Source organism: Peromyscus maniculatus, chromosome 2, assembly GCF_049852395.1.
Source record: "Peromyscus maniculatus bairdii isolate BWxNUB_F1_BW_parent chromosome 2, HU_Pman_BW_mat_3.1, whole genome shotgun sequence".
In the NCBI taxonomy this organism is placed as follows: Eukaryota; Metazoa; Chordata; class Mammalia; order Rodentia; family Cricetidae; genus Peromyscus; species Peromyscus maniculatus.
This window is the reverse complement of record NC_134853.1, coordinates 101,747,650-101,819,738: the sequence shown is the minus strand read 5'-3', so window position 1 is coordinate 101,819,738 and position 72,089 is coordinate 101,747,650. Positions and strand designations below refer to the sequence as shown.

The 72,089-nt window shown below is 40.1% G+C and overlaps 1 protein-coding gene and 1 pseudogene across 1 annotated transcript; both read right to left on the bottom strand.

Moving 5' to 3' along the window:
- Positions 1-15,971: 15,971 nt before the first annotated feature.
- Positions 15,972-17,286, bottom strand: LOC102906123 (SWI/SNF-related matrix-associated actin-dependent regulator of chromatin subfamily E member 1 pseudogene; annotated as a pseudogene).
- A 10,851-nt stretch (positions 17,287-28,137) lies between these two features.
- Positions 28,138-47,508, bottom strand: Tyrp1 (tyrosinase related protein 1). Its single transcript, XM_006986436.3, has 7 exons — positions 47,039-47,508; positions 43,707-44,029; positions 40,964-41,168; positions 36,273-36,440; positions 34,446-34,625; positions 29,815-29,961; positions 28,138-28,964 (listed from the first exon to the last, which is right to left on the bottom strand). Exons 1-7 carry the CDS (start codon positions 47,421-47,423, stop codon positions 28,759-28,761), a joined length of 1,614 nt encoding a protein of 537 aa, XP_006986498.1. The 5' UTR covers positions 47,424-47,508; the 3' UTR covers positions 28,138-28,758.
- Positions 47,509-72,089: the final 24,581 nt, after the last annotated feature.

Here is a 72,089-nt window from a genome sequence, read left to right as displayed (position 1 = left end):
AGCACCAAACAGGCAGACGGTGCAGCCACAAAGGAGGCTTCTGGAAGGAATGCTGCCAAACCCAGGCGCTCCCATCACGATTTGCATAAGTGCAAGAGCAGCGCCTCCTGCGACGTGGTTCTGCACCCCAGACGCTGGGAAGCAGCTGAAGCAGCAGATGACCGTTCACAGTGCCAGAGCGCGTGAAGCAGCGAACATCCCCACATTACTCACTAAGTAATGAGGAGGGGACTTAGAAACGTTCTGCGTTTCAGACGGGCCTGCCAGTTAGCCCCTGGGCTCCGCTTTGTGCGCTCCGCACACAGCAGAGACTCTCGGGAGGTAATGCAAATGAATCAACAGACAGCGTGAGGTCCCAGCAGCAGCAGGCAAGGTACCGCCTATGCAACAGGGCGTGATGACAGATAATTAGCTGTGACATGCCCTCGATGGCGCTGGGATGAGAGCATTCAGTTGGAAACCAGCGTGTTACAAGCTATCGTAAAGCGAGAGATCAAACTTTGGAGCATAAACTCTTTATTTTGCCAGGCTTTTTTTTTTTTTTTAATTAAATAGATGGTTGTTGGAAAAAAGTACTCGAACCAAGGTTGAAATTTTATTATTTTACATTCCCATACACCTTCACTTCGGATACATTAAACATACATTCTCTCTTTGAGTGTTTAAAAAATTACTGTTTTGTAAAAATGGCCCTTATTTTACACATAAGAAATGGTGACTTAGAGAAATCATGAACTTGCTCAGCAACACTAAGGTAGTAATAGAGGACAGTCAGGCTAGCAGGCCAGGCTGTTAACTTCAGTACTCAGGAGGCAAAGGCCAGCGGAACTTGAGTTCCAGGCTGACCTCATCTATTTGGCCTGGTCTACTTAGCGACAGAGTAGTAGGACAGTTAGGACTAAGAAGTTGACATTTCTACGTCATTTTATTTTTTCTTCTTCACAGCTATTTATTTAAAAATACTCAAAGGTCATTACTAAGACAACTGGGAAAATTTGTGAACTACGTATTAGAAAGGAGTATTTGATCTCTATCAGATTTCCTTCCCATTTCATTGTGTTTTTTAAGAGAATTCTGCAGAAACATTCACAGAGGAGACTCAACTGACACAGAAATAAAGGGCCTGAGTATCATCTGTTTACTTTAGCCTTGCTCAGGAAACACACACACACACACACACACACACACACACACACACACACACAAAGAAATAGTGAAAGCACTTGTGAAAATTTCAGTATCTGTTAAATCTAACCGTAACAATCTGAGGGCTCATTTTGTATTCTTGCAAACAACTCCAGAAATTGGAATTTTCTAAAGAAAGATAAACATGGATTATAGGCCAGGTTGTTTTTTTGTTTTTTTGAAAGCTTTAGATATTTACATACCGAAATAGCCATTCTTTCAATGTCTGTATTCTTAGCAGTGGCCAAGCAGGGCTGATTCCCAGGGCTGCCTGGCCCTTCACCTTCATCACAAACCGTCAGTGTCTTTGGTCTGGAGGAATCATCTATTGTCTGTGGCAGCACTTGGATGCTGTGTCCCGCACCTTTCAGTATGTGTCCTGAAGAGCTTGGTGACCATGATGAAGGAGCGGAATTGTACGAGAAACAAGGACACATGTTGGTCGTTATTGTTTAGCTGGGAATTTCAGCAGTACAGGGAGATTATTAATTACAAATGTCTCTCCCCGTCAACCTAGAAGCTGCTTCTTCTGTTTTCAATACCACATGAGCATTTTTTTTTAAAAGCCAGAAACGGAGCAGCAGCTGTGAGCACTGTTCATTTCAGTCAGAGTCGCTTGCTGCTCATAATCAAAATTGTGAAATGCGCTCAGAGGGGCCATCTTGTGGGAGATTTCTATTCAATTTTCAGCAGGTTTATTGACAAAATCTGGCCAAATATGAAGGTTAGAAAGACACAACAGTGTGGTTGTACATTTGATGGCATGTCATAAGCTTCTGTTTTGAAATCTAAATAACAAAAGAAGGCCAGAGTGTATCTCCAAACATAATTTATTTAATTGAAAAGGCTGTTCTGAATTTCTGTCTGAAGTCCATGGTGAATTCTATTCAGTGTCCCTTCCTCTCTTTTCCTCATATTACAAGCCTAGCTTGTGTGTGTGTGTGTGTGTGTGTGTGTGTGTGTGTGTGTATACAATATAGGGAAAATTAAGAATAAACTTCTGCATTGTTATACATTTTGAAATACATCATATTTTATTTCCACTTCCAGAATACCCCTTTCATTAAAAATTTTCTCTAAGTCAAAGCTTATGGGGCCCTGTGCGTTGCCTGCCTATGTTCCCATCCAAATCACACTGCCAGGAACAAGCATTTTCAGTTTGAGAGGTTGAGTCTCTGATGTGCCTCTTTTTTCTAAACAGTATGTTTAGACTTAGGGTTCTCTTTTCTTTTCTTCTTTGAAATACAGTCTCATGATGTAGATCTGTCTGGCCTGGAACTCACAGGGATATGCCTATCTCTGCCTCCCAAGTGCTGGTATTAAATCTGAGCACCACCAGGTGCAGTTAGATTTGTTATGGTGATATTTTATTTGTACTGAAATGTGATTTTAATTTTATGTTAATAAATAAAGTTGCCCTGGGGTCAGAGCTATTAGAGCCATAGCAAGAGCGTGGTGGTTAGAAGAGCTAGGTAGATTTCTGTGTGTTCAGGGATACAGCCAGTATTGGAGACATATGCCTTTAAGACCTGGAGGGCGGTACTTACAGGCAGTGATAAGGCAGTCATGTGGTTGGGTTTACAACCAATGAGAAGGCAGAACAGAAAGACTATTTAAACACAGACAAACAGGAAGAAGCTCTCTCTCGGGGAAGCTAGGAGCACTGCAGGAGGTAAGATTTTATCTCTGAGCTCTGACCTCTCGGCTTTCTCTTTTACATTGGCTCTGTGTTTCTTATTTTAATAAGACGATTGGTTACATCTACAATTTGTTTTTCTTATCTTTTTATACATACTCAGGAAGATGAGAGCACAGATATTTCATGGCTCCACCCACCAGTATCTTTCATTGGATTTTGCTTCTGTTTTCCTGGTAGCTCTACTGTTGAGGGAGAATTGTCTGGACTGCCACTCCATGGTGCCAATAAAGCCACCATGAATCAAGGACTCAGTCAGCGATTGGCTGACTGAGATTAGCCATGGAGATGCTGGAGGACTGAGGAAGATGGATAGAGAGGGACAGGAAATGAGAAGGAGGGGCTGAGGGGATTTAAAGGGCTTTTGTCTCAGAGAACATGGAGAGTAGGCTCCGTTGATGACCTGTCCACTGTTCCTTGGATTTATCAGGTTTTTAATCTTGATTTTTCACTCTTTAATTTTTAATTAATGCTAGTACAATTTAGGTAAACACTATACACTACCGTTCTTATTTCTAAATCGTTGTATTATTTATGCTGTCATGAAGCTCTTGTTTTCAGCTTTCTACACAGTTCTGACAGTGAAATTTCCTTCCTGACACAGTAACTGTTTTCTGAGAATTGATAACTGTCTCACCTTTTATGAACTTACCTGAATTCCACTAGCGTTTTCGGACTTAATATATAGTCTTAAAAAAAAAATGACTTTCTTGTCCCTCTATGCCTTTTGTGTGATGTATGTGTTTTATTTTTAATGTGTGTTTTAAATTTAGTGTTGTTCTGTCATTTCCAAGTATTTGAAGTTTTGTTTTGAGTGACGTTGCTTCGATTTGAGTTTTCCTTCTCTGCAGAAGTTAGCCATAGCATTTCATAAAACCATTTGGGCTGGAAAACAGGTTCTGTAAATTAGCAATGAGTTGAAGATATGAGAAAAACAACTTATCAATTTAAAATGGGTTTTATTTTATAGAAAATTCTAGATGATTTCTTTGTCTCTTTCCTTGAAATAAAAGTAAACATGATTAGATCTGCTTTTTTAAAATTAATTTTTGAGACAGCGTTTCTCTGTATAGCCCTGGCTGTCCTGGAGCTCTCTCTGTAGACCAGGCTGGCTTCAAACTCATAGAGATCTGTCTGCCTCTGCCTCTTGAGTGCTGGGAATAAAAGCATGTGCCACCACTACCCAGTTATATTTATATTTACATGAGCTATTTGGAAATAAAAATATTACAATTTTGTAGTACTTCATTCAGGCCTTAGGAATTGTTGAAATATTGTTCTTGATTATACAGACTATTTTTCAGAAATATTAACATTTTTGTTTTAAAACATTATGCTTTGTGTGGTAGCTGTTAGTAAACTCTGTACTATCTTTTTCCCATTCCTAAAACAAGGCACATAATTTATATTGTATTAACTTTGGCTTCATTAGTCTTATTAAATAATTACTATTTATATAAGCAGTTACCCATATTCATGTATTACTATTTAGATAAACAGTTACCCATACCTTAGTCATGTAAGATATTCCACCAGGAATGTAGAGGAACATGCAAAGACTTAGCTCTGTTTTCCAAAAGTAGTATACAATAAAATGAAAATAATTGCATAATTAAAACTTGCTTTATTAAATTGGAATAATTGTTCTTAGGAAACATTTAGTGTAGTCTTTTAAATATATGGTTGTGTGTCTCCATCTTTAATTTAAATTATTTTTCTTTAAGAGTTATTTATTTGATGGGTAATAGTGTTTTACCTACATATATGTGTGTATCTTGTGGTGGTATTGTGTTCACCAAAATATTGTGTGCCTTAATAAACTTACCTGGGGTCAGAGAACAGACAAGCCACTAGTTAGTCAGTGATAGCACACGCCTTTAATCCTAGCATTCCAGAGATAGAAATCCCTCTGGATCTCTGTGAGTTCAAGGCCACATTGGAAATAGCCAAGCATGGTGACACACGCCTTTAATCCCAGAAAGCCAGCCTTTAATCCCAGGGAGTGGTGGTAGAAAAAAGAAAGATATATAAGGCGTGAGGACCAGAAACTAGAGGCATTTTGGCTGGTTAGGCATTTGGCTGGTTAAGCTTTCAGGCTATGGAGCAACACAGTTCAGCTGAGATACATTCTGGATGAGGACTCAGAGGCTTCCAGTCTGAGGAAACAGGACCAGCTGAGGAACTGGTGAGGTGAGGTAGCTGTGGCTTGTCCTGTCTCTCTGATCTACCAGCATGGACCCCAATAACTCGCCTCAGGTTTTATTTTATTAATAAGACTCTCTAAGATTCATGCAACAGGACCAGCTGAGGAATGGGCAAGGTGAGATAGCTGTGGCTTTGTTCTGTCTCTCTGATCTACCAGCATGGACCCCAATAACTGGCCTCGGGTTTGATTTTATTAATAAGAACTTTTAAGATTCATGCTACATCTGGCGCCCAACGTTCGTGTTACGAATTCATGAAAAAGCTGTTTGACTGTGGCCTTGTGAGCCCCAGCTCAGGCCCAAGTTACACTCAGCCGGTGGAGGTGGCACATGCTGGTAGGATTTGCTGAAGGAGACAGAGGCAGGAGGATCCTGAGTTTGAGCCGGCCTAGGAGGCTTGGGAGAAGCTTTGGCCTGGACTAAACCACAAACAGTGGTGGGACCATGGAAGCAGTGGCTACTGCTCCACGTTGCCAGCTCCTTCTCATCGTGTTGGTGACTGCGGTGATGCTGCTACCTGGGACGAAGGGTTTACTGCTGCTGGTTCAGAGAAGAATTGCCAGGACCATCGTGTTACAGGAAAGCATCGGCAAAGGTCAGTTTGGAAAAGTTTGGCAAGACAAATGGTGGGGAGAAATTGTTGTGAAGATTTTCTGTTCTAGGGAAGAATGTTCATGGTTCCGAGCGACAGACATTTATCAGACTGTGATTGCTCCAAACCAGAGAGGAGGCAAAAAAAAAAAAAAAAAAAAAAAGTCTGCAGGAAACCATGACCATGCCTAACAGTGACTTTGAAATCTTCAAAAAGATGACAGGATCCTACAACGATGATTCCACATGGACTATGATAAAGCCATTAAGCGGATTAACACCATGGAAAAATCGACTTTGGACTACAAACTGGTCAGAACAATTTCGAGAGGACTAGTTGAGATGATCCAGCCTGACAGACTACTTGAACAAGGACTTCAAACAAGCCCTGAACTTTCCTATTATGCAGAGACTGGACAAATGATACAGGACTTGATTAACCCAAAAATTTTCTTTCCAAGATTCCCTAAAGATGTCTTCACCCCTAGAAAGCAAAAAGAAAAAGAGAATATAGATATGAGATAGATCATCGAATCTACTCTGAGAAAAAAGATAAAGAAATAATAGGATAAATAGGTAGATCATTGAATCTACACTGAAGAAAAAGGGGAAGATATAAAAATGACAAAAGGTAGACTACTGAATGTATTATGAAAAGGAAAAAGAGAATATAGATATAATAAGATAAGAAGGGATATTATGGAATCTACTTTTAAAAAGGAACTACTTGTTTTAAATAAGTAATCAAAATTTTTTGGTCTGAGTTTATCAGATGTTACTGGACTGGACATTGTTAATATATATAATGGAGTTTTTATCTGAATCTGTCAAATGTTAATGGACTAGATATCATTAATGTAATTTTTGGCTGTATATATTGTATATACTTATTGGATAGTTTTTCTTGTATTAGTTATAAGTCTTTTTAATTTTAGACAAAAAGAGAGGAGATGTGGTGGTATTGTGTTCACCAAAATATTGTGTGCCTTAATAAACTTACCTGGGGTCAGAGAACAGACAAGCCACTAGTTAGTCAGTGATAGCACACGCCTTTAATCCTAGCATTCCAGAGATAGAAATCCCTCTGGATCTCTGTGAGTTCAAGGCCACATTGGAAATAGCCAAGCATGGTGACACACGCCTTTAATCCCAGAAAGCCAGCCTTTAATCCCAGGGAGTGGTGGTAGAAAAAAGAAAGATATATAAGGCGTGAGGACCAGAAACTAGAGGCATTTGGCTGGTTAAGCATGTGGCTGGTTAAGCATTCAAGCTCTGAAGCAGCAGTTCAGCTGAGATTCATTGGGATGAGAACACAGAAGCTTCCAGTCTGAGGAAACAGGACCAGCTGAGGAATGGGCAAGGTGAGATAGCTGTGGCTTTGTTCTGTCTCTCTGATCTACCAGCATGGACCCCAATAACTGGCCTCGGGTTTGATTTTATTAATAAGAACTTTTAAGATTCATGCTACAGTATCTCAAATTTGTTCCTGTCCCAAGAAAATCAGAGAAGGATGTCATATCTCTTAGAACTGGAATTATACATGATTTTAAGTACCAAATGGGTGCTGGGAATTGAATTTTGTCCCCTGGAAGGACAACTGGTGCTTTTAAGCACTGAACCATCTCTCTAGCCCATCTAGCTTAAATTTTAAACACTATTCATTTTTATTTTATTTATGTGTATATGTGTGTTTCTTTGTATACATGTGAGCAAGTACAGTGGGGGTTATAAGGGATGTGGGATCCCTACAGATAGAATTACAGGCAGTTATAAGCTGTCTGCCATGCATGCAAGGAACTGAACTCTCATCCTTTGTAAGAGCAACGAACACTCTAAACCATTGAGTCATTTCTCCAACTTTAGTTTTTGAGGCATATTACAGGAAATCTCTCTAGTAAGTAATCGTTTAAGGGTTAATTTTATACGCTCAATTAACAAAGTCCCTTTCTGTAGGACCATATCAACCCGACCTTCCCTCTTTTTAGTCACTGTTGTAAGATTTACATATCTTTCAGTTCACACTTCTGATGATCTGGATAGCCATTCTTCATGCTGATAAAAAATTAACCATTCAGTACACTTTAAATTGGTGCAACAAGATTAAGTAGCCTATTTATGTTTCTTGAGCTCATGGGAGAACTACCCTTCCTTGTATGCCGAGTGCCTTTACATCTTGGTCTCATGGTCTCTACAAAATCCTGTATGCCCTCTCTAGTAGGAATGAGATTTAAAAAAAAAAAATGTTAGAGTTCCTAGGATGCTTGGGTACTTGAAGAGCTGCTTCAGTTGCTCTTGGAGACCTGGACTCTAGCTTTCCTTGTTGTGTTTGTTATATATAGCAGCCATGTGGCATTTGTACAAGAGTTAGTGTTGCCTCATCTGTACTACAAAGGAGCTTGATAAGATGCTGCTGGTTCTTTCCTTCAGTATGAGAAAGATTCAACAGAGGTACCTAGAGAATGCACTATGTTGAAAAATACATTAATTTGATTTAAATGCATATAATTTCTGATTTAATGACATATTCATATCACATCTACTATATACAGCTATATGTTAAGATAAAAGAAATCAAATAAACATGAGAGAAGTGTTGTTTCTTTCCTCCCTCCCTTCCCCCCATCCACCTTGTAGGGAAAAGGGGCCTGATCCAACATCCAGAACAGCTTCAAGGCAACTGACTCAGAGAATACAGTGTCACAGACTACTCCACTCAGGACTTGACCGTAATTCTTAATTTTCTCAGGATCCCCATAACATTTCCAGCACCCTCAACCAGCAGGAAGTAGTATGAGAAGCTACATCCAAATTCTCAAAATATTGTTTATGAATGTTTTATTTTAAGCAGGTTGATTATAAATACAATCTGTTTCTAAAAGAACAAAGGGGGATATGACATAGAAATGTATAGTATAGACATGATAGGATAAAAGGGTAGATTATTGAATCTACATTTAAAGAGCAACAACTTGCATAAAATGTTTTGCATTGCCATAGATTTTACTTTATTACAAATTTAATTTTGTTATACTGTATACTGTATATTTCTAATCTTGTTTAAGGTGTTATGTTTGTACAGCTCATTTGAAATTGTAATGTATGATTAAGAAATACAGATTAATAATGGTAGTCAAACTTATAGTCATGTTAGTTAAGTTTTCTAGGTCTACATAGATATAGTTCAATTAGACAGGTAATCTTCAAATATTTCAAAGACCTACAGAATATGACATTTAAAATGTTTTAAGAACTTTGACTTTCTGGACATTGAGACATGTCTGCTCCTGGCAGCACCAATCTACTTCCAAGAAGATAATGGGCATTGAAGAAACTCATTATGGAGTTTGCTTTCTTTATGGCAAAAGTTAGCCGCTGGGTAAAAAAGTGTCCTTGTGTCAAGTGCTTGACAGTATGTTGTATAAAATGGACATGCAGTACTCATAGCAAGGTGACCACTGAACTTTGCAAGACGAGATGGTTCTTCAGGTTCCTGCTTTGCAGAGGAGACTGCCAAATATTCTACAGGACACAAGGAGAAGCGACTAAAAAACTCTAGTTCCATTGGCTGAAGATGGAAAGCCCAATGTTACAGAGGAACTTTGGATGACTGTCTAGGCAGCCAGCTGTCTATGCCATTTCCAGAATTTTGGAAGTTGCTTATAATGCATTTCCTCTTTACTTAGGTAATATTATATCCTTCTGGGATCTTTGATGTAGTTGAAGACTAAATAGTTATAGTTATAATTTCCCTTAATTATAATAAAAGATAAATTAGATATGAAACTTTAGACTCACAAATATAGGATAGATTATAGAATATTTTCTCCAACTTTACCAAATACAAATAGACTAGATATTATAACTGTAATTCTTTTTTTTTTTATTCGTTTTTTAAGACAGGGTTTCTCCGTGTAGCTTTTGGAGCCTGTCCTGGAACACACTTTGTAGACCAGGCTGGCCTTGAACTCACAGAGATTCATCTTCCTTTGCCTCCTGAGTGCTGGGATTAAAGGCATGTGCCACCACTACCTGTAACTGTAATTCTTGCTTGATAACTGTTCTATTAAATGTAATTTTACTATGCTAAAGTTAAAACCTTCCTTTTTTATTAGATGGAAAGGTGGAAGTGCTGTGGGATGTCTTTCTGTGTGCTGTGAATATGTGTTGCTCTGATTGGTTGATAAATAAAGCTGTATTAGCCTATGGCAAGGCAGCTTAGAGGCAGGCAGGAAATACAATCAGATGGGAAGAAGAAAGGAGAAGGAAAGAAATGTGAGCCAATCACCCAAGGTGTGACATGTAATGGGAAGCAAGTAAAGCCATGGAACATGTGGCGATACACAGATGAATAGTTATGGGTTAATTTAAGATATAAGAGCTAGCTAGCAAGAGGCCTGCCATAGACTATACAGTTTGTAAATAATATAAGCCTCTGTGTGTTTACTTGGCAGGACACAGAAAAACTTCTGGCTACAGGGGCCAGCTAAAGAAGCCCAACTTGACCCTGGAGCCCAGAACCAGTGAAAGAAACACAGCCTAAATCTGCGACCCCAGCCAGTGAAATAAACACTTTATCCCTGAACTCAGAACCAAAGAAACATGCCCTGACTCTGAAACCAGTGCCAAAGAAACACACTTTGTCCCTAGAATCAGAGCCAGTGAAAGAAATGTGCCCTGCCTTAGGATTAGAGCCAAAAATCTAAAAAAGGCCAGTGAAAGAAACACAGTTTGTCTCTGAAATCAGGGCTATCTCCCCCTGACCAATGAAACTAACCAATCCCCAAGCAGGAAAAACTAGCTAATCCCTGAACAGAAAATCTTCTCCCTGGAGAAACTCTGCCCCTAAGAACCCTGCCTGCTCAATGTTAACTCTTCTTTCCCACCCTGGTAGAGGCAGCCACTCCCCTAGACTCCTCCTTTCCAAAAACATCTTTCTCAAAAGAGTCCTGGGTGTGAAGATCTTCATTCACCCTATAGAGAAGAACCTTGCTGAGATGTCTCCTAGGGGGCTGAGCAAGGCAGAGCAGAAAAAGTAACAACTTGTCGCTAGAGCCAGAGGAGATTGCTACATTTCTGCCTGGTTTCCCCTTTAGCAGAGTGAAGCAAAAGAAGCAATATCTTGGGCCAGAGAAGAAGCAGAGCTCTGCTGGGAAGCCCCCTTAAGTGGGGGGCTGAGCAAAGCTCAGCTGTAGCAGCTCTCCAGGAGAGGAGCAGGATTGCTATATCCTGCATGGAGACCATCCCCCACCACAACCCAACTCCAGGCACAGTCTGACTCCTTAGCTGGAGAATTCGCTCCAGCTCCTGCCAAGTCCCACCAGTCCAGGAGCCCACTTATAAAATAAACACACAGATGCTCATATTATTTAAACTGTTTGGCCTAATGGCTCAGGCTTCTATCTATCTAGTTCTTACATCTTAAATTAATCCATTTATAAATCTATAACTTGCCACGTGGCTTACCAGCATCTTCAGATGCTGCTTGTCATGGTGGCTCGTGGCTTACCAGCATCTTCAGATGCTGCTTGTCATGGTGGCGGCTGGCAGTGTCTCCTTCCTCCTTCCTGTTCTCTCAATTCTCCTCTCTGTTAGTCCTGCCTATACATCCTGCCTGGCCACTGGCCAATCAGTGTTTTATTTATTGACCAATCAGAGCAACAGATTTGACATACAGACCATCCCACAGCATGACTCTTCAAACAGGAATACATTTCCCTCCAGAGCTGAGCTGTCCCATTGCAGCTCCAGGCACCAGAGCTGTCCTAGCAGCTCAAGGTGTAGCCTGACTTCCAGAGCTGTCATGATACTTTCCCCCACAGAGTTGTTAACACTTGCTTACATCCTTCCCTCTCCTGTCTTCCCTCCCTCCCTCCCTCCCTCCCTCCCTCCCTCCCTCCCTCCTTCTCTGTATCTCTTTCTTTGAGACAGGTTCTATGTAGTCTTGTCTGTCCTGGAACTTGCTATATAGATAAGGCTGGCCTTAACTCATAGAGATCTGTTTGCCCCTCCAAGTGCTGAGATTAAAGATATGCATTACTACTCCAGGCAGAAATGGGGTTTCTGGTGTTATAACTTAATGGTTCTGAAAATGTGGTCTTAAAAATGCTGTAGGAACAAATGGCATCATAACCTCTGCAGGAAAATGGGTTGAATCAGAGATCATCATGTTTAGCAATAGCCAGACTCAGAGCCATAAGGGTCATGTTTTCTTTCTTCCATGGCATTTTGAGACAGGGGTTCCCTGTAGCTTTGGAACCTGTCCTGGAACTCACTCTATGAACCAGGCTGGCATCAAACTCACAGAGATCTGCAGTGCTGGGATTAAAGGCATGTGCCACTACTACCCGGCCATGTCTTTTATCATATGTCAAATCTTGATTTATTTTATTCACTTCACTGTATGTGTATGTGTGAATGTGTGTGTGTGTGTTTGTAAGAGTGTGTGTTTGTGTGTGTGTGTGTGTGTGTGTGTGTGTGTGTGTGTGTGTGTGTAGATAGATAGATAGATAGATAGATAGATAGATAGATAGATAGATAGGAGGTTGGTTTTAACTATTAGCCTGACACAGTGCACAATCACCTGGAAAATGGGTGTCTCTAATAAGACACGGTCTAGATCAGATTGGCTTGTGGCCATGTTCATGAAGGATTACATTGATTGTCTTAACTAATATTGTAAGACCCAGCCTTAAAGTGGGTAATACCATTCCCAGATTTTGGGCCCTGGATGATGTAAGAGCAGACAAACCTAGCTGAGCACTAAGCATAATGTTTCTATGTCTCTTTCTGCTCTTGACTTCCTTCAGGTTCTTGCCTTGACTAACTCACAATTATTGACTGTAACCTGGGGCTGTGATCTTGTGAGCTAAAAAAGTGTTTTTTCCCCCATAAATTGCTCTTTGTCAGAGTTTTTTATCATAGAGATCAAACTAGGGCACTGTGCGTGTATGATACATGTATGTCTGCATGTATGATGTGAGTGTGTTTGTGTGTGAGTATGGGTGTGAACATGCCATAGTGCATGTTTAGAGGTCACAGAATATCCTCAGATGTCAGTCTTTACCTTCCACCTTATTTGAGACAGGGTCTCTCTGCTGTTCAAACTACATTTGACAGGCTAACTACCAGTGAGCTTTTGAGAATTTTCCTGTCTCTCTGAAGATTACAGATGAGTGTTTGGTTCTATGGACTTGAATTCAGATTCTTATGCTTGTGAGTCAGATACTTTATAAATATAAATATATATTTAAGGGGGCTGGAGAGATGGCTCAGTGGTTAAGAGCACTGGCTGCTCTTCCAAAGAACCTGAGTTTGGTTCTTAGCAACCACATGGTGACTCACAACTAACTCTCCGTAATGAGATCTGGTGCCCACTTCTGACCTGTAGGCATACATGCAGACAGAGCACTGTGTTTATAACAAATAAATAAACCTTAAAATATATCTATACAAATCTATCTATCTATCTATCTATCTATCTATCTATCTATCTATCTATCTATCTATCTATTAAGGATTATATGTGGGTATACACTATGAAAGCAGAAGAGTGACTATTTGCAGAGAGAAAAGGGACCAGTGGGAGCCTGAGGTGAGCAGAGAGGAAGGGATGTTGAGAATATGAACAAAGTGTAATGATACATGCATAGAAAGTATGAAAATTAAACTCATTATTTTGTGTGCTAACTAAATTAATTACTTATAAACATTTAAATAAACATTGACTTGAGTGTGAGGGATTATAAGAATATATGGGTGCCTCAGTCCTTGATAAAGAGCAGAAGTATCCATGATCTGGAAATTAAAAGAAATAAATTTTAATGAAAAATTATTTGGCCCCAAATTGGATAACCTATAATAAGTGGTTGTTTAATGAATTTTATTTAAATAAGTGCCTGCAATTAAAAAAAGAACAATTGATAAAACATATACTTTATCAAAACTAAATCAAGAAAAATATAGAAAGCCTAAACATACTAACAACAATGAGTCAGTAATGAAAACATCCCATAAAAAAATCTGGATCAAGATAACTTAACAGATAAATTCTGTCAAACGTCTGAAGAATCAAAACCAATATTTATCCGTAAGTTAAAAGAAATAGAATTCAGAAAAATTTCAGACTCATTTTGTAAAATAAGGCCAGCATTACCCTGATAATGAAGTGAAAGAAAGAGAAAAAAATCATAGGTTCATGTTTCTGATGAAAGTACATGCAAAATCCTGGTTGACCTCATACACAAGTCAATCAGTGCAATAAACACATTAATAATGAAGGCTACAAAATAAACACATTAATAATGAAGGCTAAAACCCACATAATCAGGGGCTGGAGAGATGGCTCAGTGGTTTAGAGTACTTACTGCTCTTGCAAAGGATTTGGGTTCAATTCCCAACACCCAACATGGTGGCTCACAACTGTGTATAATTCCAGTTCCAGAGGATCTGATACCTTCTTCTGAGTCTTCTCACTTCTGAGAGCTCTGACTTGCATGCGGTGCACAAACACACACTCAAACACATACACACAAAATAAATATGTTTTAAAACTTACATGACCAGAGAGAAGTTGACCTCCCTGTAAGAGTGATGCTACTCTTGTGCAGGTGTGCATATCTTGCTCAGAAGGCATTGTAGTTCATGGAAACCTTTTTCCCCTAGTGGCCTGCTCAGCACTTGCTGACACCGTCATCCAGTAGGGAGGAAGTTTCCAGTTCAGTTCCAGCTTGCTTCTCTCTATTTAACAATTAAGATGTGTTCAGCAATAGGATCTTTTCAACTAACACGCACGCACGCACGCACGCACGCACGCACGCACGCACGCACGCACACACAGTTTGTTTATTTTTTGAAATCAGGTTTCTCTGTGTAACTCTGACTGTCTTGGTACTTGTTCTGCAGACCAGCCTGGCCTCGAACTCAGAGATCTGCTTGGCTCTGCTTCCGAAGTGTTGGGATTAAAGGCCTGTGCCATTCCACCTAACTTTTAGCTTATATTTTTTAGTTGCCATACAGGGTAGTACATTTTCTTTTGGAATTTTCATGCATTCTTAATTTTGGATAACCATTACTCTACCTTCTTTCACATTCCCCATTTCCATCCATGCTTCCACTGCCCATGCCCCTGTAATTCCTCCTCTCTGTTTTCACATCATTGTGCTCTGCTATTCCTGCTTCCTTAAGGCATCCTCCACTCAAAAAGCCCTTGTTTAGTTTCCTTGCCATTACAGTTACTCCAGTTTAAACATCTTAAAATTTGAAGTCAGGATTCACATATGAGACAGAATATGTGGTACTTAGTCTTCTGAGGTTTGGTTACCTTATTCTGCATAATTTTCTTCTTGTTTCATTCAATTACCTGCCAAATCCACAAGAAGGAATTCATATTTGTCGCTGCAAGCTTACTTTATTGTTTAGCTAATTGTTGCATAGCCAAACTGCCTTCTAAATATTTATGTTTATACTCAAAGACAAATGCTATTCCCAGTCCTGATCAGAGAAGCCCCTTTCCAGGGATTGGCAGTGAACACAGAGGCATACATATGTTCAAGGTTTGATAAGATTAAGTAACAGTTGACTACTGAGCCCTAAACAGGACATTTATACCACTACACCCTGAAGACTCTCACTCACTGTGGAAGAGGGGGCAGAAAGAATGTAAGAACTAGAAGGTAGGGGGAAGGGCTGTGAAATGGCTTCTAGCCATGATAGTGACAATGCAGTCTAAAGTGAAGAGTTTGGGATTAATTTTACTGGCAGAGGAATTAGCAAAATAGTCTAGTATATACTCTGTTGTGTGGTTATTAGTGGTAACTCTTATGCAAATTTATAATGAAGAAGAGCAAGCTAAGCAGGATAAATTACAAAATATAAAAATTAAGCGGGAAATGAGCACCAAGAAGTAGAATAGAGCTACATCCTGTGTTCAAGGAGATAAACAGATTAATTAATGAAATAAAGGGAGTGGTAAGCTCATGGCAAGATCCCACCCAGCTAAGTTTCCAACTTGTGAAAAGGAATTAAAGAAAAGCTAGATGCATGCCTTTAATCCCAGCACTCAAGAAGCAGAGGCTGACAGATCCGTGAGTTTGAGGCCAGCCTGGTCTACAGAGCAAATTCCAGAGCAGTAAAGCTTAGGCAGTGAAGGTAACCATCAAAAACAGAAAGCTGGTGAAGATGTACTTGAACAGGGGGGTCATGTTCCAGCCCCAGTTGCTGGGATCCACAGAAATATGAACTAGGAATTCAGTTTCTTTTCTTTTTTTTTTTATTTAAAAAAGTTTGCAGACACACAGACAAGGCAACACTCATTCCTTCTTCTTGTCTTCTGGCTTGGGGTCTGTGGGCGGCTCCTCCACTGTCGTACTGTTGCTCTCTGAGCCAGTGTTACTGTCACTGGTCCCTTCCACCTCCAGGCTGTCCACCCCCTCCTGCCCACTCTCCTTGTCCTCAGGAGTGGACGTGCCTTCCTCCCCATTCTGCTGGCTCTGGTCGTCTCTTCCAGGCATGTCTCCTCTGTTTCTATGGGGTTGTTCTCCTCGTCCTTCTCCTCGGCTTGGTTTGCCACTTGCTCTTCCTCAGGGGCGATGCCGCCCTGACTGTGCTCGGCTTGCTCCACTGCCTTCTTCTCCCTCTCCTCCGGCCTTTTGCGGGCCTGTTCCTCTGCCTGTGCAATTTCAGTGGCAATTTTCTCCATGTCGACTTCCACCTTCAGACCGCATAACCTTTTCAGTTCATTGTTAAAGGAATCTGTGCTTTCCAGGAACTTCCTCTTCTCCTGGTGTCGTTCCTCTATCTGAAGAAGTTCTGCTTCTAGTTTTCGCTGATGAACCATTAAAGACTGGACCTGTTGCTTGAAGACCTGCATTCTAGCTGTTGTGACAACCTACCGCACATCAGGTACAGGCACCATGCTCTCACTGAGGACCTCACTGATGAGGCGGTGGTTTCTCTGGAAACGGTTTCTCTGAAAAGCCATCATCATAATCATCTGGGTCCTCAGCAGGCTGAATGCTCATGTAAGGCTCTCCTTTCTCCATGCGAGACTGTCTCTGTCGACTCTCTTCCTCTAATGAAGCTTCTGCACGGCTTTTTGCATTAATATATGCAAGGTATGCAGGGGAATTATGATGGGCCTTCATAGATTCATTGTACTCTATCTTTTCTGCTTCGTATTTATTTAAATATTCTTGTTTCTCTTCATCAGTGAGATCTCGCCACATGCCATCAATAATCTTGCCAATCTCCCACAACTTTAGGTCAGGGTTGGAAGCCTTTACTTGGTCCCAGACCTTTCTGCCGTACCTCATGTAGGGCATCAGCGGCTTATCTGGTGGCTTTGGAGGCTTTGGAATCGTAATACCAGAAGATGCCGTGACCCGGCTGTTGGTGCCCGGGTTCCCTCCCAGCCTGTAGTTGTTGTAGGCGAGATGACTGTATGGATTGTATCCCACAAACCTTGGTGTGCTGGGCATTTGTGTTGCAGGAGCTGGGGTGGGAGGTGGGGCATAAGATGGTCTTTTTGACATTTTGGAAGATTAAGTTTTCAGTTCCTTAAGAATGAATCTGAGACACTGCAGGCCGAAAAGGCACCCCCAGCTCCAGCTTCTCTTCCCTCAGGAATTCAGTTTCTATGGCAAAAGCTAATACCTAGAAGAAGCCAAGGATCTTCCAGAGGATAAAGCCCAGGCTCAAGAAGTCTTGGTGATATTGGCTCTTGAATATTAAGCCATTTTCCTGCAATGAATTTCTTGTGTGCTATTGTAGCTTTTCCATTCCTAGAACAGTGTATTTGGTCATCCATTGGGCACAATTTCCCATATACAAGTAAAGTATTTGGATAGAGCTCCCAACTGTGCTAAAGCAGCAATATAGCCAAACCTCTAGTTTCAGGCCTTTCTGTAATTATTGTCATTAGCAACATCTAGCCAGGACCTTCTCTGGATGAAAGTATCTTACCTGAGATTCTTCTCAGACTTTCTAAGAACAGACTTAAACATCCAGACTATCTGTTTGAGAAGGCCTGGAAGATGTACTAATTAATCTCAACCTTCTTTCTTCCAAATGCTATCTCTGCTCTGTGCCATTTGTAGCTAGAGTTTTCTCTCCAGTACCCGCCACGCCTGGCAGTCCGACAGCCCACTTATAAAATAATCACTCAGACATTTATATTATTTAAACTGTTTGGCCTAATGGCTCAGGCTTCTTGTTATCTAGTTCTTCTATCTTAAATTAACCCATTTCTATTAATCTATACTTTGCCACGTGGCTCGTGGCTTATGGGTACTTTACATCTTTCTTGTCATGGCGGTGGCTGGCAGTGTCTCTCTGCCTCAGCCTTCCACTTCCCAGAATTCTCCTCTCTCCTTGTCCTGCCTATACTTCCTGCCTGGCTGCTGGCCAATCAGTGTTTTATTTATACAGAGTGATATCCATAGCACTGCTCTAGATCAATTAACTCAGAACTAAAGGGTTTTTACTTACCAGGTACATCTAGCTGTGACACAACTTGCTTACCCACTGAGTGCACTCCCCTGCCCTACCAGAAAGTGGCAGCAGCCGAGAGAGGGGCTAAAGGAAAATAAGGCAGTTTTATTTTCACTCATCACTAACACCTTACCTAAACACTTCTAAGAATATAGTTTGAGCACATAAAATCCCCTTTGCTTAGATATTAACCACATTTGTCCCTCAGTTGATTCTGTTCCCCATTAGTCACTTCCCTTTTGAGTTGTAAATGATAGCTGATAATTATTGCACTTTGTGGGGACATTATCGTCCCTCCCTTTGACCCAGAAGGAATCCAAGCCTGGTGACCTTGCCATTAGCCAGAACATTGCTATTGCATGGGTATATAACTATAAACCTCAGAGACTTGAGGAGGACTAGATTGAGAACTAGAAGAATGAGATCAAAGATGGGGAAGAACTAGAGGAGGAAGAACCAGATGGAGGAGAACTAGATGGGAAAGAATAAGATGGGAAGAACTAAAGAGGTGGGAAAGAACTAGATGGGGAAGAATGACAGAGAGAACTTAGAAGAATAAAGAGAGGAACTAAGGATGAAGAGGAACTAAGATGGGCAAGAACTAGATGGATGAGAACCAAGATGGAGTGGAACTAGATGAAGGAATTAAGACAGCACTTACAGGGAACCACAGAAAAATGTAGAGAGAATCAGGCAAGAAAGGAGCTAGGCATGAGAGCAGAAAAGAAGCTGGGTAGACTGAGAACTGATTCGGAAGAATAAAGTGAATGGACTAAAGAGTTTCATGCATGTAGATTCATTTGCTGTCATCTAAGATTAGATGATCAGCTGGTTGTAGATTCTTCCATGGACCCTGGGAAAAAGGCTATCGAGGGGCTGGCCAACTTTTTCTACCCTTAACTCCAGAACCACATGGCCGAAGTTACCCAGTAAGCAGCACAACTTGGCAACTTTGGCCATGTGGTTCTGGAGTTAAGGATAGAAAAAGGGGCTATGGAATTTGCCTCCATGACTAAAGAAAGCTGCTGAGGCACCCACGAAGCACACACATGCATGCAGGTACATTAACTGGTGCATACACACACAGTTAAAACTGAAGTACCAGTTTAAAAAGTCACAATTACAAAATCAACATATAAAGTCAATGACTTTCCATCCACTATAAATCAATGACTCAAAATTGAAATTAATAAAATAATTCTGGGCTGGGGAGATGGTTCTGGGGGTAAAGTGCTTGCCCCACAAGCCCGATGACCTGAGTTCAGGCCCCGGAACCCTCATAGTGGAAGGAGAAAACTGGCTCATGCAGGTTGTCCTCTGAGCTCCACTTATGTCCTGTGGCATGTGCATACCCAGCCTTATTTTAAAAAAGCAAATTTTAAGAAAGGGAAATACGCCTTTAATCCCAGCACTCGGGAGGCAGAGCCAGGCGGATCTCTGTGAGTTCGAGGCCAGCCTGGGCTACCAAGTGAGTTCCAGGAAAGGCGCAAAGCTACACAGAGAAACCCTGTCTCGAAAAACCTAAAAAAAAAAAAAAAAAAAAAGGGAAATACTTGTGTAGCCAAAACAAACAAAAAACAAAAACCCCAACAACAACAACAACCAAACAACAAGCAACAAAAACAAAAACAATGAAACAACTAAATGCATGGAAAGACTTATTACTGACTAGCGCTTACACTTAAATTAACCCATAATTCTTATCTATGTTTAGCCAAGTAGCTTGGTACCTTTTCTCAGTATAGCATTCTTATCTTGCTTCCTCTGTGTCTGGCTGACACGACTGACTCCACCCTTCTCCTTCCCAGCATCCTCAGTTTGGCCTTCCCGCCTAACTTCCTGACCAGCTACAGGCCTGTCAGCTTTTTATTAATCAATGAGAGTCATACATGTTCACAGTGTAGAAAAGGATTGTTCCACAGCAAAGAAAAGCATAGAGGTTTCTAGGCCTGGTGGACCCCAGGGAATAAACACAACTCTGGTGCCAGGCATTCAGGCACCATTATGGTTCTTGGAAGCAGGGTCCTGCCCAGCACCATGAAGGACTGAGAGAGACAATGAGACCGACATGCGGGGCCGGGCACATGGACACTATTATGGTGAAACATGTGTGGTGTGGTATGGGAGAGAGAGAGTGAGAGACAGAGTGGTTCATGTCCTGTGGACAGAGGCATATCTGAAGAGGTGAAAGCAGTGAGAGCGGGCTGATGTGGGTGGCTTCATTGCTACCCAGGGCCATGGTGATGTCAGGACCCTGATGCCAGGGACCATGTCCCTGGCCCTGATGTAGCCAGGTTCTGTGTTGATGTCCATGGCTCCTGGTACCACGGAAGGCCAAGAGGATAGGGGCTGTACAGAGTTGGCCCAGCCCCTCACTTGGCTACAGCAGTAGGGAGACCTGGTTCTTCTCCTCACTGATTAAGTACTCAGGAGAGTGGGTCCTCCACCTCACCTGGGTAGCACTATAGAGCTGACCCTGTTCGCAGGGGCAAGGGTGAGCCGGCCCTGAGGGCGTGAGAATGGAAGAGCAGGTCACATCTGCCATGCGGTTAGGGTAAGATGCTTCCTATCACCCCTCACCACCTGCAGCAGCTTACCAGCTTCAGCACTCAGAAGAACGGGCCCTGTGCCTCTCCTGGGCACCACAGTAGAGTTGACCCTGTAAACAGGGGCACGGGTGAGCTAGCCCTGATAGTATGAGAGGGGCATAGCTGGTATCACCTCCCTCGTCTGTGGTGTGCTGGTGGGATCTAGGGAAAAATGCCCTCCCCCCACCCCTACCACCTCCAGCTGGAGAGAGAGCTGACCCTCCCCTTTACCAGCTTCAACACTCAGGAAAGCAGCGGGGCACCTGGTCTGGGCAGCACAGCAGAGCTGACCATATTTACGGGGGGTGGGGGGTGGGGGGTGAGTCGGCCTGAGAACATGAGCGTGGGAGGTGTGGCCCCACCCTCATCTGCCATTTTGCAGCATGGGCTGGGGAGAGATCTGCCCCCCCACCTATGCCTGAGGCGGGTGGCAGAGCAGGTCCAGAGGTCATAAGAGGGAGAGAACTGCCCTTGGCCCTCCTCACTAGCTGCAGCACTCAGGAGATCAGGCCTTGCACCTCACCCAAGCAGCACAGTGGAGCCAATCTTGTTGGCCGAGGTGTGGGTGAGCCAGTCCTGGAGGAGTGCGCATGAGAGAGCTGTTCCCACTACTTTTCTGTCATTCAGAGACGTGGGCAGGGGAGAGTTGCCGCCCCCCTCACTCCTCACCCTTGCTGCCTGGGACAGATGAGGCAGCTGACCCTCCCCCTTACCAGCTGCAGCATTCAGGAAAGCAGGTCCTGCTCCTCTCCCGGGCAGCACAGTAGAGCTGACCCTGTTGGTGGAGGTAAGGGTCAACTGGCCTTGAGGGTTTGAGAGTGAGATAGATGGCCACACCCCCTGACTGCCATATGGTGGTCAGGGCAAGGGAAAGATGGCCTCCCTCCTTGTCCCTACCACCTGTGGTGGGAGAGGGAGCCGACCCTTCCCTTTATCAGTTGCAGCACTCAGGAAGGAGGGTCCTGTACCTGGCCTGGGCAGCACAGCAGAGCTGACCTTACTTGACAGGGATATGGCTGAACCACCCGAGACCATGAGCACGGGAGATCTGGCCCCCGGGGATCTGCCCTATGGTGGTGTGGGCAGGAGAGAGATGCTACCCCACTGCCCTCGGCCCACCCTTTGCCACCTGTGGCAGGTGGGAGAGACGCCCCTGAGGCCGTAAGAGCGGGAGAGTTGTTCCTGCCCCTCACCAGCTGCAGCACTCAGGAGAGTGGCCACTGCACCTCACCAGGGCAATAGTAGAGATGGCCCTGATGGCCCAGGAGTGGGAGAGCTGACGCTGAAGGCATGAAAGCAGGAGAACTGGCCCCGCCCCCCACTCATTGCTGAGAAGGGTGAACTCGCCAGGGCAGTGCTCGAGAGTTCACTCACCCTGGTGGTGAGGACGAGGGAGAGCTGACCAACCCTACAACCACCCAGGCCCAGAACCAGGGTTATTAGTTGGCTCACCCCAACACCCACCCCATCTATCATTTACTAGAGCATGTGAAGGGGCTGGTTCTGCAGACCTAAAGCTGCAGGATCTCCAGGACCCAGGGCAACAACAGGATCTCCAAGAGGAGTCCCAGTGAGGGCCCAGCAACAGTAGCATAGCAGAAACCAGAGGTCTGGAACCAGATCGGTGACTCTTTGCTGTGAACACCTGCAAGTAATATAAACAAAAGGGTTTACTCTGACTCACTGTGTCACACTACAGCTTCCATGACAAGATTGGTTTTTCTTTTCTTAAATTTTATTTATTTATTTATCTTTGTGGGGGAGGAGGATGAAAGGGCAGAGGTCGGAACCGAAGGGATGGGGAAATGAATGGGATCGAGATGCATGATGTGAAAGATACAAAGATTAAATAAAAAGAAAGTTGAAAATAAAAGAATGGCAGAGAACTCAATAGTAAAACTCTCACTAACCCACTTAAAATGGTCATGGGATCTGAACGTACATTTCTGTAACATATGAAAAGCCAATAGTTTATGAAACTGTTCAGTATCACTAACGTCAGAGGAAGGCTCAAGAGACATCAGCTCACATCTGTTAAGCTGCTCCTTGAGACGAAAGATAACGTGTTGGTGAGCGTGCAGATACAAGAGGTACCTGACTACCCAGTCATCTGGGTATGGAGCCAGAATTTGAAATGAGGAGCTCCAAGAGCTGTTTGAATGCGTGTGCTTGTTGTAGCATTATTCATAAAAAGCAGAGGCAAGGAAAGAATACAAATGCCCAATAACAGACGATTAGATAAAAATGTGTATGCTTACAATGAAATATTATTTAGCCTTTAAAAGGAAGGAAGCCTTGCCCTTTGTTATGTGGATGAATTTGAAACACCCCACCACCTACTGAGGTAATTTAGATTCAGAAAGAAGAGTACTGATTTCACTTATGCGTGGACTTGAAAAGAGCTCAGACTCCTAAGGACTAGGAATTGAATCCTAGGAATTGAGATCCCAAGGGGACATGGGGAGCAGAAAACACGGAAGTGTTAAAGTTCGCATTTATTTTGCAAGATGAATAAATCATAGAGATTGAACACAGAGTATAGTGCCTGAGGGTAGTGACTGCACTTCAGACTTAAAAAAAAAAATCTGCTAAGGCGGAAAAGCTAAATGAACAGGGAGAAAGGGAATGCTCGGCTGCTGTGCAGGTTGGGGTGGTTCTCTCATCAGTAGAGTAGTCTCCAAATTCAAGTTAGATATGGGCAGAGCTTTGTGAGTCAGTCATCTCCAATGAAACAGCTTTTAAAATTTCATTCCCACCAGGAGGATCACCTTGTATGTGTTTCTTTTTGCCTAGATCACTACTTTGGAACATTTCCAGAGGCTTCTGTGTCCTGTAGAGTTGACTCTTCACACGGTCTTGTCTAACCACCTCTACAGAACACAGCCCTTTGTCGGGGCTTTAAGCAGAAGCAAGTGTTGGTTTTCTCCATACTGCCGTAATTGTAGCTGTTTGCTTGCATTTGTTACAGTAGTACATTTGCATGCCACACTTCCAAATTTTGTTTTCCTTAAAACCCTAAGTATTTAAATTCTGATTTTATCCAGGATAATAACAAACCTCTCAAACAACCAAACAAACACCTCAGTTGATTTTATTCCTTTGACATGTGATACATTTCTAATGCAATGTAATTAGATTTTGGGAATGATACACATTTTTGAATAAAAAGAAACATTTAGACATGGGATATATATGAGGTTAAAGATAAAGGACCTATTTGTGGTGATATTGTGTCCCCCAATATATTGTGCACCCTAATAAACCTATCTGGGCTCAGAGAACAGAGCAGCCACTAGATAGACGTAGAGGCCAGAAAATAGTGGCACACACACCTTTAATCCTATCACTTGGGAGGCAGAGATTCTTTAGGATCTCTGTGAGTTCAAGGCAACATTGGAAACAGCCAGGCATGGTGACACACACGTTTAATCTGAGGAAGTGATGGCAGGAAACATAAAAGTATATAAGGTGTGAGGACCAGGAATTAGAGGCTTTTAAGCTTTGAGGCTTTTAGCAGCAGTTCAGCTGAGATCCATTCCAGTGAGGACTCAGAAGCTTTCAGGATGAGGATTTGTGGAAACAGGATAGGATGAGGAGTTGTTGAGGTGAGTTTGGCTGTGGCTTGTTCTACTTCTCTGACCTTTCAGAATTCACCCCAATATCTGGCTCCCGAGTGTTTTCTATTAATAAGACTTTTTAAAATTCATATTACACTTGTCTTCCAGCTCCAGTATTATAAATAAAAGAGCACAATGACCCACGAAGAGCCATATAGACATAATAAAGAGAACTTGCACCTTTGCAGACCAGCTTAGCCTGGACTCTTTAATATTCCAGACTCCTTACTTTGTGTGTGTATGTGTGTGTGTGTGGGGGGGATCTGTAAGTCTATGAAGTTGTAAACTACATGAGGCCAGGCATACTACAAATCTTATTTATCCTTATAGCCTTACACTAAGGTTTCTCAGCATGATCACTATCTGCCCTTTGCTTGTGTCCTGCAAATCACAGGAGGTTAGTGACATCCCTACACCTCTGCCTGCTAGATTGCAATCACACTTGGAATAGCCAAAAGTGTCTCTAAACCTTGCCAAAAGTCAGTTGGGGCAAAATTGCGCCCTAGTAAACAGTCATTACCTTAAATGCTGGGTTTAGTGCTTAAAATACAGTAGTTAATAGTAAATGACCATATTAGCAAAATTATTAATTAATTAGATGTGAGAATTAAATAAGATGGGAGAATTCAAAGAGGTCTCCAAGATTCTCTCTTTGGATAGTAATTATATCTTTTATAATAATGAAGTAGTGTGTTGTAGGATATTTGATCACACTGTGTGAAGATGTGTCTGTCTTTCTTCACCTACCTAAGGCACCTTCCGATTGGTTTAATAAAGAGCTGAATGGTCAATAGCTAGGCAGGAAAAGATAGGCAGGACTTCTTATGGGGAGAGAAAGGAACTTGGGGGAAGAATCTGAGAGGGGGATTTGCCAGCCAGACACTGAGGAAGTAGGACAACGGTACTGAGGAGAGGTAACGTGCCACATGGCAGGACATAGATTAATATAAATGGGCTGATTTAAATTTTAAGAGCTAGTTGGGAAAAAGCCTAAGCTAAAGTCAAACTTTCATATTTAATAGTAAGTCTTCTGTCAGTATTCAGGAGCTGGCAGTTCAAAAAAGACCCCTTGGAGTAGTGCATTATAATTTTCAACCATTTCCTTAAAATGTGGACTTAAAGTTGAATTAATACTTTAGATGGAACTTATGCACAACAGATTTCTGTTTCTATGTGCTGAGTCCCAAAAACTAGCATATCCCTGCTCTGTAAATTGCATACCAATATCAGTTTTCTCTTTTGTAACATTACACTAATAACATATTTAACTTAAAATCCATTAAAACTCTCTGACTATTTGTAAAGAATCTTGTTAGTGCTTATCTTCTTCTACTTTGTATTTTCCATTTGTTTTTGAATTATTATATTTTATATATTTTTCTAATGAAATTTCGTCTCTTTTTATAAAGCATTTCTTGGTTTTGTCAATATTTTAAAAATTTAAGCATTTTCATATTTTATATTATATCTCTGCCAAATTTTATCCTACATTTCTTGGTTGCTTGGTTGGTAAAAATTTTGTTCTGAACACAGTAAAGGATGAAAATATTTGACATAATTGAATAGTCATTAACTGCACTCAGAACAAATAACTTAAAACCAAACCATGGAATTGTTATTTCGATGGTCTCATTTTTCCCCCTTTCCTTCAATTTTAAAAATTAAAATGAGCAAAATGATATCATTATTTCTGAAATAAGCCACTGAAAGTAAAGACAGGACATGTAACAACTGAGGATGACACAAATTTAATAGCTCTTCTCTCTCTATCTCTCCCTCTCTCTCTGAGGCCAGATTATCACTATGTAGTCACGCTGGTGTTACAGGCATGCACCACGATTCCTGGCTGCCCAGTCTGGGATTCTTGTGCTTCTCATGCGCTCTGTTTAGAGAATAGCTGAGCTCAGTTGTGGCACTGGCATGAAATGAGCCAATGCCTCAGGAAAGGGTGGTTTTTAAGTGATGTGGAATTTGCTTATTAATGAATGTGTAATGACTTCACTATGTTTTGTAAGAGAACACAAAGAGTTATAAGCATGCCAGTTCTCTAAGACAGCAGATCAATATTATTCATCATGAATAATATTTTATATTACAGAACAAATAAGGGATACCTGATCAAGACAAGTTATAAGATCTCCTCATAGAGCTGGATAATAAATATAAATATGCAAGAAAAAAGGCAAATTAGCTATATTCTGTAATTTCTCTGTAGTGAGATTATTTATAATCTGTGTCTACGTTTCTGATAGCACTTCTCTTTCCCATGTACTACCCCAAATTCACTCTTCTTGCCTCTCTCATCAATATTATTTACAGGTCTTAACACTGCTGTCCTTTTTGTGGATGATCTCACATGTGACACTCCTTGCTCCCCCCCCTTCCTTTTTCTCTAGAATGAGTTCCAAAATGTTTGGGATTGCACACAGGGCACTCTGTGGCTTCTTTTCTTTCTACTCTTCCCCATCAAGGTCATGCTGGAGCCATAGTGACCTACTTTATGTTGTTGAATGTTCTGTGATCCTTCAAACCTCTGTGTTCTTGCTCATGCTGTCATTCTGAAAAGGAGACCTTTCTCTACTTTTTTATTTGGTGAATTCATTAAGAGTCCTTGAAAGTCAAAGTCATATTTTACCTTCTCAATTTTCTAATCCTGACTTTCTCCAAAAATTCACAGTGCCTTGAACTATCCCTGAGATTTTTTTGTTTTTGTTTTTGTTTGTTTGTTTTTTGAGACAGGGTTTCTCTGTGTAGCTTTGCGCCTTTTCCTGGAACTCACAGAGATCCTCCTGGCTCTGCCTCCCAAGTGCTGGGAGTAAAGGCGTGCGCCGCCGCCGCCGCCGCCGCCGCCGCCGCCGCCGCCGCCGCCACCACCACCACCCGGCTCCCTGAGATTTACTATGGGATTAATAAATGTTCCTAAATGAGTAAATATTAACTCTCCAAAATATGAAGTGAGGCTGTTTAGTTTCATTGATATTCTATGTAAAAACTTACATTGCATAATAACATTTCTAAAAAAAAAAATTGTAAATGCGTATGTAATATTTTAACATGGTAAGATATGTTTGAAGAAAATCAACTGAATAATGGTACCTGAAATATTTAAAAGCACTGTTTTTGTATGTATCATTTAATATATTCTGTTGTATATTTTGTCTTCATAGCCTAGATATTGCTTAAAATAAGAAATCCAGTGAATGTAACTTTAATCTTGTTTCTGTATCCTAAGCTGGGATATCAAACCAGCCATGTTCTGTGGGGTTATGATTATTGTTACTATTACTTATTTTAAGCAATTTTAATTAGGATATTTGTTATGGTTAGCCTGGATAGTTCATATTTGGAACATTGTTTCACAGCACAAAACAACAAAGAAAATGCATATTATGTTAGAATTCAAGGTGAAGGCCAGATGTTTTACATATCTTCAATTGCAGTACTGGGGGAGGTAGAGAGAGGCAGGTGGATCTCTGTGAATTTTAGGCCAACCTGGTCTATAGAGATGGTTCTAGGCCAGCTGGGGCAACAGAGTCAGACTTGGTCTTAAAAAAAAAAAAATAGAAGAAAAAACTGGAACTAATGAAACGTGATTTTATTGTATTTATTTTGAAAGGCACAGAGGCTGATTGGTAAGCGGTGAAAGAATGCTGTTGAAAAATGCATTTGATGTTATCCACATAGCACCATGTCCTTCGTCTTCCTCCTTCTCTGCAGACCTCTGAGACACTAGAATTAGGAGGTGTACTGTGGCACAGCAGTTTCCTGTCCAGAGAGCTTAGTTCAGGAACATGGTGGCAAACACTCAGTAGCAGCTGTGTTCTAGTCAAGTGAAGCTTTTGCCTTTACAAAGTGTGACAAGAATTGTGACTTTGTGACGGGCTTGCTCCTGAGCCCAAATTATATATGCTGACACCAAAATGAGACCAGTTTCAGAAAGCTAATCAGGATCCTATTTGTTTACAACGTAATGCAATTCAACCAATCAGCAAGGCTGCCTTCATCTCTGTTGACCAGTACCAACAATAGCAATGCACTCACATGTTAACAGTGTAAGAACAGCCACTCAAACAATTGAAGTAGTGATTTTTACATCAATCTTATTTCCCCGTGCACACAAAGCATTGCTCATTCACAGCGCTTGGGCAAACTTTAGAATACAACAAAGCTCATCACATTATCCCCTTAGATATTATTGAGCTGTAACCATATGCCATCGTAAATAGTACTAACGATTAGAACCCATGGAAAAGACTGAATTCTCATCTCTGAAATGCAACATTAACATTGCTTTAATTCCAACACACGTCTATGTAAGAAAAGAAGGAGGCAAAAGGGAATATGGGTGATAACTGTGTTTCCATCCTCCCGCAGTAGAGGACAGGCGGCTGTCAGACCATGGACTGATTAGGATTCGGGAGCTCCTCATATTCCTCAGCATAGCGTTGGTAGTGATCAGTGAGGAGAGGCTGGCTGGCTTCATTCTTGGTGCTTCTAGAACGGATCAGACAAGAAGCTCCCACAAAAATGACAGCCACAAGTAACAGCACAGCCACTACAGCAATGGTAATGATTTCAGAAATAGTGAACTCCTGACCTATTGGGAAAACAAGATGGGAGTCAGATAAACATTTAAATAATTATCACCCAAACTGGACAGCTCACATTTAGGCCCTGTACAAGGCACTCTCGGAGAGACCCTCATCTTTAGTTTTTATTGTCCCTATTGCCAGCACTGGCCATCTTGAAGGTATGTCTTACTTCTTTCCATGAGTGAGCCATTCTGAGATTGATGTTATTGCCATTACAAAGCTAAAGACATGATGGCTCAAAGAATTGAGACCCTGCCCAGGGTCCATGGGCTGTAGGAGAATTTCTGGTTTGGGAGTCAGTTTTAACCAGTCCCAAATTCTGTGATCTCTCACTATGTTTTGGTACTTTTGTTGGGGGAAAATTTACAATTGAAAGTCTTGAATTTTAAAACATCAAAAAAAAAAAAGCAGCTTTGAATATCTTACTCCATCTTCATTTATAAATAAATAGAAGTGGCATGGTCTCAGGAGTAATTGGTGACATCACAGGGGTCTAAGTTGAAAACTTAATTCTTCCTTGCTGGGAACATAGCCTCTCTAGTGTTAGAATGAATTTCTAAGTTTGAGTTTCTTTATCTGCAAAATGAGAAATAAAATATTTGCCACTATTATAAAGATTAAATAAGATTATGAAGATTAGGTAAGATGGAGTGCTGTTCAATTATCTCAATACTAGTCAGAGTGAGTACCCAATAAATGATAAGTTCTTACTTTTTATTTCCAAACAAGAATCTATGGGAAAACTTCATATCCAATAGGACACACCAGCCTCAGTACACTATGAGGACCTTACTTTTAAGATGACTGATTTGCTTTTGGAGAACATCAGAGTAAAAATACATTGACAACACTGACCTGGCCATTGAACTTCATAAGCATATCCCAGGTTGTCTGGTGCAGTAACAAACATCTCTGCATTGGTAACTGGAGGCCAGAATGGTACCATGTTATATTGCCTGTTATGTCCAATAGGAGCATTTTCCAATGGGAAGGTAGAAATATCTAAAATATTCCAAAGGCAGATTGTCAGCAGACAGAAAGTTGATATCAGAGTAGTTGTTATGCTCTGAAGGTGGCTAATGTGCAAGGAGCATGTGAAAAGTGTTTTCAAAGTTTACAGCAAATCTAGGCACAAGGCAAGTCTCACTGCTGAACAGGGTGAATGTGGCACCAACACTCTTCTTGATAGCACCTTTAAAGTCATAGGTGTTGAGTGACAATATTATATAAGATTCTCAGCAGCTATTCTGTTTTTAAACTACATAAGCTAATTTAAATAAATCCACAGAACATATTTTTCAATCAATGAAAAGCCAGACCTGCCTGTTCTCTATCATGGTCTGTAATTCCAACTTGAAGACAGATGATTGTCCTTGACCTCAAATATATATTTAATATTTCTATTTTTTGTTTACTTTGAGAGAAATCAGTATTAAATCTATTCCCATGTTTTGCCATTAGCAAAAGGTTCTTAAAATTGAATTTGACTTCTTATACAATTTGCTTCCTACAGCTTTTCCTCTTTCTGTCTAAATCAGCCATTTAAACAGAAGGCATCTCTTTTTTAAGTGGGCTTCTGTCATTAAGGATGAAAGTAAGGATAGGTGCTTTGTATCAAATGCATGCTGTTTTTCTTGTTAATCTGGATTTATGTGAGTGCTATTAAACACCAAACAGAATACCACAAAACTGAGGGACACTAACTGCTTCCCTTTAGAATGCTTGGAATAGGTAATGCCAGCTAGGGATTGAGGTTTCTGTTTGTGGGAGGTTTGTTATCCATGGAGAAATCTTGGAGGATGATTCAACATTTGCTTTGAGAAAAAGTCAGTGACAGAAATGGCGGCAACTTTTATATTTTGTGTCTTTAGCTTTACCATGTACTATAGGGAATCAACTATTTATTCAAATGTATTGAGTGTCTACTAGTGCTAGGTACTGGTCTAGACACTGAACAAAAAAGTCAACTTCCGGGCCTCAAAGCACCACATCCTGTTTTAGTGTTAGCAACCTGTGGAAGTTACATGGTGAGGCTTGTAACCCAGTTACAATTTTAAACTCTCCGTTTCACCCGTCTATTGAATCCTGACTTGATCACTCTCAGTTCAGTTTGTTTTCAGCTACATGATACAGTTCACTAAAATGGGCAAAGGAATCATAGCACAAGCAAGAGCCACAACTGGATCACTGGTAACTTCCCTTGGCAAGATCCTTCTAATGATCCCCATTTCTCAGTGACCTTGTACTCTCATTTTCATGCAGATCCCACTCCCTTCACCTCCTCTTCCCAGTGTGCATCTGCTCCAACCAGATCAGGTTCCTTCCTGTTCCTTTGTTTTGGGAGGATCTTTTTCCATTTGCCTACACTGTGCATTCCCAATCTCATTTTCTGATTTTACTTACATAGAAAAACTTTCCATTTTCTACTATATTGTATTTCTACTATACTGTATTTATTTATATTTGGTTATTCTAATTTCTACTATCAGGTGCGAAAATTCCAGGAAGAACTATTGAGTTCTGCATACTACTTCTGGTACCTAGAATGTTGTCCAAGAAACATTAGGTGATCAACTAATGTTTGTGAAAGGATTTATGATTGCTTCATTACTTTCCTAGCTCAAGAAGTAGCAATCATTTTGGAAAATGTACAGACTGCTTTTTCTGAAAAAAAAAAAAAATCATGGAGCTCTGGGCTACCATGGTAAAACAACACATAATTCTAAAGTAATGAAAGAGGGATATTGAATTATATGTTACTCAGATTTATAATAGTAGTGGTAAGAGACAGAGACAGACAGGTCTTTGTGAGTTTGAGGCCATTCTGGCTACATAGATAGTTTCAGGTGAGGCAGGCCTACATAGTGAAACTCTGTCTCAAAACAAACAAACCAACAAACCCACAAAATTAATAAATAAAAATCAACATAATTGTTGCTAGCATTTGGATGTACTGTTTTGTTTTGTGTTCAACAATAGGATTCTGCAGCCTCATATTGAAAGACAACAACCTGCTTTAGCTTTTTTAAGGTTGTTATTCTGACTTCTGGTTCTTATAATTGTACAATTGTGATTTCTGAAGAATCTTCAATATGTTTAAAACCTTTGACAGAGTTCAGAAAAATAACCCCATCCTTTCTGCTCCTGGACTGTTTTCGGCTTTATGGAACTGTTTAGAAATTCTTCCCAAATTCTTACTTCTGCTGCTTTTATTGCTTCATGACATCCTTTCCCAATGGACATTTAGAAATAAATGAGATATTTGAGAAGTCAGTTTTCATTTTTATGCAAATTTTCAGCATTGACTTTTTCTATAATTTAAGACTATATTTTATCAGAAGAGTGTCACAGGCTGACTATTGTTTATTTATGGCTTTTCTCTACCCACTGAGAGCCTAGTAGCTGAGAATCCTTAAACTGCACAGAGCTCAAGCAGAGGAGGTTGGGGGACAATAAGAAAACATAGCTTTTTGGTTCATCAACAACCTTTAGATTAGACTTGGCGAGTCTTTAAAGAAATTTGTATGAATGAGAAATAATTATTTTTTTCAACCAGAATATGAAAGGCAAAAGAGTACACATTTTCATGGTTTCTAGAAAACTATAACAAGAGAGAATTTCCATTCCCTTTGAGAAGTCTAACACTCACAGCATTGGGAATGACTGCATATATATATATATATATATATATATATATATATATATATAATATTTTTGACTAGTCTCAAAAGCCTATACTTGACAAGAGCTGATTTTGTTAATTCCTAACCTATCAACTCCAGTTTATATAGTGTTATAATATAAATAATCTAATCAAACACACCCAAAGTGATAGCTATTATTGTAAAGAGAACAATATTGTTCTTACAACTATTAAGTTGAACACTGGAGGGATTGATAAAAAGCAAGTGCCTGAAGTAAAGGTATGGATTAAGGAGTGGGGAGTATGATTTCAAAGTTGGAGAAGTGGAAAAATGTAGTTTACTGTACCCAGATTAAATCATAACAAAATAATTTCTTATTTTATTTTAAAGAAATTATGGTGGTTTGAATGAGAATGGTCCCCACAGGGCCATACATTTAAATGCTTAGTCACCAGGGAGTAGATCTGTCTGAGAAGGATTAGGAGGATTAGGAGGTGTGGTCTTTTTGGAGTAGGTGGGACTTTATTAGAGGAGATGTGTCACTGCGAGTAGGCTTTGAAGTTTCAAAAGCTCACTCCAAGTTCAATGTCTTTCTCTCTCTGCCTGCTGCCTATGGATAGATGTTAGCTCTCAGCTACTGCTCCAGCATCATGCTTGTCTGCTTCCCACCATGATGATAATGGATTAACATTCTGAAACTACTAAGTAAGCACCCAATTAAATGTTTTCTTTTATAAGTGTTGTCTGGGTCATGGTGTGTCTTTATAGCAATAGAACAGTGACTAAGACAGAAACTAACACTGTATAAGTAATCCATTATCTGCTGCCATTATGCATTTAAATACATATGAAATATGAAGCAGGATACCAATTATTGAATTCATAACAAATTGACAATTGAGCAAGTATTTATGCATGAATTGCCTTTCTGTTTTTTCTTTTTCTTTATAGCACAGGCTGGCATTAAACTCTAGATCCTCTCCTTCAAACTTCTGAGTACTGGAATTATAGACACTACCATACCTGGCAAATTACTGGTTTCTTAAATGATTCTGACAGAATAACATATTTTGATCAACACATAGATTAGTGGTCTGGGAAAGGTTGCAATAGAGGTTTCTGTTACACGCAAAGATGTGTGAGGGCCTTACTGGATAGATGAAGCAATAGAGAGCTAATCTTCAATACTGTGTGTGCATGATAAAAGCAGAGCAGCTAAAACTCAGAACATTTCCAAAGTATAAAAATTTATGATGTTTAAACCAGTGGAAGTTCTTTCATGGTTTTGAAAAGCAACATACTTCTCTTGGCTGAGTAGGAGTGCAGTAAATGAGGTCTCTAAAATAATATTTTAAAGAATGCATTGAAATGAACTTAAAAGAGATCTCCTATGGCATGACATAAAAACTTGTAACTTTTCAAGTTGAGCAAATTTCCATTTCTGTGAGGCCATAAAGTAATACAACTCAGAACTGCAGATTATAGACATGGCACGTTTAGTCTTTTGTGGAATCCAAGAAAAGATCTGTAACATTCCTTCATTTATATTAAAAAGCAATGAGAGGGTTTGTTGGAAAATATGAGTAAGAAAAACTTGGAACACACGGGAGTCATCTTTTCATGACAAAAATGCCTGTAGTGACATCTTAATGGTAACTGTACTGAGAGACTTCTGTAGTATTCATAGTGGTTTTGAGTATTTGGCAGTGGCTGGATGGGAGAGCTACTGCATCTTTATTTTGGAGGGTATTTTATGGTTGTCAAGTGCTAGTTTAAATTGATAACCACACCATCAGAATAATCCCTTTGCAAAGCCTGCAAAATCATATGAAAGCCTCTCACCAGGGCTGTGCCGCCTTAGCCATTCGTCAAAGACTGCATCGGTAAAAGTATGCAGGAGGACGAAAATCGGATCGTTGGGAGACAGATGAGTTTGTCCTCCTGTTCCATTCAGGAAAAGGTGGGCCAGGTTGTGAAGGCTTCGAACAGCAGGGTCATATTTCCCCTTGGGATCACTGTAACCTACATTTAAAAGTAAGGATGAAAATAGTAGAAAACATTGCAAGTCAACAGCAGTGATTATATTAGGAAACTATTTTTCAAAGCTCGCCAGGCTAAATATTGCCTCAGTATAATAGTGTTGTCTCTCTGTAGTAATGGCTGATGACATTTGCTTGCTATACTCAGAACTAGGTTAGTTCTGAGCTGGTAGTGTGGCTTTCCAAATGTAGCTTCTAGGTTAACAATAACAACCTGCAGAAGATAACAGTCAAAATGTATGAATGCCGAATTTTGACAAGGCACAGATGGTTCCGCATGGAAACAGAGACAGTGGAAATCCCCCAGCTACTGCTTCCACCTCTGGGAGTACTGCTGTCACTGTCCTGGAAACTCTCCTCTCTTCCTCCCTTTGAATGACTGCCAGTGCATTTATTGTTAGAAATTAATTTTGTGGGGATGCTAAAATGTCCCCACTTTCTCTCTTTTTCTCTACAGTTTTAAACATCTGGAAAGATTTCTGTCAAAATATTTAGAGAATTTTTATAGTCCCTCTACATATTAAACATATGACGATAAGTGCCAAATAGGTCAGAAAGCAGTTGGAAGGCTTGTGATGTGTGATCGAGGTAAGTGTGTCTGATTGGGCTGAACTACCATGTATGTATGTTCACTCACTCACTCATTCATTCATTTTCCTAATTTATTATGACTCAAGGAACATAGCACATTGCTTTAAAAAAATCAGTACTTTAGCCTTATAAATACTAGATTTTAGTACCTATATGCAGTAAGTATCATAGTAAATATTGAATCAACTCTGTTAGTGAGTTAGTGTTATTTAAATGAAAATAAGGAGAATATACAATTTTGATGGTAAAAGGAAGTAGAATTAAAATTAGTGATTGGATTTATATCTTACATATCTCTGATTATAGGAGAGAGAGAATCATTCCTGTTGGAAGCGGGTTGGTGCACTTAAGTGTGATGCTGGTACTCGGGATTTTCAATAGTAACAGACTTAAAATTAAGTTAGACGTAATTATATTCCTTTAGAAGTATGAATATATTGATGTTTGCTATCTCAGGAAAGTCACTGCACTACTTCAACTTCAAAATATTTTATTGCTGTGAAATGAGGAAAATCAAGCTAAAACTCAGTGAACACTTATTTAATTATTTATAGACCTTCAACATTTGTTACAAAGTGTTTCAACTTAAATAAAACTGCCCAAACCAGACCTTACAGACTGTCAGGTAATTGGAACATGAAATAATTGTTAATCTTACCTTTTTAAAAGAAGCTATTTTATGACTACAAAAGTCCCCTGTAGTACTACAGTATGATGTTATTACACATGGAGCCTGATAGATGCCAGGCACTAAGTTTAAGAGACTGTAGAAATTTAAGAGGTTTGAAACAATAACTCCCCAGGACTTTTTTCTCTTATAATCAAATATATCTCTGGTAATCAAATAGAGTTTGATACTCCCCTTATTTTTTGAATCCGAAATTGTGACAAAATCAACAGCCAGTTCATATAAACCCATGTGATCAATATGGCATTCAAAATCTTTTAAAAAATAACCAACTTGGGGCACTCCACTTACCCAACTAGATTAATTCAAAAACGCCAATTGTCTTTGTTTTTGTTTTGTTTGTTTACTTGCCTTCCACTGTGTTTCGAAAACTGTCTGTAGAATTGGAATAAAAAGGCGGTGTGTCAAACACACCGACCTCCAAGCACTGAGTGATATCCTGTGGCGCAGGAAGCCGCTGCACTGCTGGTCTCCCCACATTTCCAGCTGGATTTCTCCTGATGGGCCCACCCTCAGTGCCTAGGGAGGAAAGGCATGCACACAGTTAAAGAATGGCTACAGGTCTGAGCACTGCTCTCTTGTATACAGTGAAAACCCTGAAAATTAGATCCTTGTGAAAGAAATATGAAAAGACATGCTTACAGTGAAAAACATCTAAATTACATTGTCCTGTTTCTGTGAATTGAAACAGCCTGATGTTTCAAAACACTGGAAGGAAACAATAATCACGTTGACAGACATGGGCCTGAGTGCTACTAAATTGCAACAAGCTTTGTTGAAAGAATGTAAGAATATAAGAAATTGAAATTTTTAAAATAACCTTATAAAACTAAATTAAAAACTCAAGTATAAGCTAGGCAGTGGTGGCACACGCCTTTAATCCCAGCACTTGGGAGAGAGAGGCAGGTGGATCTCTAATTTCCAGGCCAGCCTGGTCTACAAAGCTAGTTCCGGGACAACCAAGGCTACATAAAAACAAAACAAAACAAAACAAAAACAAAACAAAACAAAACAAAACAAAAAAACATGTCTCAAAACAAAACAAAAAAAGATAAACAGAAAAAGAGCCTCCCCCCAAAACCAAACCAAAAAAACAACAAAAAAGCCCTAAATCCCCAAACAAAAACAAATGCAAACCAAAACCCTAAAACATATATTTCACATGTATATGAAAAATGATACCCAAATTCCATCTATTACAAGTCTTCAGAGAAATAAGAAAAAGACATCCCCAAATCTCCTTGAAATATTGTGCTTATTTCAATCAACAAATGTTTTCCATCTTTTTTGTTTGTTTGTTTGTTTGTTTGAATCAATTAATGCCATCATTAAACCTTTTGAAGGGAAATATAGATGCCTTAAGGGAGGGAAAAAAGGGAGAGAGAGAGAGAGAGAGAGAGAGAGAGAGAGAGAGAGAGAGAGAGAATAATGAATAGATTTAAAAGGAACTCTGAATGACTAGGAAGAATTTCTTTAAGTCAGAGAAATTTTGCAAGGTGAGTAGTCTAGAGAGGACCATTAGCAAAAAGCCACAGGCTTCCTCCTTTTTGTTTCTGAAGGGCATGAACTCTCTCATCATTCCCGGTACACAGTGCCTGGTGTTTCCTAAGAGTGACAAAGAGTTGGTGCACACTTTCCTATGGCTGCTAAAAGAGATCTCTTTGGTGAAGAGCTTGCAAGGAGCAGAAGCAGACTGTAGGGATGATGGGAAGCTAGACCAGAGCAACGTTGTGAAGAAATCAAGTACAAGTTCAGAAAGTTATATTATATTAAATTCTTTGGGAAGTGGAGGAAAATTGGAGCCTTACGTGAGTGGGGCAAGGTAAGAATGGTTAAGATCACTTTTCATGAGTATACCATGGTGATTGATAGACTCCTAAGTGCCCCCCAGGGACAAGGCAAGTAGCGATTGGCTTGTGAGGGGCAGCACTGCAACTTCAGCTTATTTTCGTCTTCATTCATAAATGTCCTATATTGATTCCTAGGCACAATGCTGCCCACCTGCTTCATTAGCATAACAACCATTAAACACCATAGCTATAAAACAGACCTGTATTAGGACTGGAGTGTCCATGTACATTTTGGGGGTATAGACTATGCTCAAAAACCTTCAGGCATCACTAGATCTGAAGTCTGACTTTTAGCTAGTATTTTTGGGGATTACTGTCTGGGGGAAATTATCAATAAATCCCATGGAGTTTGAAAGTACTGTCCACTTTGGTTGCAAGCAACTGCATCCTAGTTAATCTTACGGAGTTTCATGGTTGAGCTTTGGGTAGTAAAAGAAACTAGTGGAGCCACTTTAATTTTATCCCAGTGGTTTTTAAATTTAGTTTGCACATGGACCACTTCTGCCAATTCAGCCACCAATGTCCTATGACTTACAGTCCTGTAAAATTTCCACATTGGAATGAGAAGTCCAGAATGTGTGAGGGAAAAATAGCTTTAAGAATTCCTGTGAAGAAAGGAGCAGTGTTTTTCATGTGATGACTCACAGATGCAATAGGAGGGCTGAAAGGTTGTCAGGTGTCACTAACTCACTTTTTCCACCCATTAAATGAAACAAGTAATTAACAATATAAGTCTGGAATCCCTAGATCAAGGAAAGGTTACTCAAAGGACATGTATGCACCAGTCTCCTGAAGAAGATGTCAAAGAATCTATAGAAATGAATAAAGTCTTCTCAGACAGAAGCAGGATTAAAAAAATAATTTCCATGAGAATTGAAGACATATAGTAAGAATCTCATACTCTATGAGACATATGCTGTGATTGATACAAACTTTTCCTTTATTATTTACTATGTTTGATTTTTTAAATTAAGTGTGTGTGTGCGTGCGTGCGTGCGTGCGTGCGTGTGTGTGTGTGTGTGTGTGTGTGTGTATATGTGTGTGTGCACATGCAGCAGTCTCAGGATCACCATGTGGGTCCTAGGAATTGAATTCAGGTCATCAGTCTTGGCAACGTGAGTTTTTCCCTTCAGAGCCATCATGCCAGCCTTCTTTACCATGTTCAATAAATATGATGTTTGCTTTTTACATCTTGAATTGTCACAGTGGACAATCTTAAAATTGTTTAACCCAGAATAAATACTCTTCAACTTTTCCCAAAGTTGTGAGGATTGTTAAATTGAATGATAGGAAAAGCTATGACAAAATGAAAGACTTTCACTTTTATTTTTTTCCTCCTATGTTATATTTTCATTGTCTTTTAGAGAATGTTTCTTTGTAGACTGGGAAGATAGCCTATAAGAGTCAAGTGCTTGAGACCCGAGTTTGACCCAAGAACCCACAGGAAAAAAAAATGAAGTACGTTACGGCACGCTTACAATATTAGCATTGAAAAGGCAGAGACAGGTAGAGTCCCAGGCTTGGTAGTGAGCCCTTGATGAATTCTGGGGCAGTAAGAAACTTTGCTCTCCCACCCCAAAGCCAGATGGAGCCTGGAGCCTGGCTTTAATCCCAGCACTTGAGAGACAGCAACAGTCTGGCAGTTGGATGTCTATGAGTCAGAGGCCAGCCTAGGCTACATAGTAAGTTGCAGGCCAGCCTAGGCTACATAGTAAGTTGCAGGCCAGTGAGACACTGTCTCAAAACTAAAAGAAAATAGGTTAGACAGAGCTAAATCAATGACAATTGAAGGTGTCCTATGGCATACACATATGTAACACATGTGTATATGCACACTCATGAACATAAACACACACACACACACACACACACACACACACACACACACACACACTACGATTATGTCTAAGCATCAGCATGGCAGGAAAATATCTAAGAACTCCCAGCCCTAAACATAACAGCCTGGTGAGAAAGATGAATGTGTTAGTATATGAAGATCCTCTGACCTTCAGTTTCATTTTCTGTCACAAGGTGGACCCAATTGCTCAGGTGTTAGACTGCTAAAGGAAACTTTCATGTATTATCACATTTCTTATAGTAGTACAAAAATAACTACCTTTCTAATGGTGAAAAAAATGTACTTAGTTCCTTGGATATATTTAAACTATTCTCTTCTTAGGCTTCTAAAGCAATACAAAAATTAATACATAAAATACAAGCAGAGTGATAGATCACAAACATAATAATAAGTCACAACTCTAATTTTTATATGGAAATCAATATTTAAAATATCCAGAAATACCTTGAATAGAAAAAAACACAAGAAACAATAGAGAACACTAACAATTAAGACTGTGTTAGAAGCCAGGTAGTGGTGGCACAGGCCTTTGATCCCAGCACTTGGGAGGTAGAGCCAGACGGATTTCTGTGAGTTCAAGGCCAGCCTGGTCTACAGAGTGAGATCCAGGACAGGCACCAAAACTACAGAGAGAAACCCTGTTTCAAAAAACCAAAAACCAAACCAAAACAAACAAAAAAAAGACTGTTATTAGCACAGGGAGGATAACTGTGATTCGTGGAGGAAAACGGGAAGCTCATGAACAGACCAGAGCATAGCAGAAATGTTCTGCGGCAGAGGCACAATGGCCGGACCTGTGTCTTCTCTCTTTAGGAGAGCTCAGAGCAGAGACTCGGCAGCCATTGCTGTTACCACATCTTCATTTTCTGAAGTGGATCCCTAGGAAAGGGATCCCGTTCGGGTTTTAGTTCTCTGAACAAACATGGAATTTTCCTGTTTTTGCTCCCCTCCTTCTTGTTCCGCTCCCAGAACACTTCCAACTAATTTTCGCACATTTCAGATATTCCTGGGGGACATTTTCAGTAAGAGTCCACCCCAAGGCACATGACAGCTAAGCAGCGCTTAGTGCAGTAAGAGGATTAATAGACTCTAGGATGTTTGAAAATAAAGTTAGCGATGTACTGATCAAATTGCTAAAAAAAAAAAAAAAAATTGTAACATACACAGGTACTTTGTATTTCCCAGGAGCACCTTGTAGACTGCCTTGAGTCTCCTAGGGGCTCAATGTGCCTCTCCAACGGTAGCAGATTTCATTCTGAAGAAAGGCCTTGCAGGCAGCACAATCTCTTCACCTAATAAAGAACTGTGAACAGAAGCTGTCATTTGGGTCTTACTGTTACAAACGGTTCCCAGGGTGTCGTAATCTTCTAAGGACTCGCAGACCACTCTCCATTGAGAAAAGACCGAGTTGGGGCTTATAAGCGTAGAATCGAAGCTGCTTCTGGAGCCCATCAAGTCATCGGTGCAAATATCACAGACGTTTTTCCCAGTTGCAAAATTCCAGTAAGGAAGGGAGAAAGAAGGCTCTTGCAGCATATCCTAAATCATAGAAATCCGTTAGTGGTCCCTTCTCCTACTTACATCCTGTCTCTTGGCTTGCTTGACTCTGGTGTCCTTTTTCTGTTAGCTCTATGTGTTAAGGTATTATTTTTTAGGTATTTTTTTTCCCTCCAGAGACAGGGTTTCTCTGTGTAACAGCTCTGGCTGTCATGGACTTTGTAGACCAAGCTGGCCTCGAACTCACAGAGATCTGCTTCCCGAGTGCTGGGATTAAAGGCATGCACCACCACTGCCCTGCTTGATTTCTTATTTTTAATGGAAGTACCACCAACTCTTAGCAGCATGTAACCTCAGCTTTGAAATGATTTGTGGAACACTAAGTTTGGGGTTTTGTTTTTCATGTGGCCTGAATGACTGTAGTTAGGTAGATTTTGGTTTGTTTCGCCTCACACAGACTCTATTTGCAAAGGACAAAAAGAATTTTGTTTAGAGACCTATGCTGCAAAGCTGACCTAGGAAGACAGGCATCTGCCTGAAACTCACAGACAAAATGCTAAACAGAAGCAGGATGAATTCTGTGCCTATTGTTCTTAGGACCAGTGACCTAGTTTCTACTTAGAAACTATCTCACACTTTTTGAAAATGCTTGAGACCAAGGACACATGCTTATTTTACCGAATTTCTTAAAACAGTGCTTCCTTCATTCACTTTCTTTTGGCCCTTGGGGAACTGCTTTCAGAGGGTGAGAGTGGAGAGCTGGTTTTTGCCTTCTGTGTCTTTCAAGCCCTGGGTATATTTCTGCTCCTTTACTGTAGCTCCCTTCTGGTCTGCATCTCCTTATTCTTGGGTGTTTTAGAGCTCAGATGCTTTTTAAGGCATCCCTACTTATTTGAGCACTATGGGTTTGTATTGGTCATGCAAAAACTGTCATTGCACTTCCCAAAAGTTAGTGACAACTTCTAGAGGCTCATTATTATGAATCAAGACTAACTGCATCTGAGCAACTGACATTTGGGAGCCAGAGCACATTCCTGTGGTGTTGTGTGTCACAGGTAGTCTGGAACATGATGATGCCTTGTGCTAGAAAACGTAAGTCACCAGGGTAGAAGTTACAAAGCAGAATGAAGGCTTGAGACACTTCCTACTTGCCTTTTCAAATTCTGATGTGTCATTGGGAAATGCCTCGAGGGAATGAAGATCTCTAGTTAGTTACAGATGACAGAGTTATGTACTCATAATCTATCACATGTCTTCCTTGTAATCAGAGCTTTAAAATATGATGCTGAGAGGACTAGATGGACCCATTTAATCACCTTCAAAGTGTTTATGAACAGATTCCTGTCAACGATCACTCTGTATTGCAATGCATCAATTCTCTCTTCTAACCGTTGTTTTCCCTCGAAAGGCTAGCACAGTGCCCAGTAAATCAACAAATAAATTTGGACAGTTTTTCTTTTTTCAAGATAATTTTAAGACTTTGACTTTGGGATAGAGATACGTGACTGTTGTTTTGTATAGGAAACGAGCTTAGTTTATAGACTTAATAATTGAGATCCAATAATAAACAATTTTATTTGGGCTGGGGACTGCTCATAGAGCATTGTGCTTGCTAGGCAAGTGCTCTGTCTTTGAGCTAAACTCACAATCCCTAAACTGTTCACTTTCTGAATGACAATATTTTTCTCAAAAAGTAGTTCAGTTAGTGAAAAGGCAACAATAAGATATTTATGATACTAGATATGTTAGTGTGTTTTGAGTGCATCTGCTTAAAAAAAGCCTTATTGAGCTCCAGTTGAAGTCTACTTTATGTTCCCCTTCAAAAAGCTAGTTTTCAAATGAAAATTCATGTCTAAAGATATGTTGTTTTGAGATCCTTTTAGAAACAATATATATTAAAGTTATGTAAAATGATGTTTTGATATATTTGAATGTATATATGAATGTAGATATACACAAATAAACATGATATATATTTATATACATTTACATATACACACATATAGAGTGAAAGAGTCCCACCTCCAAGAAAATGAACACACCCATCATTTTTTACACTTATGTGATGCTTTTGTGTGGGGTTTTTCTCTAAGCCTTAAAGTGGTAGGGGTCGTGGAAAAATATAGTTCAGTGAACAGGAAAGTATTTGGTCTCTAGAACCATCAGCTGGTTTGAGGAGGGATACCTATGGATGAAAGAGTGAGACATGCAGGTCCACCACTCCCCAGGAGGTGGCGCCTGCCTACATTCCACAGTTCAGGAAGAAGCCCAGAAAACAGATTTCTTTTGTTACCTTCATCATTTTGTTCCAGTTACCAAGCTATAGAAAATTCAAAACTTTTAATTCTTGCCCAAACCAGGTCTCCATTGTTTTTCTCATCATTAACATTACTTTTATTTTACTGCACAAAATGTCAGGGTTAATACATTAGTGAATAATCAGTGCGGGAAGAATCTTACCTGAAAGGCACAAGTACCCTGATAATGTGATTGCTTTGTCACGGCTCATTCTTGTCATTCAGTACAAAGTGAATCACAGTGATTTACACACAGGGACCTCAAAATCAAGATGGAACATACCTGCATGTCTCTCTCCAGCTGTAGCAGATGGTACCTGTGCCACGTGAGAAAAGCCGGTCCTTCATGAGAGAAATCCACATCACCAAAGCTTTCCTGCCCTGCCCCAAGGAAGGTTTTTTGGACTGAATAGTAGTGTGTCCAAACAAAGTAGTTGTAAATGGAAATGTTCTCGAATTGTGGTGTGTTGCCATCTGGTCCCAGTATGGCTTCTGACCTCCTTGTGGCAATTACAAATTGAGGGTGAGTTGTGCGTTTTGCCATATCCAAGGCTCTGACAAAGTGACTCTTTTCTTCTGTACTTAAGTCAAGAAGATTTCTCCTGACTGTAAGGATGAAAAGATTAAGGTGTGAAAATTAGCACAATCATATTACTACACGATATGCCTCCTGTAACCATTAGTGGCCATATGTGTACCCGTTCAAATCTTTTATAAGATTTAACTGGCAAAGTATCATTTTCAACATGACTGGGACCAGATATGTTTTGGAGTTTACAAATTTTGAAATATTTTCTTATACATTATATTTTGGGGGTTGGGTCCAAAGCTAAATGTAAAATTCATTTGTTTCTTATACACTCTGTTATACAGATAGCCTGAAGACAATTTTAACCCGTTTCATTATTTTGTGTTTAAAACAAAGACTAATGAATGTGGCTTTCCATTTGTGATACCATGTTGGGCTTGAAAACTTTTAGAGTTTGGGAATTTTGGAATTTTTGATTAGAGATTCTCAATCTGTATGTTATTAAAAATATCTCTAAATAAATCTTTGTTTAGACTGATCTTTCTTCCTCTCCCTCTTTGTCTCAGCAATTTACTGTAACAGGGGCCCAGACTTTAGTAGGCCCTGAGACATTAGCACAACTGACTCCATGATGGAAGTGCCAACCAGACTGTAGAACTCAGCACATAGATAGCACCACCTGCTAACACTAAATCAAAGGCCTAATCCATGAAAGTCCAAATAGTTGTGGGAAAGTCTCAACATGTACTGACCCTTCTTTTTAGCTTGTGTAGTTCTATTTCTGGCTAACTGTTCTTGTTAACTGAAGTATATCAACCCAGAACACGTTTTTTGTGCATATAAGTTCATCCTGAGAAAGGTTCAGTGCTACACTGGGTTTCTGAGTACTCAGTGTAGTTGCTGGCTTACTAATAAAGACTTTCTAAAACCCATGTCCAAGCAGTCTTCTATGGTGAATACCCCACAACATTTACTCTTGGGTTTCTAAAAGTTTTCTTTAATCGTACATGAAGGTTTATGGGTCTGTGACATTGTCATATTTATTTCTGTTCATTATTGACATTCTTAAAATTTTTTCTACTTTTTTTTTGAGATAGGATTTCTCTGTGTAGCCCTGCCTGTCCTGGAACTTGTTTTGTAGATCAGGCTATGTCAAACTCAGAGATCTTCCTGCCTCTGTTCCCTGAGTGCTGGGATTAAAGGTGTGTGTCACCACCTCCCAGTAGGATTTTCTATTATCTAAATCTTATAAAAACAAGGCAGATGAGCACAGCCTAGTGATTAAAACAGAGAGTTTTTTTTGTCTTTTTACACATTTTCTTTCTTTCTTTTTTTTTTGATGGGGGGCGGACTTTTAATTTTTGTGTGTGCATATTTTGGGAGCAGACAAAAAGGATGGATATATTTAATAACAACAGCAACAACAACTACTTCCTCCTCCTTCTCCTTTCTACTTTCTTTTTCTTTCTTCTTTTTGAGAAAGCCATGGCTATCTTGAATTTGCTATGTAGACCAGGCTGGCCTCAAAACTACAAGAGTTCCACCTGCCTCTGCCTCCTGCATGCTGGGACTAAAGGCATGTGCCACCACTGCCTGGCTAACAAAACTTCTTTTTTTGTTGTTGTCTTTTTGTTTATTTATTTATTTATTTATTTTTGGGTAAAAACAATACTTATTCTAAGCCACAGCCATCCTAGGGTCCCCCCTGCCATATAGCCTCTCTGGTTCTGTGGGCTGCAGTCTGATTGTTCTTTGCTTTATAGCTAGAAACCACTTAAGAATGAGTACATGCCATATTTGTCCTTCTGGACACATTTTCTTAGGCTCAATTTGCATGTATGTAATATTTGGATAAAAAGAACTCCTGCTTTACAAAGGCACAAACATTAAGGAGAACACACATGCACTCATGCAAGACACACACACACACACACACACACACACACACACAATTAGACCAGGGCTTGGAAAGACAGTGAAGTCTCAAAAGCTAGTCTGTGAGACACTCAGTCATTGCCTGAAACATGGAAAACAAGCAGGTGCTGTTGCCATTACTGTTTAGTACTCCACATACCTGCTCCTTCATCTATAATGCAAGAGTTCCCTCACCACAGCGAGGAATTATGGGTCACCATAGCTGCGTGTAGAGGCTGTATTATTAGAGCTAGATAGATCTCAGTGGGAATGCCATGCTTGCCAAAGTTCTAGGTCCATGAATTTGGCCTTATGAATCTAATGTATAAAGATTAGCATAAACACCTCAAGTGATAAAAAAAAAGCCAGTTCCTAATATATGGTGATTGCTTAAGTATTTTTGAAAGAAAAATGTGTGTGTGTGTGTGGGGGGGACATATGCATGTGTGTGAAGACCAGAGCGGAGTTTTAGGTGTCCACTATCACTTTCTACCTCATTTTCTTGAGACAGGGTCTCTCACAGGAGTTCATCGCTTTTTGGCTAGACCTGTGGTTTTTCAAAACTCCAGAGATTCACCTGTCTCTCACCCTTAGTAATGGGGTTACAGGCACCTGTGGCTACACCCAGTTTCTTAAGTGGATGCTGGGAATCTGAAGTCAGGTTCTCTTGCTTAGGCAGTAAGTGCTCTTACCACTCATTGAGCTATCTCTCCAGACCTAAGGAAACAGCTATTAGTTGAAAGGTGTGGGTTTCAGGGCTGGAGAGATGGCTCAGAGGTTAAGAGTACTGGCAGCTCTTCCAGAGGTCCTGAGTTCAATTCCCAGCAACCGCATGGTGGCTCACAACCATCTATAATGAGATCTGGTGCCCTCTTCTGTCATTCAGGAATATATACAGACAGAGCACTGTAAATAAGTAAGTAAGTAAATAAATAAACAAATCCTAAAAAATAAATAAATCTTAAAAAAATAAAGTTTGGGGTTCAGTCCCAAACTTCTATACCAGACAAGTTTCTCCAACTTCCTAACGTTCAGTTTGCTCAACTGGGGAAAGATGGTTGAGCTCTCTGATTTGTAGGTGTTTCCTGACTGAAAGTGTTTCAGCGTTCTGTGTATTGTGCATAGCCTCAAATCTCATTCAGTGAAACTGCCTCCTCCATCTTTCCACTCACCCGTGAGAACTTTCTGGTTGCACGCAGCTCCTCTCCACCCAGGACGGCAGGTCCCACAGTTGTGTCCTGAGAAATTACCGGTGCACTGACACGTTCTGTTGAAGAACCTCAGAGGCCAGCCCTCTCGGTCATCCCTGCCATCATAGGGATAATGGGGGCTGTGGGGTCGGGAGTCTGCCGTCACAGCCTCACACCTTCCCCTTCCTGATGATGAGCCACAGCGGTCAGTCCCAGGTCCAGAGGTAGGGGACAGGTCTGGGCAACACACCCCGCTTCTCAGAGCCTCGACATTGGCACACTCTCGTGGAAACTGAGTCCAGACCTGATGAAAAAGCACCAGGGAGAGGCAGACAGAGGCCAGGGGAAGGACTTTATAAGATTTCATTCTTCTACAAGCAAGAGTCCAGAACACAGATCTATCGAGTATGCTGCTCTTTGCGTGGAGGAAACTGAAGTACTCAGATCAAAAGCCAGCTGGAAAAAAAAAATCAAAACAGAGTTACACAACTTCTGAGTACTCTTCCCAACCTACTCCAAAATGGAATCCTTTTATGTGAAGCAACATTTCTAAACATAAATAAAAACAATTTACTTTTGAATATCAAGCATAACACCGAGATCACTGAATTCATACTCCTGGCATTTGAGTTTTTCTTATTTAAAACTTCTAGCCCTAGGAATCCAATTCTCAGGCTGAGAAGATGGCTCAGTGATTAAGAGCACATACTGTTCCTTTAGAGGAACTAAGTTCAGTGCCTTGCACACCCATCAGCGGGCTCACAATTTCTTGTAACTGCAGCGCCCAGCATTCCCCTCTGCCCTTTGTGGGCACCTGCACTCATGTGCACATACCCACATGCATACACATAAATTAAAAAGACGATGAATCTATTCTAAACAGCCTTATCCTGGATATCATTCACTGAAAGCATCCACAAACAGGTGACTGCCATAGTAACAATTCACCATGGATCTGAAAGAAGGATTGGGAGCAGGTTTCTAGCAAGCAAATCTCCTTCATCCTACTAGAGTTTTGGCCACAGTTGACCTCACAACAGAGCTGCTCACTGGTACCTTCAACTCCGGGAAGGTTTCTCTGCTGACTTCCTTCAGAGCCAGTGTTGGATGTCTGCTTGTCCCCTGATGCCAGCTGTTAATTGAATGTGGCTTTCTGCCAGACAGTAAATCCCCAGCTGGATCACTCACACTGGGAGGGGCTTGTCCTCTCCTCCAGCTCTCACTAATCCCTTCTCACACCAGTGAATTCTCCTGCCCTTTAACTACTCCCCAGCACATGACTCCCTCCCCACTGGGTCCCTTGTGATGGTTAAAGTTTTAAGAAAAGGTCAGACACACTGATTTGGAAGATGTGTTTGAGACACTGAAGAGCTTTTGTTTTCATTGTAGTGATTTGATTTTTTTCTTCTGTATCTCTATATCACAAAGGATGAAACAAGATGAATTGCTTTCTCAGTCACACAAAGACCAGGTAGCACTTGTATCCTCTGGTAGCTTTCGGTTGTCCTCTCTTGAAGAGACATTTTCTCCTGAAGCTGAAAACTCCTGCATATGTAGCCAGCATTCAAATGTAAGGCTGAGTTTGGAATACATGATTACTGTGTGAAGCTTGTCAGAATTCATGATCAATGTTGGCTGGCCTTTTGATGCTAAGCTAGAAGTGTATAGGAAACTATACACAATAACCCAAAATATGTTTAGCAACCAAAGACAACTAAGAATATGTCTATAAATTAAGGTCAGAAAGAATAAGAATACTTGCCTCTATTTCTAGTTACTTATTATGTATGGCAGCTGTATTATCTGTTAGAACTGGGATTGTATCAAACCAGATTTGGTACAAGAGTGCCGTAAATCTGAAGTCATTCCTTTGTTTTCTTTATCAGGTTTTGGTCAGTTGTGCATACAACCTATTAATGTGAGTACATTCCTTTGGATGCTTAAAAGAAACCAGGACTTCTCTGTTGATGACTTATTCCATACACAGTGGACAAATGTGCTTTTTCTTCTGTACCTCTAGGCGATGTGAATCTCACAAATGACACCACTCCTGTATAAGTAGACTTCAGTGACTAGATTTTCCCCTACCAGCATTGTCTCGAAAGTGTTCTTGAGTTGCTGCGTGTGAAATACCACAGCAAAATTTTATAGTTTTTATGGCAGTTTGATATATTATTCTAATAATATATAATAATATATTTACCCATTCTCCAGTTATTGGACTTTTGGGGGTGTTTTCCTGTATTTTTTTTGTCTTGTGAAAAATACCACCATAAATAGTCTTTAAATGTTTCCTGTTGAATATTATATATACTCATGGCAAATATCTGTAGAGGGAATTGATAGTTTTGAGGCTTGGGAATATGTATAAAGTAATTCTAAATTACTTTCTAAACTGTTTACATCATTTTCCATTTTCACCAGCATTGCTTAAGGTTGTTAGCACTTAGTATTAATAGACTTACTTGTCAGTTCTCTGCTGATTCGTCTGCCCTTATCCTCAGCCTCACTTTCTGTGCTTTCAATTATTTGTAGTCAGCTGGTCTGAAAATATTAAACAGAAAATAATAGATATAAGCAGTTCACAAGGTTTAAACTGTGTGCCATCTGTGGAGAATGATGAAACCTCATGCCAACCATCTGGACCCGGTTCATCTTTGTTCTGTGTTTCCACCCTGTGTGTGCTCCTCATTCTCTGTTATTAGCATGTTGTTCTGACCCTGGTCCTTGTGGGCTCCATCAAGTACACTTATATGAGACACTCAGGTCATAGTAGAAAATGTAGATGGGGGCTATTGTGGAAGAACATGAGATATTCTCAAGGGTGAGATGTGACAATGGCCAGGGGGACCATTATGCCAACCTATGTGTTTAGATGTTTTCTATACTATTTGTTAAATTTCTGGAAGACATCTTGCTGCCAGAGGATTGACAGGTTTGTTTGAATTAATTCTAATGGGAGGGAACAATGCTAAACCTTTAGAAAGCCTCCAGTGACATAATAACAGTGTGCCTTTCCCCCCCTGTAGTTTAAAATGTCATATTCCTACCTAGGGCCAGAGAGACAATTCAGAGCTCCCTGTTTTGACCTGTAGTCAAAGCCCTGGGGTTTCAGCTCCTGGTTTTATAAGCTGCTGATTATGAAGGAGGTTCACCCTTGGTGACATTGCAGCCTGCTGATATCTGACTAGCAAGAGCCGTGGTACAGAGGTTACCAGGCCATTTATGGAGATACTGAGATGCGTGCATTCAAACAAGTTTTATGTATTTATCAATGGCCTCATGGTGTAAGAGAAGTGATGCTGGAACATGGGTCCTGAAGAAAGCCTAGAAGTGATTCTCTTAACAGAAAGGGTAAAAGTTTTCTTTAGTAAAGGAGAAAAGAAAAAGAACAGAAATGTGTTGAGGTTTCTAAGTTGCAGAGTAAGAATGACCAGGACAAAACTTAAAGCAGAAATAATCTTCACTCCATGTAATTTCAGACATCCACTGGGAGGTGTGGAATGTACCCTCCAATGATAGGAGATTAGTGAACTTCCTGGGTTTTCTCAACTAGAGAAAACATCAAATATATATATATATATTTTAAAAGTTTCATTTTTATTTTAAATGTATGTGTGTTCTGTGTGCATGTGCTTCTGTGTACCATGTGCATGCAGTGCTCACAGAAGCCAGAAGAGGTCATCATATCCTCTGGCACTGGAGTTACAGAGGGTTGTGAGCTGCCTTATGGGTTTGGGGAATCAACTCTGGGTCCTCTGGAAAAGCAGCCAGTACTCGTAAATGCTGAGCCATCTATCAAAGTCCAAAACATCAAATATTAATGGTTATGATGTTTCATGAGCACTTCTAGTAATTTTTTACCTTGTTTCTATTTCTTTATTATCATTGGTATCTTAGTTTTAGAGATAATAATTTAATTATTACATTTCTCCCATTTCTTTCTTCCCCTTCTTCCTTCCAAACTCTCCCATATATCACTCCCTACTGTCCTTCAAATTTATGTCCTTTTTTCACTAATTGTTATTGCATGTGAATGTGTATGTTTTCATTTTTTTAATTGAAAATAAAAGTTTTTTTTTAATACAATATATTCTGATCATGGTTCTTCCCCTCGTCTCTTCCCCCTTTCTTCCCTCCTCCCTACTTTCCAACTCTATGCCTTTTCTCTCTGTCTCTTAAGAAAATAAACAGGCAAATATAAAAGACAACAAAAAATAAATAAAGAAAATGAACAAACTAACAAAGAAAGAAAAAAGAGAAACAAAGAAAGAACAGGTAATGCACACACACACACACACACACACACACACACACACACACTCCATGAAAGCACAAAATCAGAACCATAATATACAAGCAAAAGACCAATAGAAAATGTCCAAACAAAGCAATATGAGACAAAAAAAAGTCCTCCCAAAATACATTTGAGCTCATTTTGTGTTGGAGCATGAGGCCTGTCCTTTTATTTATTTATTTTTATTTTACAACACCATTCAGTTCCACATAATAGCCACAGATTCCCCTGTTCTCCCCCTCTCGTCCCCCTCCCCCTCCCCCCAGGCCACTCTCCATTCCCACCTCCTCCAGATCAAGGTCTCCCTGGAGGACTGGGATCGACCTGATAGACTCAGTCCAGGTAGGTCCAGTCCCCCCCTCCCAGACCGAGCCAAGTGTCCCTGCATAAGTCCCAGGATTCAAACAGCCGACTCATGCAAGGAGCCCAGGACCCAGCACCACCGCACAGCTGCCTCCCAAACAGATCAAGCCAAATGACTGTCTCACCCATTCAGAGGGCCAGATCAGCCTTTGGTTCATAGTTCATGTGCTTCCATTCATTTGGTTATTTGTCCCTGTGCTTTATCGAACCTTGGCTTCAACAATTCTTGCTCATATAAACCCTCCTCTTTCTCACTAATTAGACTCCCAGTGCTCCACCAGGGGCCCAGCCGTGGATGTCTGCATCCAGATTCCTCAGTCCTTGGATGGGGTTTATGGCACAACTATCAGGGTGTTTGGCCATCCCATCACCAGAGTAGGTCAGTTCCTGCCGTCTCTCGACCATTGCCAGCAGTCTTTTGCGGGGGTATCTTTGTGGATCTCCGTGGGCCTCCCTAGCTCTCTGCTTCCTCCCCTTCTCATGTGGCAGAGGACTGATATCCAGAATATATAAGGAACTCAAGAAATTAGACATCAAAACGACCAACAGTTCAATTGAGAAATGGGCTTTAGAACTAAACAGAGAATTCTCAACAGAGGAAACTCAAATGGCTGAAAGACATTTAAGGAATTGCTCAACATCCCTAATCATCAGGGAAATGCAAATCAAAACAACTCTGAGATACCACCTTACACCTGTCAGAGTGGCTAAGATCAAAAACACTGAAGTCACTTTATGCTGGAGAGGATGTAGAACTAGGGGAACTCTCCTCCACTGCTGGTGGGAATGCAAGCTTGTACAACCACTTTGGAAATCAATATGGTGCTTTCTTAGAAAATTGGGAATCAATCTCTCCCAAGATCCAGCTATACCCCTCGTGGGCATATAACCAAGAAATGCTCAATCATACCACAAGAGCACTTGCTCAGCTATGTTCATATCAGCATTGTTTGTAATAGCCAAAACCTGGAAACAACCTAGATGCCCTTCAACTGAAGAATGGATAAATAAATTGTGGCACATACACACAATGGAATACTACTCAGCAGAGAAAAACAATGACATCATGCGGTTTGCAGGCAAATGGATGGATCTAGAAAAAATCATCCTGAGTGAGGTAACCCAGACTCAGAAAGACAAATATGGTATGTACTCACTCATAGGAAGATGCTAGATGTGGAACAAGGATGACTGGACTGCTACTCACATCACCAGTGAGGCTACCTGGAAAACAGGACCCCAAAAAAGACACAGAGAAATGGATGAGATCAACACGAACAGCCTGCTCATGAGTGGGAACAATGAAGGGCGACGGTCGAGGGAAAGAGAGTGGGAGATTCTAGCTGGATCAAGAAAAGAGAAGGAGAACAAGGAATAGGAGACCATGGTAAATGAGGCCTGTCTTTGGGTGCATCACTAGTGTCTTTTAGTGAACTTGAACTGATGCTGAGTTGTACATACAAAGAAATAGATCTGAGTCAACAGGGAATAGACTAAGATAAGGAAACTTAGAGTTTAGACCAATGCTCTCAGAAATGGACACATTGGCAGCCCCACAGCTGCGATCTACTGGTGAGTGAGTATTGTGGTTGTAGTTATGCTCATATTGCAGTTCAGAAAAACAAGACTGAGTAACTTTTCTAATTTTTGAAGTCTTGCGATTGTCATTTGTGAATCAAATATCTAAGCAATAGAGAACAGAAATCTGGCTTAACTTGAGAGACAGAACTTGTTAGAATCAAATATTATTTCCTTCTGAGAAATTTGTTAATGAATATTAATGCTTTGTGATGATTTGTAGCAAATACATAAATTGTCCAGTTAGATAGTATGCTGTTATTCGTGAATTCTCTCCCTAGTGGAACTAAGCTTTGTTTATTGGCGGCAACTGTGTGGGTGGGAGTTAAGGCAACTGGAACGTGTCCATCAGGCCAGCCATGTGCTTTTACCTCCAAGAGAAGCTGAGATTCAGTGAACACAAGGCGGGGGATGTGAGGCCTGTGCTGTGTGTGCAGCAGAGACCCATGAAACACAAGTGGCTTAGGAGGGAGTGGTTTGCAGAGGTTTGATAATTAGGTTTCTAATCAACTGTGCTGTTAGTTCCTCAGATGAACCTTCGAATCTGAACAGCAAATTCCAATACTGGCATGGGGCCAGCCAGCAATAATTTGATTTCTGTTCACTGGAATTGCTTCTTGCTAAAGTAAGAGGAAATCATTTAAAATGTTTATTTTTGTGGGAGATTTCATATTCTCCTTTTCTTAGCAAGTGACCTTGTAAGGTTCCCCTGTTGAACAGTCTGGATATCTGTGGGAGTGGGATTGAGTATTGGTGCAGTTACAACTGCTGTGCTCGCCTCCAGTATGAGCAGAGTGTGGTGCTGGTGAGCGGGAGTTTCCGTTCTTCCAGCATTCTGAAGATATACTCTCTCTCTCTCTCTTGAAATATTTATTTTTATAATTTTAAAATACATGTAAGTGTGTGAGTGCAGGTGCCCTAGGGGTGGTCAGAGGTATGGGAGCCCCTGGAGCTAGAGAACAGATAGTTGTGAGCTGCCTCACATGGGTCCTGGGAAACAAACTCACATCCTCTGGCAGGGAAGAAAGTGCTCTTAACCACCAAACCACTTATCCAGCTCCCAATATTCTGTCTCTCTCTCCCTCCCTCCCTCCCTCCCTCCCTCCCTCCCTCCCTCCCTCCCTCCCTCCCTCTCTCTCTCTCTCTCTCTCTCTCTCTCTCTCTCTCCTTTCTCTCGTCTTCTCTCCCTCTCTCTCTTGAGACATGGTTTCTCTGTGTACCCCTGGCTGTCCTAGAATTCAGTCTGTAGACCAAGCTGGCCTCAAACTCAGAGATCCACCTGCCTCTGCCTCTGAGTTCGAGGCCACCACCAGGCCTATCCTCATTATCTTATTTAGCATGTATTATGGGAGAAATGGTGAGTTGGGTGTTGATGTCTTGGAAATATGTGTTTTATATCCGTGTTAGTACAAATGCATATAAAAACAGTTCAATATTTGAAGACATGAGGATTTCATGTATATGTACAACATATCTTGAGCATAACTAGGGCTCACTACCCTCAACTTCCATCAGGACCTTCCACATCACATCTACCTCACAACTTCATCTTCTCCTTTTATACTTTCTAATTAACCTAACTATTGAGTTGTTGTTTAAAACCTCACTTACTCCTATTAGTGCTGCCTTAATGTGCATGGATGAGGGGGTTATTCATTCGGGTCTGGGGAACCTATCAGTGGCCACACTCCTGGAGAGAGGTGACTTTCCCTTCCATAGTATATTAGTTAGAGTTTCTATTGCAGCAGCAGGAGACTGCATCACTAGGCCCAACTTGAACATATAAGATCTCAAAGCCTGCCCACAAAGTAATGTAGTTCCTCCAACAAGGCCATACCTTATAACAACACCGCTCTTTATGGGCCAAGCATTGGAGCATACAAGTCTATGAGGGCCATTCCCATTCAAACCACTACATACCACTCCCTGGTCCCCATACACTTGTAGTCATCACACAATGCAAAATGTATTAAGTCCAACTTCAAAAATCTCTATTGTCTATAACAGTCTCAGACTTGTTTAAAAGTCAAAAGTTCAAAGTTTTTTTTTTTTTGAGACTCATGCCATCTCTTAACTATAACTTCCTATAAAATCAAAACCAAAATACAGATCACATATTTCCAACATATAATGGTGCATGATATATATTACTGTTCCAAAATGGAGGAAAAGGAGGATTGTGAGGAAATACTGGAATCAATGCAAGGCCAAAAACCAGTTGGGCAAATTCCAAACTCTGCATCTCCATGTCTGATGTCCTCTCTAGGCCTCCATTCAGGGACATCCCTGACACATTCCTGGCCTCAGCAGCTTTCCTTTCTTCCACAGGGACATTCCATAACCCCTTTCCTCTATCCTTGACTCTAACACCAGAATCACGTGGGTTAGGCTGCCAAGTTCTGCTGCTTTCTGGGGCTGGAACGTGGCCCCTTGTTCAATTACATCTTCATCAGCTTTCTGTTTCTGATGGTTACATTCACTGACCAAGCTTGGCTGTCCTGGGAACTTGCTTTGTAGACCAGGCTGGCCTTGAACTCAAAGATCTGCATGCCTTTGTATCTTGACTGCTGGGATTAAAGACAAGTACCACCATGCCTGGACCTAAGCTTTCTTTAATTCCTTTTCACAAGATGAAAGCTTAGCTCAGTGGAATCATGCCCTGAGGTCACCACTCCCTTTATTCCATTTAATATTATGCATTTCTTTAACCTGTTTATCTGCTTGAACACAGGATTTAGCTCTATTCCACTTTCTGGTGCCTCCTTTCTCCTCAATCTGTACACTTTCTATTTTTACGTGTTCAGCTTGATCATTTTCATTATTAAATCTTCATAAGATTGAACATTGGTCACCATACAATAGAGTATACTAGGATTTTTTGAGATTTCCTTCATCAATGCAATTAATCCAAAACTCTTCACTTTAGCCTCAAGCAGACTTTTCAGATAAGAGCAAAAAGCAGTCACGTTCTTCACCAAAATATCACAAGAATGGTCTCTAGGCTACTTACTAAAATTCTCTTCCTCTGAAACCTCTTTAGCCAGGCACCCACAGTTAAAATAACCCCCAACATCACTGTCTTCTATGCTTCTACTGGTATGGGCCACTAAACAATGCTTTAAGCATTCCACAGCTCTCCTAACCCAAATTCACATAGTTCAAATTGCTCCAAATAAAAGCATGGTCAGGCTTATCACAGAAATAGCTATCTCTTTTACCAATTTCTTAGTTAGGGTTTCTATTGCTGTGAAGAGACACCATGACCATGACAACTCTTATAAAGGAAAACATTTAATTGGGATTGGCTTGCGGTTTCAGAGGTTTAGTCCATTATCATCATAGTGAGAAGAATGGCAACATGCAGACAGACATGATGCTGGAGAAGGAGATGAGAGTTCTATATCTTGATCCACAGGCAGCAGAAAGAGATTGTGTGACACAATGGGCGTAGCTTCAAGATGTATGAGACCTCAAAGCCCACCCCCTCAATGACACACTTTTTCCAACAAGACCACACCTACTCCAACAAGGCCACACCTCCTAATAATACCACTCCCTGTGGGCCAAGTATTCAAACACATGAGCCTATGGGGGCCATTCCTATGCAAACCACCAGGAGTAGCATCTGCCAATAGTTCATCAGCCACGGTTAGAGCTAGATGTCCATCAACTGACAAGTCAATAACAAAAATGTGGTGCTATACACAGAGAAATCCTATCTTGAAAAACAAAACAAGACAAAATGTGCTGCTATACACAGTTTGATACTACTCATAGTGTTCATAAAGTTTGCAGTTGGAAGGGATAGAACTGGAAAGGTGTGTGGGAATTTAGTGTTGCTGGCTTCAGAACAGTGTTGCTGGTGTCCAGACCCATGCTGTGTTTGTGCTTCTCTAGCCTGAATGCATGGGTGGAATGGGTATTGGAGGTTGTCGTCAAGGATAAGGCAGCACATCACAGAAATCATGTCACAATAATGACTTTCACCAAGAAGCAGCAGCGGAGGAGTGAGGCCCTCAGGAATCCCCAGGCAAACAGAAGATGAACGGAAAAATGATGACCCAAGCCTATACAATTTTCATGAATCTTCTGTGAGACACCATTATCTCTTAGTAGTAGCCTCTTTGACAGGACACCCAGAGACTGAAGGTGCCTCCTGGAGTTGGGGAAAATCACACTTCCAATTTAGTAGTAATACAGATTCTTATTCATAAGTAATTCAGCCATTAAAGATTTATGAAGGGTTGTGGGTGTCCCATTGGAAATATCAGACAAATGTTTCTGTTAACTTTTAGTAGCATCTTTACTAAATTGTAGTAAAAATAGAAACTACCTGAAGTTAAATGCTGAAAACTGAAGGAAATTTCTGGAATATTGGATTAAATATTGGGGGCTCTTTGTTTTGGGCACAATCAGTAAAGTTTTGAGGTGTGCCCCTGTAAAAGCCACCCTTACTAGGAAGAGACTGACAATAATCTTCAGAACAAACTATCAGCTTTGGATATAATCAGAAAAAAAACATTAAAGTAAGAACCTGTCACACGAAACAGGACACATGGAAGTAGACATCAGGAAACTCCCAGAGGAAAATTCACAGTCTATGGGAGTAGGTTGGCATCTCAAGAGCTTCCTTTTGTTTTTATTACAAAGTGATCTGTTTATCTTTCAAAAACTCGTGAATTACTCTTTTTCAGTTTTTGTGTTTGACTTTTTTTTAAAACATAATTTTTTATTGATTCTTTGGGAATTTCACATCATGCACCCCCATTCCCACTCATCTCCCAGTTCCCCCATATCTGCCCTTCACCCTTGTACTATCCCCCACAAAGAAAAACTCAAAAAGAAATAACAAAAATAAAATAAAAATAAAAAGCAAAAAAAAAAACCAAATAAGAATATTAAAACAAACAAACAAACACAAACAAAAACCACCGACTCAGACATGGCCATCAGCAGCTGCCTGGGCCTGGTTGTCACCATGTCCCCAGGAGGCAGCATAAACCTCCCAGATCAGAATGGGGCCAGGAGTGGCGTGGGTTCCTGACTTCAACATGGCCGCAGTTGTTAGCCCAGTCTTATGGTCTTCTATGGCAACAGGAGCCATGGGCATCTACACAGACCCTGGATGCGATACGGCCACACACCCAGATATGGCCCTTTGCCACCCTTCTGCCCAGACATGCTATGGCCCTAGGTGGTAGTGCAGGCCACCCTAATCTGTATGGTCCTGGCAGCCTGACCCTCAGCCACCATCATGGCTTCAGGTGCCAGCCCAGACTCTAGACATCCTCACAGCCTTCAGTGGTTAACAGGAGTCCCAGACATCCTTGCAAACTGTTTGCATCTGAACCGCTCCTTGGGGCCCCCCAGCATCCTGACTTCATTTTACGTAAAAGCCCTCTGAAAGAAAAACCTCTCTCCCCCTCCTTTTTCTTCTTCCCCCTTCCCTCCTTCTCTTCACGAGGCTGCACGTACCTCTGCCTTCCTTTCTCTTCTTTTCTCTTTTTTCTCTTTCCCCCCATCCCGCCACTCCGCCTCTGCCCCTTTAATAAACTTTCCACGTGGATGTCTGCATGGTGTGAGTTTCCACCACTCCACGCCGCAAACCGCCGCTACATCTGCATGGCATGTCTCCTTCTCCCATCAAGGCACCTTGGTCCAACCCTCCCAGGCCTTCCTTGCGCCATATCATAACACAGACCCTGGCTGTAGAAGGGCCACAGACCCAGACATGACCTTCAGCAGCAGCTTCGGCCGGGATGACACTATGGCCCCAGATGGCAGAGCAGGCCACGCACATCAGCATGACCCTGGCAACTGCATATCCCTCAGAACCCAACATGGCCACACGTGGCAGCCCAGAACCTAGGCATCCTTGTGGCCTGTGGTGGCAACATGGGCCATGGGCATCAACACAGACCCCAACTGCGAAGGGACCACGGACGCAGGCATGGACCTTTGCAGTAGTGTCAGTCTGGATGTCACCATGGCCCTGGGTGGCAGCACAGACCACTCAAATTGGCATCACCCTGGTTGCAGGGTGGGCCTCAGATACCAACATGGCCCCAGGTGGCAGTCCAGATCCCGGGCATCTGCACAACACGGACCCTGGCTGTGGTAAGGGCATCGACATAGCCATAGCCCTTGGCAGCACCTTGGGCCTGGATGCCTCCATGACTCCAGGCGGCAGTGCAGGGCACTCAGATTGGGTGGCCCTTGAGGTGGCATTGTCCTTGGGCACCAACGTGGCACATGTGGTGGTCCAGACTCCAGGCATCCTCAAGAATTTCTGTAATAATAGGAGCCACAGACTGCAACACAGACCACAGCTGTAAAAGGGCCATGGACCTAGACATGGCCTCTGGCAGCAGCCCAGGCACTGATGTTACCAGGGCCCTGGTGTCATGCAGGCCTCACACATCATCCCTGCCTTCACCTCTTCAGATTTGCCTCTTAACAGGACATGAACCATTCTGCCTCATTCTCTCTCCCATACCCCACCATATATTGGCTCACCATAATGGCACCTGACTGGCACCAGGCTGGCCCATGGTTTCTCCTCCCCACACAGCTTATATTTGACTTTTGTTGGCTTCAACAGCTATTTTTTTTGTATAAGTTGTTCATAGTCAGGCATGCCTATCTTAACCACTCATTAAGAGGTTGTTTTTTTTTTTTTAAATCTCTGTAGATATTATAAAAGAGGAAGGTGACTCAATCTAAAAGTACAATATGGGAGACACATTTCAACATATTTTAGACAATAGTCACATTAACTCCTTGTTCATTATGGTTCAGAAAACTAATAAAGATTTGTGAAGTGTGTATGTCAAAAATAGGAAAGCTGCGATTCAGTGTGTGTCTCATCAGTCCATTTCCAGCACCATTCTCAGGACGTTAGGACTGGCTGTGGTTTGGTTAGTGTGTAGCTTTAAGGAAACAGCCTAACTACACGGGGAAGTTTAGGATAGAGGAGCAGAAAGGGTTATAAGAACCTGTTGAATCAATGTGTAAGGGACTGAAAAACTGCTTGACAGGGCACTTTTAGAAGATGAGTTAAATTAGTAAGTGCAGAAGAACAGACAAATCTTTTCATACAAAATGTCTCATCTAACCCTGTAGTAACACTCAATGTTCTACTCAGGGTCCTTTCAGCCAGTAGTCCTTATTAGTCTCTACTATATTACTATTTTATTATTTTGGAAATTCTGAAATTAACAATTAGGTTACTTTCTTATGCAGAATTATAAGTGGGTTAGTAAAACAGAACATTACATTCTTTCTTAGATACCTGATGACTTTCCTCCAACATACATGAAACAAGCAAAATGGTAGCATGATGAGAGAAAAAAAAACACATTGATGACCAGCAGTAGGAAAGACTAATGTGGAGAAAATACAGCGTCCTGTTGAATAGATAAGAACAGTCGACAGCTGTGAAACAGATGATGTTTTCAAGTCACAAGGTATATATGAAGCTGCTCTACCATCACTTTCTAAATCCTTGATAGAAATGGAAAATCAGGGCTTAAATTATTAAGCACTTTCATCGTCAGAGTTTACTATTTTTAAATATGATACACAAGAAACTTACATTTTGCTAATAAATTAAAAATCTTATTTAAAACTTTTTGAAACCATGAAACTTTTTATATAGCTAGAAATTTTCTTCATAAGTTCAAATTTCCAAAATAAATATTACATACACACAGCAAACTTAATGAACAGCCAAACAGTCAATGTATCTCACTATATCTCCATTTCCTAAAGAGCAAGGTTGGTCTAGGAAATGGAGAGAAGGCTGTAACTGGCTTATTATGTACTGTGATTTTTATGAGAAGTAATTTTCACATATGATCTGTTTTTTTCCCCAAGTATGTGTTCTTAATTTTTTCTTCTTGAATTGTTGCAGATTTCCTATGATTTTCTAAAACTAATGTACAAGCATTGGCTGTGATAGTCATAAAGGAAGCAAATCTCGGAAATTATAAAGAAGTGGATTTTAATAGGTGTAACAAAGAAATACTTTAATAATGAGACCATGAGCTACAAGTCACAGAAAGTTACCCAAACAAAGGCAAGAAGAAACTAGTGACATCCTGAAAGAGACTTCTATATCGAGATGGAGTGTAGACTGGAATGTAATGTGTAGAGTTCATTACTGATTGTACTGTGGCAAATACTGTGATCAAGACTTGTAGTAGCCACTCATTATCTAGTTCTTTCCTATGATTTTACTTTCCCCTTGTAGGTGGGCAGCACTGAGTGATGAGTTTTGTTTATCATCTGGTGAACATGGAATATTCTCCTAGGCTGCTGTACTTACTAGTGTGCCTCCCCCTCTTCCTCCTTCATTCCCCCTCCCTCCCTCTATCCCTCCTTCCTTTCTTTTTTCCTCCTCCCTCCCTCCTTCTCTACCTTCTCTTCTTTCTTTTTTTCCTCTATTTTTCTTTCTTTTGAGATAATTTCATACATAGTCCCTGCTGGCCTATAACTCATTCAACTTGAATTTACAGAGATTTACCTGGCTTTGCCTCCCAGTGCTGGGATTAAAGGCATGTGCTACCAAGCCTGGATTTTTTGATGCATTTTAAATGTTGTTTTCTTTTGTTGCTTGTCAGATAGGGAGTGCACATGATGAGATGGCAATAATACCTATTACCCAGACAGTCTAGATTAGTAGGAACTGCATGGAATTTTATTTGATGCAGAATGTGTGAAAAATAATTTTTTTATATTAGGAAATGAAGATTTAGACATTCTTGGCATAATACCTACAAAGCTTTATCTAGAGTAAAAATAATCCTCTATAATTGAAAGTATGTACAGGCCTATTTTCTGCCATTTATATTAAGAAACAATGGACTACTTCAGCTAATAACCTAATAGAAAGATTGTGGACTAAGACCTGCCAGGAAATCTGTCTTCTCACGTAGACAAAGATTGAAATCTCAGAATATGTCTGACACTGCTAATTTGAAACTCAGAAGTCTATTTGATGATATGCATCTTTCAGAAGAGCATGTAGAAGATAAAATATAGTTGCTTTTGGTAGACCACTATCTACAAAATAGCAAATAACAGGTGTTGACAAGGATGTGAACAAACCAGAACCCTTATGTAATGTTGGTGGGAATGTAAATGTTTTGGAAAATGTGGTTCTTCTAACGTTAAAAATAAAATCATTATGTAATTTATCAGGCCAAGATATTCTCAAAAGAATTGGAAGCAGAGTTTTGAGGAGATTTTGGTATAATGTTTATAGTTGTATTACTTATAATAGCTACAATGTAGATGTAACCCAAGTATGAATGGACAAACAACATTTGCTGTCAATATTGCAGATTCAAAAACCACAACCTTCACCTCAAAGGGGATTAGATAATTTATTCTGGAGCCAATATGTGTGACCATAAATATTAAGTTACTTTTCTCAGGTTGTGTTATCACTGTTCTTTAAAATAAATTATTCTATTTTCTAAATTAGCTTATAGTATAATAGGTTTCCACATGGGGTTTTCATATATATATGTATAATATATATGTATAGTATACACATATATATGTATTATAAGCATTAACAGCAATCAAATATATACATATATACATATATAATATGTATACATACACATATGATATGTATATATGCATATAAATATATACATACATTTCATTTTGCTTGATTGCTGTTAATGCTTACTATACCTCATCAATAAATTAAAATTTGTCATATGTATACCTACATAACAATAAACAGGAGTGTATTAACTGCAGCTATTGGGGTACTGTTGTCAAAATTCACAGACAGAAAAAGAATGGAGTTCTTTCTGCCTCCTTTTCCTTAGAGTTCCCTGAGCTGAGGTGAGGGATTTGATAGATACATCTCATTTAGGGCTGAGTGTTCATAGGTCTCTCACTCTCTGTATATTGTCTGGCTGTGATCTCTGTATTTGTTTCCATCTTCTCAAGGAAGCATCTCCGAAGATGACTGAACAAGGAACTGATCTAAAAGCATAGTGGAATATCACTAGGTATCATTTTATCACTACAGTTTTTTTTTTTAAATCAGTAGCCTTTATCTCTAGGCTATCTAGTCTTTGGTTCCTGGTCACGCAAGCAGTGCCAGTTATGGGCACTATCTTGTAGAGTTATGGGTTCTATCTTGTGTGGTAGGCCTTAAGTCAAATCTTATTTTGGCTGGTTACTCCCACAACCTTTGTATCACCATTGCTCTAGCATACCTTGCATGCAGGACATATTGTTATTTATAAGACCAGGGGCAACTTAGCATTGGCTATACAACTAAAGAAAATATCTTTTCCTCTTCCAGAAAACATTAAATAACTAAATTCCCAGGGAGGGACATGGCCTCCTAAGGCCTTTACTTCTCCATGACAGAAGAATGTAAATGGACACAGTCTTGTACAGGTCTTTTGCAGGTAATCAAAGCTGCTCAGAGTTCAAGAATCGAATGACCTGTGGAAAGGTCATGTCTGGAGACAGCATTCCAAAACACTCCACTCCTTTCTCATTTTCTTCGATTCTTTCCAATAAATTTCATATTTAATACAACTCAAAAAGGAAGCAAAGCAAAGAAAAGAAATAAGGAAAGAAAGAAAAAGAGAATGAATAGAATGGACTTGCCTGACATGAGAGGTGGGGGATGAATGATTATCACTTGGCGTGTATACAGTTTCTAAGAATTTAAGAGATGGGAAATGGCTCTGATTGTACAACAAAGATGAATGTACTGGATGCTACTGGACTAAATCTAAAAGCAAATAAGGCAATACAGTTTATGTTGTGTGTATTTTATCACATTAAAGAAAACACCTATTTAAATATTAAATATAGATGTTTCATTTTCATTTTCCACAGAAGCAAGGCCAATTGAACAACCAGCAAAAAGAAATTGTGCATAAATGTGAAATTCCAAGTTAAAATAGGGCTGCCAATTAAAGCATAGGACTCTCAGATAAATTTGAAGTTTGGATAAATGACAAGCAGTTTTTAGCGTAAATGTATTAGAAATACACTAATATTTACCCTTGCTTCAGATACCACATTTATTCAGAAATCTTGTGTTTTTTGTTTGCTAAATCTAGAAATCTCTGCATGTTCTTCAAGGTTTGCACTGTTTCTGACAAGGTGGTCATAAACATATTAAGTATTGTGAACAATAATGCATTTGTTTTTAATGAAAAGAGAAAAGGCCATTGCTCATTATCTTTCTGTATTATTTCCAAGTGAAGGCTATGGGCAATTTGATCTGAGTAGAACGGATGTACTCACAGCCCCTCTCAATGGGAGGGGAAAGAACTGGGGGCCACCTCTTGGTTTAAGTCAGTATGTGATAACTGCAGCCAAACAGTAGGGTGCCTCTACCTGACAGCACTCATCTCCGTGTTGGACTTTCACCAATTTATTACATTTTTAAAGGGTGCTGCGTTATATCAAATTGTTTTTTTTTTTTAAACAAGCATCTTACTCTTTTCTACCACAGACCTAGGTCTTCAAGGAGAAAGCTAAGTTTTTTTTTTTCTTGATTTCTTAATGTGAACAATGCTTTTAGCTTTTCAGACTATTGGTCAGTTGACTTTCCAGCTGAACAGAAATTAAAAGCATGCTGGGCTTTGCTCATTTCCCTCTTTTTCTGACTCCCAACACATGGTGTTTGAAGGAATAATTAGAATAGTACAAACTGCAGTTCTTATGATTTGTCAGCTATGCTCGGCTTCATTTTTCATATGACTTTTAGGTCAGATCGTTCTTCCAGAAGAAATAGTTTGCATTCCATTCTTCTTTTTTATACTAACTCATGACTCTGGAATAATACCCGTGTTCTCAGACTGAAATGCAGCTTTTTATTTGTTAAGTGTCTCAAACTCTAGCCACATAATCCTGCCTTTGTTGCAGAGACACAGGGATAGCAGCCTTCTTTATCTACCCTTGTAATTCCAGCTAACTTTTAGAAACTCCATCAGTGGCACCGTCAAATAGAGTGATGTACACAGATAACTGGAATGTGTCTTCACTGTCAAGGAATCTCAATCATCAAAAATACAAATGTTTACAATTCAAATATGCTGCCAGTCTCAAGAAACATACATTCTAGTTTAGGAACCAGGTGAGAGTAGAGGGCAGGAGAGAGAGAGAGAGAGAGAGAGAGAGAGAGAGAGAGAGAGAGAGAGAGAGAGAGAGAGAGAGAGAGAGAGAGAGATGCTAACAACAATAAATCAAACCAAACAGACAGATAAAACATTCCCAGCTGTAGTATGCAGTGTGTAGCAGTTGATTTGAAGAAAACCAACACAAAGGTGAAAAAGACAGTAATAGGAAATCTGGGAGCTATTTTATTTTTAGGTCACTGAAGTCTTTGTGAAGAGGTACTACTTAACATAAACCATATTAAAATGCTGCATACTTAGAGAGTATATCTCTCTGTATAATTTAGAATTTTGTCTATATATCAACTATGACAGAGAAATTTCTCTTTTATTTTTCCACTGTTACTACAGAGAAGAACTAGACACTCTTATATAAATCCACTCCCTTAGTGTTCTAGATTGCTTTTTGTTGCTGTGATAGAACACGGACCAAAATCAACTTGTGGAAAAAAGAATTTATTTCATCTTATACTTCCAGGTACAGTCAATCATTTAGGAAATTCAGGGCAGGAATTCAAGGCCAGAACCTGGAAACAGCAACGGAAGCAAAAATCATAGAAGAACACTATTTATTGGCTTGTTCCCTGTAGTTTGCTTATAGAACCCAGGATTGCCTGCTCCCAGTGGGCTGTGCCACCTCACATCAGCCATGAATGAAGAAAATGCCTCAAAGACTGGTCTGAAGACCAATCTGATGGGGGCATTTTCTCACCCTTACTCCCTCTTCCCAGGTGACTCTAGTTTGTTTCAAGTGGACAAAAGCTAATCACTACACCTACTTATTCTTTAGACCATTATTTATACAGTTACATATATGGTTACTACTTATTCCTTAGAAGATTATTTATACAGCTATTTATTCTGCTACTTGTCTCTATGTATACTAGAAACATTATTTAGTAGCTGAAGTGTTAAAATATTTTGATTTTGATTAATAAGTAACAGAGTCTCAGAGTTTATCTCATCAAGCTCCATTTTCAGGACACTTTCTATTTTCTCATCAACTAGTAACTACAGTGTTAAAATGATCATTGAACTAAGTCCAGGCTGCCCAGTGATGGAAGGCTAATACTCATATGACTAGAATTGTTGGGAAGGAATTAGATTTATTCAAGAAGTGTCAGGACTGTTAACTTCAAAGCTTCCTCCTATTTGTACACTGAAGATACAAAGGGTTTTATAGTGAGGGAAAGGAAGAGCAGGAAGGGTATGACCAGAGCAGACAGAGAGAGATCTTCCTCACTCAGGGCTATATCTCTTTTTATCTGTTTTTGTAGGATACTTCAGAGGTGCCTGATCTTCTGGGCATGCTAGTGTTCCTGTGTGTGGGAAAGTCAATGTCAGGGGGCTTCTTAAGTCATTGTTTGCAAGCTCCAGGGATCCATCTGTCCCCACCATGGTTACAGACATGTAACCACCATGCCATCTTTCATGTGGGCGCGAGAGATCTGAACTCAGCTCCTGCTTTGAGCAGCAAGCACTTTCTTCACTCAGCCATTTCCCAAGACTTGTGTGTGTGTGTGTGTGTGTGTGTGTGTGTGTGTGTGTGTAAGTTCTAAAGACCGAGAAGGTATATTAATGAAGATCACGGAATGTTTTGGGTTTTGCAAGCCTAGACGCGAATTATTTAGAACTGTTCAGGTGAAGTTTCTATTTACAATTTAGAATGTGAGACTAAGCATTTATATGCATGGGCGTGTGTGTGTGTGTGTGTGTGTGTGTGTGTGTGTGTGTGTGTGTGTGTGTGTGTGTGTATAAACACTGTAATGGAATTAGACTCTTCACAAGAAAAACCTCCCTAAAGACCTTCCCTATTACAATGGAAGTTCTGCAAGGGGTGAAAGGTTTGACTTCTTGTAGTTTGTTCAGCTGATTGTGCACCCAACTTAACTGCTAGGATGTGTTTTGAACATCATTCTTGGCTTCCTCTTGCGATGAAAAATCACCAATGGATGTGGGGTCTGTGGTCTACCTAGTTCCAAAAACACTTGAAGTTTCCAAGATGAGAAACAGTCAAAAGCCACAGATCTGGTTCTGCATGTGACCAGGTTCTGAAGGTAGAAACAGAAAAACATAGCTTATTTTTCTGAAGCTCACAAGTACTAAATTTATATATTCATGTTCATATCTACAAAGTATTTAATTTCCTCTGCTCTTTAATCCTGAAACTAGTGCATACTTTTGACTTTCTCAATTAATTTACCTAAACTTACCTTTCACATTTTTAACCAGTTTGAAAATATTTATGAGAAAAATGAATTTTAGGCTAAGAAAGCCCAGGAATAATGTACATGATTTTGAATTTTTGCCTAAATGGTAGGACTAAACTGAAAAATAAGTGCTTCTGAAATTCAAAGCCACTGCAAGACATTCTGTTGGGTTATAGAAGAAATAAGTGGAAAGTATATTTAGGAGGCAAATCCCTTATCTACTGGGCAACTGGGAAGAAGTTTTTACAATAAACACCTTTATTATTTGAGACATGGATAATGATTTATTCTCTTTTCTGGGCTGGAAGAATCTTTTAAATCCAAGATTTAGTAGGTTTCTTAAGTCTACATTTCTATATTACAAATTTATCTTTCCCCCCAAATGTTAAGAAAACATAATTCATTTAATATTCAAGTTTATGGTTCAACTTTTTGGGGTAAGGTTTGAAAAATCTTGTAGGGATATTAGTATAAACTACCTATAAATAAGAAATTGTCAGTTGAGACTAGACAGTAAAGAAGTTAGAATAGGAAATCATGATGATGAACCAAAGGACTGTATGTGCTTTTGCTTAGCATTAGCATGGTTGTTTTTGTACTTTGTTATTATTATTTTTTTAATCAACAGCTTTCTGGAATGGTGAATCATTTTAACCAAGAAACAGACCATGCTGTCCTTTATTTAAGAGGCACTAATGGTTTACTTCACATATGGAATGTGAAGTGATTACCTATATTGTTCTATTATTAAATAAAACTCAGGAGTCAGATATTGGGGTAAAAACCTCATAGATCCAAAGAACAGCATCGGAACAATAAGCTGACCCTGCCTCTACACACTTCAGATTGAAAAGAGGGTGCATCTTTCTTCCTGTGTCTCCCTGTCTTGGTCTTCCCAAGCCTCTATGTCTAATTCTGATCAGTTAATCTTGACTACACCTTCTGGTTCAAGGAAACCTTTATTGTCAGTCTTGGAGTGTCAGTGAGAACAAATCTCCTACAAGAGGAATGGGGTCCTAAACTTTCCTGATGCTACAGACCAAGAGGATGTTAGCATTGCCTGTCTCTTGGGCCTCTCTGCTTACTCATTAAGTACATTTAACCCAGTGGTTCTCAACTTGTGAGTTGAGACCCCTTTTGGGGTCAAAAAAGTCTTTCAAAGGGGTTGCCTAATACTGTTGAAAAACAAAGATATTTACATTACAATTTATAACAGTAGCAAAATTACAGTTATGAAGTAGTAGTGAAAATAATCTTATGGTTGGGGGTCACCACAACATGAGGAGCTGTAGCATAGGGTCATAGCATTAGGAAGGTTGAGAATCACTGCTCTAACTTAACTACTATTGTGTATTCCCGAGCCTCTTCCTCAGACGTCTGGTTAGTAGCTCAGCATCTTTCTTTTCTTGGAGTATGTGTCTTTGCTGTCCTTTCTCAGAAGCCCTGTAGACCTTCGTTAGTTTTTAAAGTTATTTAGGACTCAGTTTCAACCCTCACTGTAAATATGAAACTCTCACCCATGTCAATCTTCTTAATTTTCCTTGCAAACATCTTTCCACTGAAATTGTTTTACATGTTTCCTTCTTAATTCACCCCCTTCTTTATGTCTCCTCTCTTACCAGAATGAATGTTGCTAAGGAAAGAGTTCTTTGTCTGTCATCTTCAATGTTATACTTGCTGCTCCTGGAACAGAATGATAATGGAAATATAGTAAATATTCACTACAGAAATGAATGTGTGAATTTTGAGTTTCTAATCAATAGAAATGAAAAGGGGGATGTGGTCAGACTTTTCATTGTCTATTCAAACTGAACAGTTCTTCTGAAATGGGTTGAGAGTTTTCCTGCCAATAGTATAAAGAGAATTTCTTCAAAAAGACAACACACTGGGACAGACATACTGTTATTCACATGTGTTTAATGAGATCCTTAGGACATTCTGAGAAACATGTTTTCCTCAGTAGCCATCCAGTCATTGTTGGAGTCCATCATGTATAGGTAATAACATAGTTTTTGTCCCCCCTCATTCTAAGTGTGGTATTCAATGCTATGACATATATACTGGTTTAGTCTTCTGGTTCCCTCTGTTTCACTGTGTCACACAAGCGTGTAACTGATAGCAAGCACAGCATACAAGTAATAAAAACAGCTTGAACTGTGATTGCAATGTGGCTCTCATCTGTCCCTGCATTTTATCTTTTATTTCTTTTCATAATTACACACACAGACACACAGATACAGACACAGACACAGACACAGACACACACACACACACACACACACACACACACACACAGTATATGCTTATGTATGTGTGCACATTAGGTTTCAAATCATTCTATGTCCAGGGCAGTTCTCATATTATCTACCTAACAGCTTTCCAGTAGTCAATGTCACACTTGATTTGTGTTATATAGAACTCAGTCTAGCTCCTTGACATCTCTCCAGCAGAGGATAACATTGCCATTGTAGTACCATTGTTGTGTATCTTATTCTTCAACTAAAGTAAGCCTGAAGTGGTTGTTGCTAGTTTGTTTTTTAATTTTTTCCCCAGTAAATCCCAAAAGTCTTCCCAACACATTCAACTGGTAGAGAAGTCTGAAGCATAAGTTTAATTAATCTTATCAATAAAGACCAGGACTCAGATATTGAAAGCAGCCATAGTTGCTTCCTTTCCCTTCTGTTCCTCCAGTCCAAAATGGCTGACATCCTGTGTCGCCCCTGCCTTATTACTTCCTGTTCCTCTCTATACAGACCTCCAGAGCTCTATAGTTAGCTAGTGGTTAGCTCTGGCCACTGACTCAAAGCAAGCTTTATTTGTCAGAACACCCACCAAATATCATACAATGAAAGTCTCTCCAGTCAACTTCTTTCTATGCATCTCATACCCGATTTCTGTGATGCACTTGCTCAGTTTTCTGCCTTTGTGGCATGGTCGTTCTAACCTTTCCACAGATTCGTTATACCTCACTGTCTCACTTGTGAATTTGATTCACATGCCTACCATATTTTTGTTCAAGACATTGTCACAGTCTTAATATCTGACATTATAATCCTGTATTCTGGAGGTTTTCTTGTATTTGTTTTTTTTTTTTTTTTTTTTTTTTTTTTTTTTCTGAATAATAATAACTTGCTGGAAAATCTGTTAGCTAACTGAAAAGTGTTCAGTCGTTATTTTAACTTTTACAAGATGAAACAATAATGATTTCAAAATGACTCATTTGAAATCAGGGATATTGTGTCTGCAGTAATCTAGCGGTCTTTCTATAAAAAGACAACAAACAAACAAAACAAAACCCAACGAAAAACAAGGAACAGTGTTGTGATTCTGATTGAGATCAATGAATAAAATTTAACTAAGAGATTTAGATTATGATTGTAGTTGCTTTTCAAATACATAAATGGGATACACACTCTTCACTTTTGTTATTATTTGATTATAATCATCCCCATTAGTGTCAGGAAGTAATAATAATAATTAATAATGATAATGTGTACTGAATATCTATCATGTGTCAGGTACCTTGAAATTGCTAACAAATTTTACAAAACTTTGTATAATCTTCTGAAGATCTCATCTGTTGTTATTGTTAATTTCTGTATTAAATGGAGTCGGAGAATTTAAATAAATTAGGTATGGATAAATGGAGGCAAACAGAGAAAGCTCATTCAGGTCATTTGTGTGAGCTTCAATACTAATGCCATCTATTAAGTATAAAGAATAGTGTGTTACCCATGGATCTCAATATCATCTGATTCAGCTGAAACATTTACACATATGAAATGGAAACTCAGGAGATGGAAAGAATGAACCACACTGACAAAACCAAATAGAGAAATTCCAAAGTAAGAAAAGTAAAACTATTTCCCCCCTTTTTTTAAAGACGAAAAAAAAAAAAAACCAAAGAAATCCTTATAAAAGGATGTAATTGAGTGAACTCTCTAGATGTAGTTCTCATGGATGCTTGGCATTATTCACTGAACCAAGTGACGTCAGTAATGTTCGCAGGATTCATACAAATGACTCATGACCTCAAGACAGACAATGCAATATTGTCTCCTTTCACAACTTTGAAAGTCACCAGTTTAAACTTGGAAAATGTTGTGTCCTCATAATCAGCACCACCGCATCTCCTTCCTAATTAAGTTTGTCATGCCGCAGCCAGACCCCGTCAGAGCCAAGGATCTGAGACTCAGAGACATCAAGAAGAAAGTAGCACCTTGAGATGAGTGTAAATAGTTGAGAAATAGATTGCTAGTTTCCCAGAAAATCTGCCAGCTCCTGAAGCTACACTTCACTTTCACATTAACTTCTTAATTATATAGTCACAGCAATTAACTTCTGGGAGCTAATGAATGCTGAAAAGAGCTATAAAATGTACCTACCATATTGCTGATTCTGGAGGAATATGGGAAAAC

Bases quoted from the DNA above. Each gene is read 5' to 3' on its own strand.
- Tyrp1 (XM_006986436.3), bottom strand. From the start codon at position 47,423: ATGAAATCTTATAAAGTCCTTCCCCTGGCCTCTGTCTGCCTCTCCCTG. The intron at 41,169-43,706 runs GTATGTTCCATC...TCTATGATTTAG, and splicing joins AGCTGGAGAGAGACATGCAG to GATATGCTGCAAGAGCCTTC. The intron at 29,962-34,445 runs GTGAGAGGCTTT...GGAATATTTTAG, and splicing joins GCTAAGGCGGCACAGCCCTG to ATATTTCTACCTTCCCATTG.